This window comes from Pelobates fuscus, chromosome 1 (genome assembly GCF_036172605.1).
Source record: "Pelobates fuscus isolate aPelFus1 chromosome 1, aPelFus1.pri, whole genome shotgun sequence".
In the NCBI taxonomy this organism is placed as follows: Eukaryota; Metazoa; Chordata; class Amphibia; order Anura; family Pelobatidae; genus Pelobates; species Pelobates fuscus.
Window position 1 is genome coordinate 491,345,809 of NC_086317.1, and position 72,089 is coordinate 491,417,897.

General features: G+C 44.7%; 2 protein-coding genes across 2 annotated transcripts; both read left to right on the top strand.

Annotated features, from left to right (window-relative positions):
* Positions 1-21,678: 21,678 nt before the first annotated feature.
* LOC134586170 (olfactory receptor 52K2-like) lies at positions 21,679-22,653 on the top strand. The gene has a single exon (XM_063441675.1). It carries the CDS (start codon positions 21,679-21,681, stop codon positions 22,651-22,653), a length of 975 nt encoding a protein of 324 aa, XP_063297745.1.
* A 38,269-nt stretch (positions 22,654-60,922) lies between these two features.
* LOC134586182 (olfactory receptor 52K1-like) lies at positions 60,923-61,888 on the top strand. Its single transcript, XM_063441684.1, has one exon. It carries the CDS (start codon positions 60,923-60,925, stop codon positions 61,886-61,888), a length of 966 nt encoding a protein of 321 aa, XP_063297754.1.
* The last annotated feature ends 10,201 nt before the right edge of the window (positions 61,889-72,089 follow it).

Here is a 72,089-nt window from a genome sequence, read left to right on the forward strand (position 1 = left end):
TGTATGAGTGCAGTGTGTATGTATGAATGCAGTGTGTGTATATAATGAATGGAGTGCAGTGCGTGTATGAATGCAGTGTGTGTGAGTGCAGTGTGTGTGTGTGAGTGCAGTGTGTGTGTGAGTGCAGAGCATTGGTGGGGGTGGGCATTTTATTAATTATTATTATTATTATTTAATTATTATTGTAATATATATATATTTTTTATGTTATTATTTTTTTTTATTATTATTTTTTTTTTATTTTATTATTATTTTTTTTATTTATTTTTTCGTCCCCCCTCCCTGCTTGTTAGCTGGCCAGGGAGGGGGGCTCTCACTCCCTGGTGGTCCAGTGGATGGGCTGTAGGAGGGGGGCTGTCAGGAAGCTGTAACTTACCTTCACCGCAGCTCCTGTCAGCTCCCTTCTCTCTCCTCCGTCCGTGCAGCTCCCAGGTCAGCTTCCTCTGCAACTCTCGCGGCCGCGCGGAGCGTTGCCACGGTAACCCGTGGCAACGCTCTGACCCCGCGGCTCTCGCGAGAGTTGCAGAGGAAGCTGACCTGGGAGCTGCACGGACGGAGGAGAGAGAAGGGAGCTGACAGGAGCTGCGGTGAAGGTAAGTTACAGCTTCCTGACAGCCCCCGGTCCTTGTCTGTATTATGGCAATGAAAATTGCCATAATACAGACAACTGACTCGAGTATAAGACGAGTGAGTGTTTTTCAGCACAAAAAATGTGCTGAAAAACTCGTCTTATACTCTAGTATATACGGTAGGTTGTTACTGTATCAGACCTGATTATCTCCAGGACTAGGGGAGGGAATTATCTGTTTGTGTTGGGTGTGTTTTATATTTTTACTGTACAGGATTGGATAAATGTTACTCCTCCCTGTGGGATGTCCCCTTGCATGGGGACCTGCATAAAAAGCCATGTATGTGAATAAAGCTTAGTTCTACTTGTATCCTGATCCTGGACTCTGACTGTTATTTGGAATTCGTATGCTTTACCAAGGGAATTATCTCGTGAAGCTGTTTGTATTTCGTATGGATTTCGTTTCCTGTAACTACCGAACAGAGGTCTCTCTACATTAGACTCTGGCATTTCAGGAGGAAACTACCGAAAGAGGTTTGGCTAGACTTGGTTTCCTTACAGTGAGTTTAACTGTGAAATGATCAGGATTATAATATGGGTTAGGATGCGAGTTTGACTGTGAAATTATCAGGATTATAATATGGGTTAGGAGCGAGTTTGACTGTGAAATGATCAGAATTATATTCTGGGTTAGGATGTGAGTTTAACTGTGAAATGATCAGGATTATATTCTGGGTTAGGATGTGAGTTTGACTGTGAAATAATCAGGATTATAATCTGGGTTAGGATGTGAGTTTAACTGTGAAATGATCAGGATTATAATATGGGTTAGGATGTGAGTTTGACTGTGAAATGATCAGTATTATAATCTGTTTCAGAATGTAAGTTTGACTGTGAAATGATCGGGATTATAATGTGGGTTAGGATGTGAGTTTGACTGTTAAATGATCAGGATTATAATCTGGGTTAGGATGTGAGTTTGACTGTTAAATGATCAGGATTATAATCTGGGTTAGGATGTGAGTTTGACTGTTAAATGATCAGGATTATAATCTGGGTTAGGATGTGAATTTGACTGTTAAATGATCAGGATTATATTCTGGGTTAGAATGTGAGTTTAACTGTGAAATGATCAGGAATATAATCTGGGTTATGATGTGAGTTTAGCTGTGAAATTATCAGGATTATAATCTGGGTTAGGATCAGAGTATAGCTGTGAAATCTTTCAGGACTTGAAGAGAAGATGGAAGGAATGTGGAAAAGGCCATGAGGGGGCTGAATATCTGGTTAAATTAAGCAGATTGTTCCAGGATTGAGGAAAAGTTTTATTAATTCAGAGTATTTTTAATAGAAACCAAGCTTGTGTTAGTTTGTAGTTGTCTAGTGCTAGTGATTCTACATACATTCGGAAAATTGAAAATCCGTTAGTGTAAATAGGAGTCATACCTTCTATCTACAGCTTGGTGGGTGGATTTCTTTTATCATACCTGCACCCCATCAAACACATGGCATTCCAATCCTGGCACTAACACTTAACATTTTACAAAAACAAAAATAGAAACAAAACTCTGCACAATGACTTCATTTGTCTCCCATTGACAGACCTCCGAACAACACCACATTCGGCAAGTGGTCTGACCTATCAGTGCCATCATATAAATGATAGCTCAACGTAATGCCAAAGGACCAGGAGTGTGCGTGGTGCACGTTCATCAGTAAATCACCCATCCTGTTCCTACATTTACTCACCTCCACAGAAAGGGGCGCCATGTAGGCCAGCTTCATAATCTGTTATTATACGTCCAGCTTTATACAATTGTTATAGCAATAATTATAGCATGTATTTCTGTTATATGCGTGTGTGTCATGGACTGAATAGGAAGCTAATTATCAGCACAATCTGGTAACATGAGGTTATTGTCTGTTCCTGATTGCCACATTTCCCATCACGGGAAACGAATCCTCCTGAGATAAAGGATTTACTTTATAAATTCTCTGTAATACTGAGCACTCCTCACAGTCTGTCTTCCTCCCGGACACCAAGGACCTCCACTCTGCCAGGAATACGGTGAGTTTTACAAACTGATTCCTTGCCAAATTCCATGACCCCAAGCAATGTCACCAATCTCAGCCAGAATACAGTCATTCAGGAATCTAGTGAGCCTGATGCAGCTATATCAGACGGACCTGGCCGAATAATCATTAATTTACAGGAAAGCAGCAATATAGTCTCACATGCAGGAACAATCAGCGGCAGAGTGTCTGCTCAAACAAGCTCACAGTCTAAAGGAAGCGGAGAAAATATCACAAACTCACTTATTCACTAAAGTGGGGATTCAAAGTGAATTCATTCTCAAATTTAAAGTAAAAATATCCGAACTGTAAGTCAGCGATGGGTTCAGCTTGTCTTCTCTGACCTTAAATGTTAAATTCTCATTGAATTCACTCACACTATAGTAAATAACGCTTACAGAATGCACCTGTCATGGTTGATTATATATTTCCTACCTGTTCTATGTTACATTTTGTATATATTGTGTATTAATATTGGTTTTGTATTTTATTGTACCATAATGTAACAATGCAATGTTTTGTGGACCCAGGACATACTTTAAAACAAGAGAAATCTCAATGTATCTTTCCTGGTAAAATATTTTATAAATATATACTAAATAAAGCACTCTGCAAATGTGTTGCTACCAGACCTACTGTAATATCCAAACATTGAACCTCTTTATCAGGGGAGGGCTGGCAGCCTTAGGCCTGGGGGGCAAAACCAGTCAAGTGGCCCATTGCGCCACCAAATCAGTTCACCATCCATGCCCACCTTTTCCTGGTTTTATAACGGATATTGATGTTATGCTAATCAGTAGCTCTTTGCCATACCCGCTCCTTCACGGCTCTGACTTTCAATGTTGTCAGAGCACAGGCTGAGAATCTCTGAGCCTGTGCTCTGACTCACTAACTGAGCGCCGGAACCACGAGGGAGAGGATATGATCTGACTGCACCTACTGCTGGTGCGCACCAGTGGACCACCAGCGAATCGTTTAAATTAAATATGCTGGTGTACCCAACTTGTGAGCTGTGTTGGCCGCCGGGTGCCTCTGTTGTCATGGCACCCTGCGTGACCGCACAGCTTGCCCACCCCAACGGCTGGCCCTGCTGACACACACTGACGTTACTACTTAGACATCCCTCAATATTAATACAGACATCAGAGTAAACACCAATAAACTGTGGAAACAGAGCTGATCCCCCCCCAAATTTATAAAGGTTTGCTTAGAGGATTTATTGTAAGATTAAATCATGCCTCCTCCTCTCTCTCCCCCATGCGCTGCTCTGTAGGCTGGGAGGAAGTGAAGAGTAATCACAGTCTCCCAGCACAACGCCACCTGTGGCTGCATGGGGAACAGCTGTTTAATGTAATGCTTGCAGGACGGCCAGCTGCCGCAGAACCTCTTTGTTTCCGTCTCTGCAAAGGGCTCCAGGCACTGCTTGTTGTGAGTGTGAGCCACTGTAAATTAGGGGCAGAGGGCAGAGGGCACTTGCACTGCGGTCAAGACGGGTCTGGGCAGGAGGAGAGTGCAGTGCAATCAGTGAACTCCCCTCCTGTGGGTCACCAGTAGACTGGTGCACCTGCCCAGGATCAGAGCCGGTGCAAGGATTTTTGCCGCCCTAGACAAAATATAAATTTGCCCCCCCCCCCCATGTGACATCACAATGCCCCACCCATATGATCTGCCATATGAACTAACGCCAGTGCTGCACACACTGTGTGTTTACATTAAAAAGCCTGCAGGGAGCAGCTATAGACACCACAACCACTTCATTAAGCTATAGTGTCCCTTTAATGTGAGGTAAATTATAGATTAGTGTCACTAATAATATACTAGATTGCCTACTTACAATTAGATGAGGATGATGATGAGCTGCAGTTTGGCTCCACTGGTCTGGTGTAGAACAGGATCTCTGGAGGCTGTTTGTAACTGTGGTCACAAAATTCAATGTTCTGGGAGAATTAGAAGCAGCTCCATTTTTTGGGGGCCTCTTACACAGCTCAAGGTCTGGGCCCCAGGGCCTGACGGTGGGTATGCCCATGAGGCCCACTCATAAGTCCACTTATATGTTCCACCCACCCATGAGCTCGCTCACAGGGAGTGGAGTGTGTAGGGGATGTGTTATGAGTTATTGTAGAGGATCTAATATGTGTGCTTATGGTATGTAGTTTATAGGGATACCAGTTTGTGCAGGTGATGCAGTGTGTTTGTGTGTAGTGGAAGCAGTGTGTATTTGTGTATAAGGGATGTATTATGTGTTTCTGGTTGTGTGTAAGGGATGCATTGTGTGAATCTGTGTTTGTATGCATAAGGGATGCAAGGTCTGTGTCGGTATGTGTGTGCATTGAGTGCAAGAGATGGATTGTGTTTCTGTGTGTATGTAAGAAAAGCAGTGTGTGTGTGTTTGCATTGTCTGTTTCTGTGTATGTGTGCAAAGGATGCATTGTCTTTGTGTGGGGGTTGCATTGTGTGTGTGTGTAATGGATGCATTGTGTGTTTCTCTGTGTGTAAGGGAAGCATGTTGTGTTTCTGTGTATGTATAGGGATGCATTGTGTGTTTCTGTGTATGTATAGGGATGCATTGTGTGTGTGTGTGTGCGCATAGTGTGAAAGAGCTCCTTGTCTTGCCCCCTGTCCTATAGAGCTGTCCCTTCTGTCCATTAGAGCTTCTTACTCCCCCTTCTTCTTCTTACTCCCCCTTCTTCGTACACCCCCTTCTTCGTACACCCCCTTCTTCTTACACCCCCTTCTTCTTACTCCCCCTTCTTCTTCTTACTCCCCCTTCTTCTTCTTACTCCCCCTTCTTCTTCTTACTCCCCCCTCTTCTTACTCCCCCCTCTTCTTACTCCCCCCTCTTCTTCTTACTTCCCCCTCTCCTTCTTACTCCCCACTCTTCTTACTCCCCACTCTTTTTCTTACTCCCCCTTCTTCTTACCCCCCTCTTTTTCTTATCTCCCCTCCTTCTTACTCCCCCTCTCCCTCTTCTTACTCCCCCTCCCCTTCCCCCCTCTTTTTCTTATCTCCCCTCCTTCTTATCTCCCCTCCTTCTTACTTCCCCCTATTCTTCTTACTCCCCCTTCTTCTTCCTTCCCCCTCTTCTTCTTACTCCCCCTTCTTCTTCTTCTTACTCCCCACTCTTCTTACTCCCCCCTATTTTTCTTACTCCCCCCTTCTTCTTCTTACCCCCTTCTTTTTCTTATCTCCCCCCTCCCCCTCTTCTTATTCCCCCTCCCCCTCTGCTTCCCCCCTTTTTCTTATCTCCCCTCCTTCTTACTGCCCCCTCTTCTTACTCCCCCTCCCCTCTTCTTACTCCCCCCTCCCCTCTTCTTACTCCCCCTCCCTCTCCTTACTCCCCCTCTCTCTCCCCCTCTTCTTACTCTCCCCCCTCCCCTCTTACTCCCCTCTCCCCTCTTCTTATTCCCACCTCCCCTCTTCTTATTCCCCCACCTCCCCCTTCTTATTCCCCCACCTCCCCTCTTCTTATTCCCCCCTCCCCTCTTCTTATTCCCCCCCTCCCCTCTTCTTATTCCCCCCCCGTTCCCCTCTTCTTATTCCCCCACCTCCCCTCTTCTTATTCCCCCCCTCCCCTCTTCTTATTCCCCCCCTTTTCTTATCCCCCCCTCTCCCCTCTTCTTATTCCCCCCCTCTCCCCTCTTCTTATTCCCCCCTCTCCCCTCTTCTTATTCCCCCCTCTCCCCTCTTCTTATTCCCCCCCTCTCCCCTCTTCTTATTCCCCCCCTCCCCTCTTCTTATTCGCCCCCCTCTCCCCTCTTCTTATTCCCCCCCCCTCTCCCCTCTTCTTATTCCACCCCACCCCCCTTTCCCTCTTCTAACTCCCAACCCCCCTCTTCTTCTTACCCCCTCCCCTGTAGCGTGGCCGAGCTGCTTTCCGGTCCGCGGTGCCCGGCCGGAGTGATGGGAAGGTGCACGCTCAGTGTGCACCTTCCTGTCAGTCCGGCCGGGTACAGGAAACAGAAACTCCTGTTCCGCGCGGAACAGGAGTTTCTGTTTCCTGTAACTGGTCGGACTGACAGGAAGGTGCACACTGTGCACCTTCCTATCACTCCGGCCGGGCACCGCGGACCGGAAAGCAGCTCGGCCACGCTACAGGGGAGGGGAGGGAGGAAAAAGCTGCTGCAGCCTTCTGAGCGCTCTTTACAGAGCTCTCGGCGGCTGCGGCATTTAAAGGGCCGGCCCGCCGCGGCCGGTCCTAAAAGAATTTCGGGCGGCCTGGGGGCAATTGCCTCCCTGCCCCCCGGCCCAGCCCGCCCCTGCTCTTTATATATTGATTCCCAGTATAATCGAGTTCTATTGGTGTTTAAAAGCATTAACGTCTTTATTAGTGATTAATTAGAAAACTTTGTATAATTAATTGGAAAGCATAGGCTATGGGACACATGAAAACAATTGCACAACACCTTACATGAAAAACATATCTAACACGCCTATCCCTTTATATGATCTGTGATGGATAAACAGAGGAAGATATAGGTATACAAGATTAGAGTTGTATCTACACAGCAACCGCTCTCCTTACTTCAAGATATACTAAAAAGGAACAGGGTGACAGCTTATAAATTCACAAAGGTTTGTGTTAGCCAATAATCTAAATGTTAATGCAACAATGAGATAATATGCCCCTGTTACTAAATGCAAATTAATCTTATTTTAAAGGGACACTATAGTCACCGGCTAATTTATCTTCATGAAGTAGTTTTGGTGTATAGATTATGCCCCTGCAGTGTCACTGCTCAATTCTTTGCCATTAAGGAGTTTCTGTTAAATGAGCCCTAGTCACTCCTCCTCTGGCTGTGACTGACACAGCCTGCATGAAAAGAAAATGGTTTCATCATCAGATGGTAACTTACTTTAAAAGTTTTTATCTCCTTCTCTGTAAATTGAACTTTAATTACACACAGGAAGCTCCTGCGGGGTTTAACAAGCCATTGACAAAGCACAAGATAAGGGATTCTAAATTAAACAGAATATACAACAAATTAAGTATAAATATTAGAGAGACTTTACAGGAAGTGTTTAGGAAGGCTGTGACTAGAGCTGCATAAACAAAGTGATTTATCTCCTAAATGGTAGAGAATTGAGCAGCGAGACTGCAGAGGGATGATCTATACGCCACAACTGCTTCATTAAGCTAAAGTTGTTTTGATGCCTATAGTGACTATATAGTGACACTTTCAGCAACGGCTCATAATATATCTGCTCGTGAATCCGCTTAACTATACAGAGTTCAGTTCAGTTGAATTATTATTATTTATAAAGCGCCAACATATTCCGCAGCACTTTAACCCCTTAACGCCATTAGGGCCTTCTATGCCGCCTTACACAAACTGGCCTTAAACGCCTATAGGGTGGCATAGAATCATCTAACCCATTTTTAATGCATGTATTATATGTGACGGCCAGGGCAGTGAATTCATTTTATTTTAGTCTTTAGTGGATGACCATAGAATCCTCATGGCGAGCACGTTATTAGATCTGATTCCCCAATTCTATATCTGTGTAGTGTTATAGTTCCCCTTTGAGCATTTTTGCATGGTTAAAAATATCCATTTTTTAAATGACCTTTTCTTCAATATTTTTTATTCCATGTAACTAATTTTAATCTTCTATATAGTATGATCTTACAGCGCTAAACTCAGCCAATTAACATACCTGGTCTATTCTAGTTTAAGTTTCATCAACGAGTTAAAGCAACTGTACAGTAACTGATACTTACTAAAACTCAACCCAATGAACCAAGCATTTTTATTGATGAATAAATGGAGAAACACTGTGTTGATTGATGGGTAAGCCAAAACACTACACAAATTGATGGTTGAGGTAAGACACTGCAATGACTGATGGAGGAGGAAAGGGCACTGCATGGCTTGATGGATGAGGTAAGACACTGCATGAACTGATGGGTGAGGAAGGGGCACTGCATGGCTTGATGGATGAGGTAAGACACTGAATTAATTGATGGATGAGGAAGGAGCACTGCATGGATTGGTGGATGAGGGAAGACACTGCAATGACTGATGGAGGAGGAAGGGGCACTGCATGGCTTGATGGATGATGGAAGACACTGCATTAATTGATGGATGAGGAAGGGGCACTACATGGATTGGTGGATGAGGGAAGACACTGAATTAATTGATGGATGAGGAAGGGGCACTGCATGGATTGGTGGATGAGGGAAGACACTGCATGGGAAGACGTTGCATGGGTTGATGGACGAGGGAAGACACTGCATGAATTGATGGATGAGGATTGGGCACTGCATAGATTGATGGATGAGGAAGGGGCACTGCATGGCTTGATAGATGTGGGAAGACACTGCATGGCTTGATGGATAAGGTAAGACACTGAATGAACTGATGGGTGAGGAAGGGGCACTGCATGGATTGGTGGATGAAGAAGGGGCACTTTATGGATTGGTGGATGAGGGAAAACACTGCATGGCTTGATAGATGTGGGAAGGCGCTGCATGGGTTGATGGACGACGGAAGACACTGCATGAAATGATGGATGAGGAAGGGGCACGGCAAGGCTTGATGGATGAGGGAAGACACTGCATGGGAAGACGCTGCATGGGTTGATGGATGAGGGAAGACACTGCATGAATTGATGGATGAGGATTGGGCACTGCATGGCTTGATAGATGTGGGAAGACACTGCATGGCTTGATGGATAAGGTAAGACACTGCATGAACTGATGGGTGAGGAAGGGGCACTGCATGGACTGCATGGCTTGATGGATGAGGGAAGACACTGCATGAATTGATGGATCAGGAAGGGGCACTGCATGGACTGATGGGTGAGGAAGGGGCACTGCATGGCTTGATGGATGAGGGAAGACACTGCATGGACTGATGGGTGAGGAAGGGGCACTGCATGGATTGATAGATGTGGGAAGACACTGCATGGCTTGATGGATGAGGGAAGACACTGCATGGAGTGATGGGTGAGGAATGGGCACTGCATGGAGTGATGGGTGAGGAATGGGCACTGCATGGAGTGATGGGTGAGGAAGGGGCACTGCATGAAATGATGGATGAGGATTGGGCACTGCATGGCTTAATGGATGAGGTAAGACACTGCATGGATTGATAGATGTGGGAAGACACTGCATGGCTTGATGGACGAGGAAAGGTGGATTAATGGATGGAGATGGGGCACAGCATGGACTGATGGGTGAGTAAGGGGCACTGCATGGCTTGACGGATGAGGGAAGACACTGCATGGATTGATAGATGTGGGAAGACACTGCATGGGTTGATGGATTGAGCTGTACCTGTCCCCGATTTCAACAATTGTTGGATGAATTATTAGGCAAGGGAAGACACTGCAAAGACATCTTGCCCTGTAGTGGAATAACTTTGCTGGAAGATATTAAGAAAGGAATAACCCAGCATGCAGCTTAGCCGAGCTATGTTATGTGGGAAGACATGATGGGGAAGATGCACATGGGGGTTGGGGAAAGACAAAAAAGGAAGCATGGAGAGAGGAACACAACAAGGCACACAAAAAAGAGTGTAATTGTGACAGAACCTACTGCTTGTGAAATACTTTTATTGTTCCCTCATTCGTCTGTTTGTTCGGCTATTTTCCTGTCCGTATGGTCCCCACGCTTGTTTCTTTTATACCGAACAATTCACCGAACGGCCAGCCACCCAGCATGGAAGTGTGCTGCTGGTTAACCTCTTGGCCTCATTAGAACATTGTGGTTAACCGCAGACACTTCCTAATTGTCGAATGCCGAATGGGTGGTCGTCGTTCGTATGCCGACCACGAGGCGGTGGCCATCTTGGACATACGAATGCTCAGCGGTGTTCATTGATGATTTCATGGAACTAAAAATGGACACTGTTTCTCACGAACACCACTGAAAGCCAACGACCTCCCTTCTATTTTTCCAGCATACGAACGCCGGTCTGTTCGGGAGTTTCTTTTCACGAAGAGACTTATCCCAGATAGCTGTGCCATGGAGCCCATTCGTATAACGAAAGACTATGTGAAAAACTTTGGCTCCATGGCGATTGAACTGTGTGTATAGGATCTGAGCGCCATTCGGTAATAATGTGCGCTCAGATCCAAGCTATCTGGGGATGTGTTGAATGTATCTATTGTGTTTGGTAGTTCTTGAATTATGTATTTTTAGGTAATTTCATTATTCGATATAAAATGGAGTTTGGCCTCTGTCCTCGGAGATAATTGAGTTACTTCCCAATTATCTCCAGGACAGAGACAATGGTCCTATACAGTAAAAGAGGAGTGTTTATGTCTTCAACTCTGTGATTGGCTAATGTACAATATGTGTCCCAGTTTTCCACCAGGTCCCCTAGGGGAGTGTCCACCTGGTGGAAAACATGCATAAATACCGGGCAGGTAGCCCATAATAAACCAGATTCCTGCTGACCCTCAATACAGAGCTTTGTCTAGTACTTGGCGGGATTTATTCGTATGGTGATTCTCGTTCGGATGTTTTGAGGATGTATGATTCGTATGGTTCCTGGTCGGCTTATTGGAGTGATCGGTAGTTGCCTTCGTATTTGGGAAAGGAGCATCTTACACAGTTTTAACCCCTTTTATCCCTGGGGTACCATAACAGTCATAAAGAAAGGCACATAACTTGATCAAAATGCAGTGTAGGAATCAATTTGAAGCCCCATATTTTGCCAAAATTAATAATCATAAGATAAAGTAGTGTCAGGTTTGTCTTTTGATACCTGTCAATTACACTGGGGTTTAACCCCTTAAGGACACATGACATGTGTGACATGTCATGATTCCCTTTTATTCCAGAAGTTTGGTCCTTAAGGGGTTAAAAAGAAAAATCAAGCACTGTTTATATCAGTTTTCATTCAAATTCTATCTTTATGAAAACCTAACAAATGCCAGTACCACTACTAGTCTAAGAATAGGGTTTTGTACGTTACAAAGGTGATTTTAAAAGAAGTGATGTCTGCTGTCATAGGCACAGTGTTAGGTAAGTTGACCTCTATATATTTATAGCAGCCAGTGGGAAAATAGTTAAAAAATAGTTAATCATGTGGCTGGTAATATAAATGTCACAATGTCAAAATTATCCCATCTTTCTATGGGGAAGTTTAATATATTCCTTGTGTGTTCACCCACCATGCCAAGGGTGAAGGTATATCTGCTAGCAATGCCAGTGGACAAACAATCCTGATATCTAACAGTCCTGAAATCTATAAATTCACTTGCTATGTAAAGTAAGTTATTTAGTTACTTTCAAAATGTAATTGTCTCCAAGCAATATCTGGTTTCTATTCAGTCCTTGGTATATACAGTATCTCGAAAAAGTGAGTACAGCCCTCACATTTTTGCAAATATTTTATTAAATCTTTTCATGCGACAACACTGAAGAAATGACACTCTGCTACAATGTAAAGTGTACAGCCTGTATAACAGTAAATTTGCTGTCCTCTCAAAATAACTCATCACACAGCCATTAATGTCCTAATTGTTGGCAACAAAAGTGAGTACACCCCTAAGTGGAAATGTCCAAATTGGGCCCAAAGTGTCAATATTTTGTGTGGCCACAATTATTTTCCAGCACTGCCTTAACCCTCACGGGCATGGGGTTCACCAGAGCTTCACAGGTTACTACTGGAGTCCTCTTCCACTCCTCCATGACAACATCAAGGAGCTAGTGGATGTTAGAGACATTGCGCTTCCCCACCTTCTGTTTGAGGATGCCCCACAAATGCTCAATAGGGTTTAGGTCTGGAGATATACTTGGCCAGTCCATCACCTTTTCCTTCAGCTTCTTTAGCAAGGCAGTGGTCGTCTTGGAGGTGTGTTTGGGGTTGTTATCATGTTGGAATACTGGCCTGTGGCCCAGTCTCCAAAGGGAGGGGATCATGCTCTGCTTTAGTATGTCACAGGACATGTTGTCTCTCATGGTTCCCTCAACGAACTGTAGCTCCCCAGTGCTGGCAGCAATCATTGTCACAGCACAGCCCAAACCCTGCAGACAGCAAGGCGTGACTCCCCTTTTACTTTGCTACTGGACCGAAAAGACCACCTAACCATACCAATGGCACCATCATGGTCCCAGCTAACCCTGCTCCTGTTCCAGAGCCTCAAAACGAAGGCTGCTGTCGCTACCTTCCAATCCTCGGCTTCTGTCTCCCCTAAAGTTTCATGTCCCCAGACTGTGTAATTGCCTCCAATGGAACCGTGGTCCACTGGCAAGATCTAAAGACTCTTGAACAGGCTCTTAAGGCCAGAGCTGCATCCCCTTCTTGCCTCCACGAAGAATAACAACCTGCAAAATGTTCCAACACTCTTAAATTCTGATGCCTATACAGACCTGGATTTCCTGTCCGAAGCTGGATTGTACTAGTTGAAGCCATGTCTGTTTGCCCCCGGAGGTTGCTCCTTATGGGGGGGCTCTGTCATGGCACAGCCCGAACCCTGCAGAGAGCAAGGGTTGTGACCATCCGTTTAAGAGACCTCGCTGGGTTTGAACTCTAAGCTCCAGCTTCCCAGTCAGGTTCTCTGTCATGATAACCACCAGGGGGCTTCAATTTCTGTTTGCATAATTCTGCTTCCTGACCCCCTTGCCTGCATTAAGCAGTGCTGATCCATCTGTAGCCCTTTTCCAATTCAGCTTCATCTAATTAGCAGGCTGTAAAAGCAAGCCCTGCCTGAAACCTAGGATCTGGTCATTTTGCCTATTTGGTGTTTCCTGACGGATCTTTGCTTCGCTACTGACTGATTTCCTGCACTCTGACCTCTGCCTGCTTTACCGACTATGTTACTCCGCTGCCAGCCCTGACTTCTGCTTCTCGTCTGATCCTGCCTTTGGATATCCCCTTAATCTGTAGGTAAGACACACTTGTCTCACCTGAATGCTGCCACAAATACTTGGCAGCATCTGAACCAAATAAGTTTTTCTTGGTCTCATCGGACCACAGGGCATGGTTCCAGTAATCCATGTCCTTAGTCTGCTTGTCTTCAGTAAATGTTTGCGGGCTTTCTTGTGCATCATCTTTAGAAGAGTCTTCCTTCTGGGATGACAGCCATGCAGACCAATTTGATGTGCGGCGTATGGTCTGAGCACTGACAGGCTGACCCTCCACCCCATCAACCTCTGCAGCAATGCTGGCAGCACTCATTCGTCTATTTCCCAAAGACAACCTCTGGATGTGATGCTGAGCACGTGCACTCAACTTCTTTAGTCTTCCATGGTGAGGCCTGTTCTGAGTGGAACCTGTCCTGTGTAACCGCTGTATAGTTTTGCCCACCATGCTGCAGCTCAGTTTCAGGGTCTTGGCAATCTTCTTATAGCCTAGGCCAGGCATAGGCAACCTTTGGCACCCCAGATGTTGTGGACTATATCCCCCATAATGCTCTTGCACCCATAATTCTGGAAAAGGATCATTGGGGATGTAGTCCAAAACATCTGGAGGGCCGAAGGTTACCTATGCCTGGCCTAGGCCATCTTTATGTAGAGAAGCAATTCTTTTTTTCCAGATCCTCAGAGAGTTCTTTGTCATGAGGTGCCATGTTGAACTTTCAGGGACCAGTATGAGAGCGATAACACCAAATTTAACATGCCTTCTCCCCATTCACACCTGAGACCTTGTAACACTAACGAGTCACAATGACTAATTGGGCCCAATTTGGACATTTCCACTTAGGGGTGTACCCACTTTTGTTGCCAACGGTTTAGACATTAATGGCTGTGTGTTGAGTTATTTTGAGGGGACAGCATATTCACACTGTTATACAGGCTGTACACTTCTTTACATTGCAGCAGAGGGTCATTTCCTCAGTGTTGTCACATGAAAAGATATAATAAAATATTTACAAAAATGTGAGGGGTATATTAATTTTTGTGAGATACTGTGTGTGTGCGTGTGTGTATATGTGTGTGTGTGTGTGTATATATATGTGTGTATATATATATATATATATATATATTATACACACACATTTTCTCACCCCTCCTGTGTCCTCTACCAGATGCCTGGGAGTCTGAGGGTTATCTTAGTTGTTCCTAGAACTGCACTCTTTTGGACAGCGATCTCAGATGTCCCACCTGGAATCTGTTGAAGCCACTCCCTCAACTTGGGAGTCACAGCCCCGAGTGCACCTATCACAACGTGGGCTACTGCTGCCTTCACTTTCCAGATTTCCATATCCATATCTCATATATATCTACAAACTCCTTTATATTATATAAATCACATATGAAAATGACTGGTAGTAAACCATGCACTGACTGTTACTGCCCAAATGGTGCTCATTCAGTCTGGAATACAAAGAAAAAAAACCTCACTAATGTGGCATAGAGATAATGAGTTTAATGAAGCAGTGTTTGTGTTCAGATGATGCCCCTGCAGTGTCACTGCTCATTTCTCTGCCATTTATGACTCACACAGCCTAGATGAAAACAAGCTGGTTTTATTTTCAATCAGATGTTAACTTGCTTTAGACAATTTTATCTCCTGCTCTGTAATATTAAAGGGACACTATAGCCACCAGAACAACTACAGCTTATTGAATTTGTTCTGGTGAGTAGAATCATCACCTTCAGGCTTTTTGCTGTACACACTGTCTTTTCAGAGAAAATGCAGTGTTTACATTACAGCCTAGTGATAACTTCACTGGCCACTCCTCAGATGGCTGTTAGAGATCCTTCCTGGTTCATGGCTGCCTAAAATGCATCCAAACATTCAGTATCTCCTCCCTCTGCATGCAGACACTGAACTTTCCCCATAGAGATTCATTGATTCAATTCATCTCTATGAGGAGATGCTGATTGGCCAGGGCTGTGTTTGAATTGTGCTGGCTCTGCCCCTGATCTGCCTCTTTGTCAGTCTCAGCCAATCCTATGGGGAAGCATTGTGATTGGATCTGGCCACCACTTCTGATGATGTCAGAGAAAGTTCACAGGCAGTGGCAGTAGCTTCAGGCTTGAATACAAGTAAAAGTTACCTGCGCTCTCTCCTTAATCCCTATGTATATTTAGACAAATGGAGGTCATTTAGTTGCTTCAATGGCCATTGGAGGGAATGCCCACCTGCCAACGTCAAGGCTAGTGTTGGCGAACGCGAACTTCCGCAAATGTTCGCGAACCGGCGAACCGCGCGAACCGCGCGAACCGCCATTGACTTCAATGGGCAGGCGAATTTTAAAACCAACAGGGACTCTTTCTGGCCACAAAAGTGATGGAAAAGTTGTTTCAAGGGGACTAACACCTGGACTGTGGCATGCCGGAGGGGGATCCATGGCAAAACTCCCATGGAAAATTACACAGTCGATGCAGAGTCTGCTTTTAATCCATAAAGGGCAGAAATCACCTAACATTGACACCTGTCCTCAAAGTCCTCAAAGCCCCTGATACACACTGACACAGAGCAGAATAGAGACTGTTCCCCGTCCTCAGAGACCATGATACACACTGACACAGAGCAGAATAGAGACTGTTACCCCTACATAGGGTCACTTGGCAGATATGGCGGGGTCGTGGGAGGGGGAGGATGACTTTCACCTCTTCCCCTGTTAGATTCCCGTTGTGCTGTGACATCACCCTTATACGCTGTGTAAAGCATACTATTTAATTTGATCAGCATGGCCACTTGAGTTTTCACGCTGCTTGTAGTTTATATATGGTTCACAAAGTCAAACAAACGATAAAGTAAACATGTAAGGATTCAGAATATTCTTTCAAACCCTTACACATTGTGTGTACGTATTTTTTGGTTTGGTTTTTGAAGCCACAGTGCTGCACCAGTGGGCCTAAAAATTAGGCATGTACACATGCCTGAAAAATTTGGTATTGTTGCAGCCGCTGCTGTAGCAGCGGCCAGAAAAATTGATGTTTGTTTCACAGGCAGAAAGTGCCCTAAAACATGGCGGCTTGAACCCTATTTGGTGGCGGATAAGTCACGCAAGTCAAACGTCATTCAGAGCTAAAATACAGCAGCGTGTGGACCATTTTTAGCCCAAGGCAGCTCATCTCATCAGGTCTTTTTTAATCGAATGTATCGCCAGTGTCAGTCCCTTCGGGATGCATTCCTCATTCATCTTAATAAAGGTGAGGTGATCTAGACTTTTTTGACCCAGGCGACTTCTCTTCTCAGTGACAATACCTCCTGCTGCACTGAAGGTCCTTTCTGACAGGACACTTGAAGCGGGGCAGGCCAGAAGTTCTATCGCAAATTGGGATAGCTCAGGCCACAGGTCAAGCCTGCACACCCAGTAGTCAAGGGGTTCATCGCTCCTCAGAGTGTCGATATCTGCAGTTAAGGCGAGGTAGTCTGCTACCTGTCGGTCGAGTCGCTCTCTGAGGGTGGATCCCGAAGGGCTGTGGCGATGCATAGGACTTAAAAAGGTCCGCATGTCCTCCATCAACAACACGTCTTTAAAGCGTCCTGTCCTTGCCGGCGTGGTCGTGGGAGGAGGAGGAGGAGGATGACTTCCACCTCTCCCCCTGTTAGATTCCCGTTGTGCTGTGACATCACCCTTATACGCTGTGTAAAGCATACTTTTTAATTTATTTTGCAAATGCTGCATCCTTTCCGACTTGTTGTAATTCGGTAACATTTCCGCCACTTTCTGCTTATACCGGGGGTCTAGTAGCGTGGACACCCAGTACAGGTCGTTCTCCTTCAGCCTTTTTATACGAGGGTCCCTCAACAGGCAGGACAGCATGAAAGACCCCATTTGCACAAGGTTGGATGCCGAGCTACTCATTTCCCGTTCCTCCTCCTCACTGATGTCATTGAAGGTATGTTCTTCCCCCCAGCCACGTACAACACCACGGGTACCAGATAGGTGACAACGAGCACCCTGGGATGCCTGTTGTGTTTGGTCTTGCTCCTCCTTCTCCTCCTCAAAGCTACAATCCTCCTCTGACTCCTCTTCCTCACAATCCTCTTCCAGCGTTGCCGCAGGTCCAGCAAGCGATGCTGATAAGGCTGTTTCTGGTGGTGATGGTGACCACAACTCTTCCTCTTCATCTTCACGCTCATCTACAGCCTGATCCAGCACTCTTCGCAGGGCACGCTCCAGGAAGAAAACAAATGGTATGATGTCGCTGATGGTGCCTTCGTTGCAACTGACTAGGTTTGTCACCTCCTCAAAAGGACGCATGAGCCTACAGGCATTGCGCATGAGCGTCCAGTAACGTGGCAAAAAAATTCCCAGCTCCCCAGAGGCTGTCCTAGCACCCCGGTCATACAAATATTCATTAACAGCTTTTTCTTGTTGGAGCAGGTGGTCGAACATTAGGAGTGTTGAATTCCAATGTGTAGGGCTGTCGCAAATCAAGCGCCTCACTGGCATGTTGTTTCGCCGCTGGATATCGGCAAAGTGAGCCATGGCCGTGTAGGAACGCCTGAAATGGCCACACACCTTCCTGGCCTGCTTCAGGACGTCCTGTAAGCCTGTGTACTTATGCACAAAGCGTTGTACGATCAGATTACACACATGTGCCATGCACGGCACATGTGTCAACTTGCCCAACTTCAATGCCACTATCAAATTTTTTCCGTTGTCACACACCACTTTGCCGATATCCAGTTGCTGCGGAGTCAGCCACTTTTCCACCTGTGCGTTCAGGGCGGACAGGAGTGCTTGTCCGGTGTGACTCTCTGCTTTCAAGCAAGTCAAACCCAAGACGGTGTGACACTGCCGTATCCGGGATGTGGAATAGTACCTGGGGAGCTGGGGGGGTGCCGTTGATGGGGAGCAAGACGCAGCAGCACAAGAGGACTCAGCCGAGGAGGTTATGGAAGAGGATGGAGTAGGAGGAGTAGAGGAGGTGGCTGCAGGACTGCCTGCAATTCGTGGCGTGTCACCAACTCCTCTGCAATGCCACGCATTCCTTGCTTGTCAGCTGTCAGCAGGTTTACCCAATGCGCAGTGTAGGTGATATACCTGCCCTGACCATGCTTTGCAGACCAGGTATCAGTGGTCAGATGGACCCTTGCCCCAACACTGTGTGCCAGACATGCCATGACTTCCTTTTGCACAATCGAGTACAAGTTGGGGATTGCCTTTTGTGAAAAGAAATTCCGGCCGGGTACCTTCCACTGCGGTGTCCCAATAGCTACAAATTTTTTGAACGCCTCAGACTCAACCAGATTGTATGGTAAAAGCTGGCGGGCTAATAGTTCAGACAAGCCAGCTGTCAGACGCTGGGCAATGGGGTGACTTGGTGACATTGGCTTCTTACGCTCAAACATGTCCTTGACAGACACATGACTGTGGGCAGATGAGCGGGAACTGCTCAAGGCGGGAGACGGAGTGGCGGATGGTTGAGAGGGGGCAAGAAGGACAGCAGTGGTTGACGTGGCTGAAGATGCTAGACCAGGAGGAGGATGGCGGCTTAGAGTAGGCGTGTGCTTGTACTCATGTGTTGATCCCATAGGCGTTTGTGATGTGAGATCATGTGCCTACGCAAAGCAGTTGTACCTAGGTGGGTGTTGGACCTCCCACGACTCATCTTCAAACGGGTGTGTGAATAACTCCTCTGACATACCAAGTAAAGCGGCTGTGGTGCTAGTTTTGGTGGTGGCGGCAGGCGGGTGAGTGGTATCTTGAGAGGTGCCTGAAGCTAAGCTGGAGGAGGATGGTGCGTCAAGGTTCCGAGCGAAGGCTGTACAAGATTGGGTGTCCTGTGTTAGCCAGTCAACTATGTCCTCAGAACTTTTCAAGTTCAGGGTACGTGGTTTCTGAAAACTGGGCATTATTCTAGGGCAAAAGGGAATCACAGCAGCACGGCCACGACGGCCCCTGCGGGGTGGCCTGCCTCTGCCTGTCATTTTTTTGGGGATTAGTGGTACTATGCGTGCAAGCTACTGTGAGACCAGATATGATTGGCAATGTGAACTGTAACAGTTCTGCAGAGCACACACTGTAGGCCTGACACACCCGCTTGAAGACAAGTAACTGCTATTCAATCTATAACAGTGAAAAACTAATTTTGGTTTTAAAAGCACGCTATAGAGACACCAGATATGATTGGCAATGTGCACTGGAACATTTCTGGAGAGCACACGCTGAAGGAAGGACTGACAGAGCCGCTTGAAGGACACTGACTGGCTGCTATTAGCTTACACTGGAAACCTTTTTTCTTTGTAAAAGCACGCTATAGAGACACCAGATATGATTGGCAATGTGCACTGGAACAGTTCTGGAGAGCACACGCTGAAGGAAGGACTGACAGAGCCGCTTGAAGTACACTGACTGGCTGCTATTAGCTTACACTGGAAACTCTTCTATTACAGTGAAAAAAAATTATTTCTTTTCAATCTAAAGCTTAACCTATTGTAAAAAACAGATATGAGTGGTGGCACTGATATGAGTGGTAAAAACTGATATGGCTTGGTCTCCTATATGGCACTGTAGCTTCACGAAATAGTGCCAAAGACATTCATTGGGGTGTCTTTTTACTCAGAAGACTTAGCTGAGCATAATTTGGGGGTCTTGAACTTAATGGCACATATGAAATATACAAAATGCCCAGCAAAAATGCAATCCGTATGTAAAAAATGCACAAAATTATTTTTTACCACATACTTTGGCATATATTGGTGAAATAATGGGGGCATGTTAAGGAACAAAATGCACCTTATGAGATACCCTGGAGTGTCTACTTTTACAAATGGTAGGCCATTGTGGGTTTTTTTTTTTGAACAGTCAAACTACTATAAAACCCCAAATGGAAGCATAGGCTCATTAAATCCGTCTCTCAAAATTCGACTGTGAATACTGAAAAGGACAAGTCTCCTATATGGCACTGTAGCTTCACGAAATAGTGCCAAAGACATACAAAGGGGGTGTCATTTTACTCAGCAGATGTAACTGACCACAAAATAAAACTTTGTACAGGAATAGCACACACCAACTTTACACAATACACATGAGAAGTTCTTTGTTATAAGTTTGTGTGCCAAAACCCCCAAAAAACACAATTTTACTCCAATATTTAGCAGAGGTTGGTGGTGAAATGGCTACGTAGAAAGTGTCAAAACAACCTTTGGTAAATAGCCTGTGGTGTCTTCTTTATATAAATATATACTTTTGTGTGACAATTTTGTTTTATTTTATGGCCATTAGGCTTACAAGACAAACATACCAAATTCTAAAATCGCTCCACATTAAAAGTTTATTTTACTCCTTGTGCTTCGTGACCTATAACTACCAAAAAAACCTTAAAATCCCAGACACATTATATATTCTGTAAATCATAACAACTAAATTAATTTATTTGTAATTACTTTCCTTAACCTGCACTAATTGTGCACACATTATTATTGCAAAAACTGTAAAAAACAAAACAAAATTTTTCATTTTTTTTATAATAAATAAGTATATATATATATATATATATATATATATGTGTGTGTGTGTGTGTGTTACATCAAATTAAAGCCCTTTCTGTCCTTTAAATAACGGTATATAATATGCGTTGGTGCAATAAATTAGTTAAATGCAAATTGCAGTTGAACGCAAACACCAAAAAATGCTGTTGTCATTAAGTGAAAGACAAGCTTCTGAAGCTCTGTCCTTAAGGGGTTAACTTCTATACACCAAAACTGCTTCATTAGGCTAAAGTTTTTTGGTGACTACAGTGTCCCTTTAGCACAATATTTTCTCTGAAAAGGCAGTGTTTACATTAAAACGTGTTTACATCCTATGCACACCAAAATAACTACATTAAGCTTATTAACATTATTAACTATACATTAAGTTGTAGTGGTTCTAGTAACTTTATTATTATTATTATTATTTTATTATTTATATAGCGCCAGAACAGAAACATAATTGAGATCAGACAACTGGACATACAGGAACAGAGGGGGTTGAGGGCCCTGCTCGATGAGCTTACAACTTTAGTGTCCCTTTACCCATATTTTGTCCCTCCGGTCATAATTTAGTGCAGTGAAAAGCCCTTTCTTTATGTGATGACTGACTAGCTTTGGCTGCATCATCTAGTGATATGATCATTGTGTTTCTTTTTCTAATTAGGTGGAAAAGAGTTAGAGTCTAGAACAAAGCAAATTCACCAAATGCCTTTGCAAAATGTTTCCATTTCCCATCATGTGTCATTTATCCTACTTGGAGTTCCTGGACTGGAAGAATTCTATGTTTATATCGGTTTGGTCTTCTTCGTAGCTTATGTGATATCACTTATGGGAAATTTTACTCTTCTCTTCATCATCAAGATCGAGCAAAGCCTCCATGAGCCCATGTACTTATTTTTGTGTATGTTGTCTTCTATTGACTTGGTGCTTTCCAGCTCAACCATACCCAAAATGATATCAATCCTCTGGTTCAACTCCCAAGAGATTTACTACGAAGCTTGCCTCACCCAAATGTTCTTTGTTCACTCGTTTGCCACCATGGAGTCTTCAATTCTTCTAGCCATGGCTTTTGACCGCTACCTCGCAATCTGTATCCCATTGAGATACACATCCTTGCTTACCAAACAGCTTGTTGTCTATATAGGTTTGGGATTTCTGGGCAGAGCAGTGGGGGCCGTTCTACCTTTGCCCATTTTATTTAAGAGGTTAACTTTATGTAAGGAAAACATCATCCATCACGCTTTCTGTGACCACATGGCTGTAGTGAAGCTGTCCTGTTCAGATACCACAATGAATAGTCTCTATGGACTGGTCGTTGCTCTTTTTATTGTGGCTTTGGATTTAATGCTGATAATATTGTCCTATGCACTGATTCTTTCTGCTGTCTTTAAGTTGTCCACCAAAGAATCCAGACTCAAGGCTCTTAGTACATGTGCCTCCCATATTTGTGCCATACTTGTATTCTATGTCACAGTTGTTCTCTCTTCAGTGGTGCAGAGGTTTGGGAGAAATGTTCCTATCTACATCCATGTCTTGTTGGCCAGTGTCTACCTCATACTACCTCCTCTAATTAACCCCATTATTTATGGTGTGAAAACAAAACAGATTCAAAACAGGGTAATGAAACTGTTTGTGTTTAAAAACAGAGAAAAGGTAAATGATCTTGGTTCTTCATATTAGCCTTCATACTCCACTTTATACAATATATTATATTTTATTCACACTTGCTGTCTATGCATTCTTACGCAAAGTAATGTTCATGACAGGTGCATAGTCGCCATATGGGCAGGGGATGGATCCGTGAACCTGAACCCAGCCCACCCAATAAGACACCGACACTCATGGGTATGGGTCAAAAATGTCAACAGCTTTTTTTCTCATTTATCGTTTTTATTGAGCAAAATTTACATCACATATCACGATAAACATTTCACAGTACAATACAGTACATCTGCGCAGACAGTACGTAGAGACGTCTTCGAATTAACTTTTGCGCCTGTACAGAAGGCCATTCATTGTTGGGTGGCAATAAATGTGATGCATACCGTATTGACATTGCTTGTCAGAATTTTCTAACTGGGAAAGGGATGGGTACAGAAGAGAAAAGGGATGGGGAAGGGGATGCCCTGGGTACATTCCATTGATTACTAACATTAGCATCTCAGCAACCTAGCGTTCCCTCCTCTGAACCTTGTTTTTCAATGTATGCCGTTTGCCATTTTCTTGTCTTCCCTACTTTACAGCCAACACTCCCATTCCCGGGTATATTTGTCTAGGCAACCTTTCATCTTACTAGCCATCTTTTCATATGCACTAATTGCATCCATTTTGGCGATAACAGTTTCTATTTGGGGAGCTTGCTTGCTCTTCCAGTTGCCTGCCAGAACTACCTTGGCCACCGTCAAGACATTTAGAATCACTTTTTTGTAGGGGTGTGTGTCTATATTTGGTATAATGTGTAATAGGTATTTATCTGGTTGTAGGGGAATGCTTGTGTTAGTCCTGTGTGAAATTATGGATTGGACCTGCTTCCAAAAGTTGTTCAAAATGGGACATGTCCAGAATATGTGGAGCAAGGTACCAGTGTCCGACTCACACCTCCAGCATAGGTTCACTGCGCCTGAGTACATGGTCGCCAATCTCTGTGGGACTAAATACCACCTCATAGTTATCTTACTGTATGCCTCCCACAGCGAGAGACTACTCGATGCCTGTTTAGTGTGCAGCATAGCAGACTGCCACTCTTCTGGGGAGATTTGGCTACCTAGGTCTTTTTCCCATTTTGTCATATAGGGTATTTTTTCTGGTGCGTTACCTGCTATGATTGCGTTATAACAGACGGATAGCGGTTTCGCTAGCTTGTTTAGGGATAGGTGGTTTGGCTGGAGTGTTGGTGCGAAATTTCTAGCGGCTGTTTGCTTGTAATGAGTAAGCACGATATTCTTAATTCTTAAGTATCTAAATAGTTCTTTAGTGTCTAAGCCTAACTCGCTTTGTAGGTCAGCAAAGTGTTTTATGTCATCGCCAGACATCAAGTCCTCTACCAGTACCGCTCCTTTACTTAGCCATTTTCCTATTTGTAGGCCTGGGGAATAGGCTGCTAGTGCTGTGATTGGCGCTTTCTTGAAAAGGTTTGTCGAGTCTAGCACCATCGGGCTCCAGGCTTTCCACGCCTTGAGCATGGTAACCGAGCAACGGATGTGCGGGCCTGTAGATGTTTGGGGCACGGCATTTGTCCACAAATAATGGGCAGTGTCATGTGTTTCAAGGCATGCATTCTCCAATGACAGCCAGAGTGGGTTGTGTGAGGGGTTGTGATTTCTGAGAAGTCTTATTCCCTGCGCTAAGAAGGATGCTTTGTAGTATGCATTGATGTCAGGCATGCCTAGTCCGCCTCTAGCGTAAGGAAGTCCCAGGCACCCTTTAGCTACCCTTGGGGGTTTCCTTTTCCAAATGTGTGCGTTTACTGTGCTTTGGAATAGTTTGATCAGTGAGTTCGGAAGTGATATGGGCAGGGTCCTAAAAAGATACAGAATGTGTGGCAGTGTCATCATTTTGATAAGGTTGATACGGCCTAGCCAGGATGTATTCAAGCCTTCCCACTTTTCAAGGGTGTTCTTAATCTTGTGTATCATGGGATAGTGATTCTCTTTGGTCACATGCTGGAGGGTTTTTGTTAGTTTGACACCTAGGTATTGTAGGGAGTTTGTGCGCCAGTCAAAGGGATTATGCGGTTTTAAAGTCCCCAACACAGTTTTCGACAGGTTTATTGGCAAGGCCTGCGTTTTAGTGACATTGTTTTTGTAGTATGAAACCTTCCCATAACCTACTAACGTTCTCATGAGTGAAGGCAAGGAGGACTCTGGTTTTGTGATAAATAACAATACGTCATCGGCAAACAGAGCTAGTTTTTTGGTGCCCCCTGGTGTGCTCAGCCCTTGTATGGTAGGATCCTGTTTCACTATCCTAATTAGAGGTTCTAAGCGTAGAATGAAAATTAGGGGGGATAGAGGGCAGCCTTGTCTGGTGCCGTTACGTATGGCCAGTCTTTCAGAGATAAATCCTGTGCTAAATACCTTAGCCGAAGGGTTTTGATACAGTGCCATTATGCTAGATCTGAATGTCGGAGGAAACCCCATTCTGGTTAGAGTAAGTAGCATATACCCCCAGTGCAGTCGGTCAAAAGCCTTCTCGGCATCAAGTGCTAGTAAAAGTCCTGCCTGGTGTGATGTGTTTGCCCAGTCTATCAGGTTCAGGAAATGCCTAGTGTTGTCGCCGACTTGTCGGCCTTGGACAAATCCCGCCTGCTCCTCTGAAACGAGAGCTGGGAGGATCGGTTTGAGTCTAGAGGCAATGAGTTTGGCATAAAGTTTAGTGTCAGCATTCAGGAGTGAGATTGGGCGCAGGTTTGCGCAGTGTGTGGGGGGTTTATTGGGTTTGGGTAGTGTCACTATATGTGCTTCTAACATTTCTGGTGGCATGATTCCTGTCGATTTTATGTGGTTAAACATTTTGGTAAGGGGTGTGAGTACTTGTTTGGCCAGTTTGATGTAGTAATAGTTTGACATCCCATCCGGTCCCGGGGCTTTGTGTTTAGGCAGGGACCTAATTGCAGATTCCACTTCGTCCTCAGTGAAGGGGCTCTCCAGTTGGTCGCATTGTGTTTGTGTCAGACTATCTAGGGGAGCTTTGTCTAGGAAATGGCCTATCTCGTCCTCTGTTGGTTGATGTGTGGCTAAGTCCTTGTCTAGTTGGTAAAGTGCGGCATAGTATTTTGCTAGTTCGTTCACTATGTCCTGAGGGTTATAAAGTTTGTCTCCTGTAGCAGAGGTTATGTACGGGATTTTGGATTGTAGTTTTGTCTGTTTCGCCTTGCTGGCCAATAGTTTCCCAGCTTTGTTGCCCATAATGTAGTACGATTGTTTTAACGACCTCAAGTGTTTTTCTGTGGTTGTGAGATGGAGGCTATGAAGTGTTGCGCGAAGTGTCATCAGTCGCGTGTGCGTTGCTAGCGTGGGTTTTGTTTTATTAATGTTTTCTGCTATGGCTAGTTCTTGCTCAGCTTTATGCAGAGCCGTGTTGTGGAATCGCTTTGTTCTAGCCCCTAATTGGATCAGTTCACCCCTCATGACCGCCTTATGGGCTAGCCATTGTGTGGTAACAGACGACGAGCACTGGGTATGGTCAGCAAAAAAGTCTTCTACCCGGGCCCTTAGTCTGCGGAGGTGCTCTGGGGTGTCCAGTAGGCTATCATTTAGGCGCCATGTACCCCTACCCCTAGCAGGATACGGGATACGCATTGTTATGACCAGTGGGGCATGGTCGGACCACGTTATCGGTCCTATGTGCGCTCTCGTGGCAAAGGGCAGTGTTTTGATGTCGAGTAGGCATAGATCTATTCTCGTGTAAGTTCTATGGACCGTTGAATAAAATGTGTAATCCCTCCCACTTGGATTAAGATTTCTCCAGGTGTCATAAAAGTCATGTCCATGCATCAAGTCCTGAAGATGCAGGCCTAGTGAAATCGAGTGCTGTTGCGGGCGTTTGTCACCTTCTCTCCTAATGTCTACCTCTGGGTCCGGGGCACAGTTAAAGTCCCCGCTTATGATCGTGTGACCCACTTTAATCCCGTCAATTTTTCTAAATACCTTGTTAAGGAAGGATTTTTGTCTGTCGTTGGGCGCGTATATTGAAGCTATAGTCACCGATAACCCGTTCAGGCAGCCCACTAGTATCAATAGTCTCCCGTCCTTGCTAGCATACTGTTTGGTTGGTGTGTAGGCCCAGTCTCTATGGAAATAGATGGCAACACCTTTGGCTTTAGTCGCGGACATAGCGTGGTAGCCTTGGGGGTATGACTTGATATTGAATGTCGGAGGTTTTGTGATACAAAAGTGCGTCTCTTGGAGACTCACAACTGCTGCTTTGGATTTGTTCATTTCTTGTACCACCAACCTCCTTTTATGGGGACTATTAAGGCCTTTAACGTTTAATGTTAATATAGTTAGGGAATCATCCATGATCTTGGTGTGAAACTATGCTGTACCAGGGCATTGGGGTAACATTCACGCCTTGCAACCAGTTGTAAGAAACTGTTCCAGGGCAAGGAGAAGGGGTGGAGTATAGAGTAAATAGGGGTGTGAAAAGGGGAAAGGGGTAACCAAAGTATGTACATAGCGCCTTTAAGAAAACTGGCGCTCTACGTGGGTGAGGTGCGAGCGGGCATACTTTTCCCCTCACACTGCTCATCCTGGGGTCGTACCTAGATAGTACGGCCGAGTGCAAACAGCCTAATTCCTTATAAACTTGAATTTACCCTAACAATCTGGGGTTTTAAACATATGTCCTTAAACAGTTGTAACAAATTCCCATACCCCTGTCCCACCATTCTCTTGACATTACACTGACATGAGGCATACTATCGTCTTGTCGCTGAGGTTGGGCTACCTTGTGCCCCCCTCGTGCTACAACCCATGAGGAAGCTGCGAGGCTCCTTTCGTTATGTAGCCACCCCGAACCCTATCCTCGCGGGTGGTGCGAATTGGGTTAGCCCCGCACCATGGAGTCCCGCTACCTCGGTACTAGGGCAGAACAGGTATTATGCAGTTATTAACATGGTACAATATATACATACTCACAACCAGTTACGTTAGCATGTCAGATATCAGAAGAGTAGCCATGGGCCAGAGAGTCCTTTAATAGTTCAGTATTTGCCGTGGGATGGCGGCATGAGTTTGCCGGAACAGAACCCAGAGTCTCAATACTTTCCACGTGGTGAGCTCGCCATCTGCCATTCCGCCTGCGGCCTTTTCGGAGTTGCTGTGTTCGAAGCGTCCTGTGGTGGTGGTGGTAACGGGAACAGGCCCCATTCCTTTAGCAAGCGCATTCCCACCTCTGGTTCGTTGACAGTGTGTGTTTTGGCATTCCTCCAAACGAGTAGCTTTGTCGGGTATCCCCATCGATATGGAATGTCGTTGTTCCGCAATGTCTTAGTCACATTGATGAACTCCCTCCGCCTGCTCATAGTCATAGCCGACAAGTCTGCAAATAGTTGAACGCTTGCATAAGGTTCAGGCAACGTGGCTATTTTCCTCGCCGCTTGCAGAAGGGAGTCTTTAGTCTTGTAATAATGGAACCTCGCTACCACGTCTCGTGGCGTGTCTTGACGTAGATTTTGCGGCTTCGGTAGCCTGTGGGCACGGTCCATCAGCCATTCTTGGTCCGATGTATCTGGTACCAGGGACTTGCAGAGAGATAATAGGTAGTGAGGCAGTTGGTCTCTAGTTCCACTTTCTGGAATTCCGCGGAAACGAACATTGTTCCTGCGGGAACGGTCTTCCATATCCGCCATCTTCCTTTTCAGGATTTGCTGATCTTCCATCAGAGACTGTACTGTGTCTGCCAGCGTATCATGTGCAGCACAGATATCATCAGTGCGGGCTTCCAGGTTGTTAGTTCTTTCACCCAGATCCGCAATTTCCTTTTTAATGTCATTAGTGGCTTTCTTTAGGTCAGATTGCAGAATAAGCCTGAAGTCTTGCAACATTGCGTAAAGTTTCTTCTCTGTGACTGGGGCGTCGGTATAGCGCTGCTCCTCGAGCTCTACATGAGGGCTTGAGGCCTGTGCCTCCTCCAGCTCCTCGCCGCCGCCATCTTGCGCCGGCCGCGACCGGTCTTTTTTCGTTGATCGGATCGAGTCCGTCAGCTTTGTCTGCTTCGCTCGAGACATGATAGGTAGGAGAGATAAGTTGCTTCAGTATTTCCCCTTTTGCTGGGGGTAAAAGCTGCTTTTATTCAGGCTGTGGCTGTTTCGGACCGGGAGCTCTCACTCCATGCGTCCGTTCACCTCGGCAGTTGGACACGCCCCCTCAAAATGTCAACAGCTTTAATGATAATATAATAATAATAACTTATAAAATACAATTATATAAAGGTCATTACCTGCCACACCCCCAACATTATATCATCTCTCCCCTATTTAAATCAAGGCAATTACCTAACATAATTCACAATACATAACAACCATATAAATATAGCAAGTGCCAACATTCATCAATTTCACCTGGTAGGGCTATACCCAGATAACCCTAGACCACCGAGGTTCTGAGCCACCAATGGACTCGAAACCTACCAAAACTTGTACGAACAGTGTACCCTTTTAATCAATCAACTAACTGCCCTTACTCCTATATTACTAAGGCCCATTTTTCCTTAATGTTCCTTATCCCACCCGCCACAAGCTCAGACGTTGAAACCTTAAGCCGTCTGAGCTCCACCACCCCACAGAAATAATGCCCTGGCCAAACCTTCATGCAATCCTAAATGAAACAGATCCCACATCTGAGAGATGACCCCATCAGGAGAGAAATAGCCTGCTAACACGTCCTCAAACTCCCTGTGCCGGATCACCACCCTCCACCTTCCTGACAAAGCTAGATATCAATCCGTTCACTTTAGCTCAGCAGCGACCAACAGCTGCCGGGTTCCGAGCATGCAGCCAATGGAGCCGGGGGAACTATTTCTGACCAGACCAGCTGAACCCCAGGGACCCTTGCCCTAATATGATTAATATCCTGCTTCATCCGCTTAACCAAGAGATGCTGCAGGATAAGCCCAAGGTCATTACCTCCTGCGTACAAGACCAGCAGATCTGGCCTCCCACCCCCTCCCCCCTCACCATCCTGAACACCTCACTGCAAGCCTCTTGCCACCCGTAGCCCCTGTAGCCAAAACAGAGCAGCCTCATCCGGTCCTCAGGAAAGCCCAGCTGTTGACCCCGAAAATCAGCTGCAGCTCTCCTCTTGGCACAGAATATGAAGGAATGGCCCATGATCCAAGCCACTTGACCTACGGGAACAAGAGAAACACATCAGCCCAGGCACACTTCCCCCAGATGATCCCCCCAAACAAGCCCTCACACTAGTTTGTTAAGACGAACAGAAGAAAGGAACCAAACCAATTCCCACCTACCAATCTTTTTCACAAGCTTTTCCCTCAACCCAGGGCCGGACTGGGAACAGAAAGCAGCCCTGGAAAAAAATATTTCAGCCCTCTAACAAGCACACCACAAGCTCACTGATGCACACTACAAGCTCACTGATATACACAAGCACACTACAAGCTCACTTATACACACAAGTACACCACAAGCTCACTGATGCACACTACAAGCTCACTGATACACACAAGCACACCACAAGCTCACTGATACACACACAAGCTCACTGATACACACACAAGCACACTACAAGCTCACAGATATACACACAAGCACACCACAAGCTCACTGATACACACACAAGCACACTACAAGCTCACTGACAATCACACAAGCACACCACAAGCTCACTGATGCACACTACAAGCTCACTGATATACAGAAGCACACTACACGCTCACTGATACACACAAGGACACCACAAGCTCACTGATACACACACAAGCTCACTGATACACACACAAGCACACTACAAGCTCACGGATATACACACAAGCACACCACAAGTTCACTGATATACACAAGCTCACTGATACACACACAAGCACACCACAAGCTCACTGATGCACACTACAAGCTCACTGATATACAGAAGCACAATACACGCTCACTGATACACACAAGGACACCACAAGCTCACTGATACACACACAAGCTCACTGATACACACACAAGCACACTACAAGCTCACGGATATACACACAAGCACACCACAAGTTCACTGATATACACAAGCTCACTGATACACACACAAGCATACCACAAGCTCACTGATGCACACTAGAAGCTCACTGATATACACAAGCACACTATAAGCTCACTGATACACACTACAAGCTCACTGATACACACAAGGACACCACAAGCTCACTGATACACACACAAGCTCACTGATACACACACAAGCACACCACAAGCTCACTGATGCACACTAGAAGCTCACTGATATACACAAGCACACTATAAGCTCACTGATACACACTACAAGCTCACTGATACACACACAAGCACACCACAAGCTCACTGATGCACACTACAAGCTCACTAATATACACAAGCACACTACAAGCTCACTGATACACACCACAAGCTCACTAATATACACAAACACACTACAAGCTCACTGATACACACTACAAGCTCAATGACATACACGAGCACACCACAAGCTCACTGATATACACAAGCTCCCTGATACACACACAAGCACATCACAAGCTCACTGATGCAAACTAGAAGCTCACTGATATACACAAGCACACTACAAGCTCACTGATGCACACTACAAGCTCACTGATACACACACAAGCACACTACAAGCTCACTGATGCACACTACAAGCTCACTGATACACACAAGCACACCACAAGCTCACTGATGCACACTACAAGCGCACTAATACACACAATCACACTACAAGCTCACCACATGCTCACTGATATACATAAGCTCACTGATACACACGCAAGCACACCACAAGCTCACTGATGCACACTACAAGCTCACTGATATACACAAGCACACCACAAGCTCACTGATACACACCACAAGCTCACTGATACACACTACAAGCTCACTGATACACACACACACTCTCTCTCACTCACACTCCCTCTCTCTCTCACACTCTCCCTCTCTCTCTCACACTCTCCCTCTCTCACACTCTCACTCTCTCACACTCTCACTCACTGATACACACACAAGCACACTACAAGCTCACTGATATACACAAGCACACTACAAGCTCACTGATTCACACTACAAGCTCACTGATACACACACAAGCACACTACAAGCTCACTGATGCACACTACAAGCTCACTAATACACACAAGCATACTACAAGCTCACTGATACACACTACAAGCTCACCACAAGCTCACTGATATACACAAGCTCACTGATACACACGCAAGCACACTACAAGCTCACTGATATACACAAGCACACCACAAGCTCACTGATACACACCACAAGCTCACTGATACACACTACAAGCTCACTGACACACACACTATCTCTCTCTCTCTATCTCTCACACACTCTCTCCCTCTCTCTCCTCTCTCTCTCACACTCTCTCTCTCTCACTCTCTCACACACTTTCTCTCTCACTCACTCACACTCTCTCTCTCTCACTCACACTCTCACTCTCACACTCACACTCTCACTCTCACACTCTCTCTCACACACTTTCTCTCTCACTCACTCACACTCTCTCTCTCTCACTCACACTCTCACTCTCACACTCACACTCTCACTCTCACACTCACACTCTCACTCTCACACTCTCTCTCACACTCACTCTCTCACACTCACTCTCCCTCTCTCACACACTCTCTCTCTCTCTCACACTCTCTCTCTCTCTCACACACACTCACACACACTCTCTCTCTCTCAGTATAAATCATACAATTACCTGTCACTGGCAGTGTGAGGATCCTTCATGAGGTGCTTCCTGTACTTCCTCTTCCTGTGTGAAAGTTCACCAGGCTGAGGCTGGGGGCGGAGCTCCAGTGCAGGGGCTGGATCCTTACCAGACAGGCCGTGCAGAGGAGCTGGCAGTGTGGGAGAGACTCTCTCTCCTCCCTGCTGCAGCTGGCTGCCACCTCTGTCTGTGTAGCAGCCACTTCAGTAATTGTCTGCCCCAGTCTCCAAACAAAACCTCACAGGAGGGAAAAAGAAACGTATCGAATGCTGCACTGCTGGCCCCAAGTCCACCGGCCCACCGGGAAATTCCCCGGTATCCCGGTGGGCCAGTCCGGCCCTGCCTCAACCTACCCTTGTTGACTCTGTCGCAGCCCATATCCTGAATGAGTGTGTCCCGAAATGGCTCGGCTGGAGTCCCAGCCTGTGGAGCCCCATCTGAAAGACCCTGAAAATGTGATATCGGGGAACCGTCAACATGTACCAAAAATGAGCCCCCAGATGTCAGACGCCGAGACAAGTATCTACACCCTATTCCAAATCATTATGCAAATTCTATTTAAGTGTCACAAAGATTAAATATTTTGTTTTTCAGTTTAACTCATGGATGGCATTGTGTCTAAGGGCTCTTTTGATCACTGAAAATAAATCTCAGACACCTGTGATAATTAGATTGCCAGGTGAGCCCAATTTAAGGAAAAACTTCTAAAGGAGGGTGTTCCACACTATTAGGCAGAGCACCATTTTCATGCAATATGGGGAAGAAAAATGATCTCTCTGCTCTCAAAAAGAGTGAAATAGTTCAATGCCTTGGATGAGGTATGACAACATTAGATATTTCACGAAAACTTAAGCGTGATCATCGCACTATTAAGAGATTTGTGGCTGATTCAGAGCACAGACGGGTTTGTGCAGATAAAGGCACATTGAGGAAGATTTCTGCCAGATCCATGCATCGGATCAAGAGAGCAGCTGCTAAAATACCATTACATAGCAGCAAACATATATTTGAAGCTGCTGGTGCCTCTGGAGTCCCACAGAGTCTCCAGAGTCTTGCAACTGTGCATAAACTTTCTATTCGGCCAACCAATGCTCACAAGCAGAAACGGCTGCATTGGGCAGAAAAATACATGAAGACTAATTTCAAACATTCCTGTTCACTGATGAGTGCCGTGCAACCCTGAATGGTCCAGATGAATGGAGTAGTGGATGGTTGATGGACGGACACCCTGTTCCAACAAAAAAAACCACTATTTAACAGATAAGTGCCAAATTAGTGAAAGTGTGTAGCGCTAAAAAGTAGATTACTTACTCCCAACTTATTGGGGATATAGTAGTTGTAAATGGCTGTATAAGAACAAAAGGGAAAAGTATATAGTGCAACACTGTTAAATTAAAATGGAAATATATATTCCAAATTGGAAGCACTCACGTGGTTTAGAGCCTATTATGGATTGGCTCTAATCACTTGCGCCGTTGTGCACTTAAGGTGGCACACACCTTCTAGGTCCACGTGTAAGATGTTCCTCAGAAGCATGTAAAACAAAGAGGTTGGGGGGGAGACAGGGAGAATTGCCCTGGTGCAGAAATCCTTAATCAGGTAAGGTATAGTGCAAACACATATAGATGGCTTCTCACCTTAAAAAGAGCCTATCACTTGGCTCTAAGTGTATAAGCAGATGAGTCCAGTTCTAGGGTGACTCTACCCTTCTTTGAGCAGGATAAATGGTCCACCAAAGTGTAGATTCAATAAAATTTATATTTATTCCATTAGTGTAAAACTTTAAAAAATAAGTTGCAATACATACACAGTGGTGGTAAGTCCAAAGTCCAAAACGCGTTTAGCCGATTCTGTTCGGCTTTTTCAATTGGTAATGTACTTCCTGCTCTCTCATACATATATATCCCTGTCTGAACATTTGATTGGTTGCAGGAGATCGTGATACGGCCAATCACGAGTGCTCCTGTTGAAGATGGGTGTGTAGCTCCAATATGTCAATAATCTATCCCGTATGCGTGACGTCATCACGCACGCACACGCGTGCGCGTGTCGTCACTTCCGGGAACCTGAAAGGTGTGTATACACCTCTGTAGTCTTATTAGTCCGATCCCACTGAATCCAGAAAACAGATCTTTCTTTATATCTTGCCTCTATAGTTCATAATACTTCATTGTCTTACATCAATATGGCGGATGGTTGTATCATTAGTGTCTTTATTCGTTCAATCATCGTTATATCGATGTCCATGTCTCCATTTTGGTTATGGGCAAAGTCCTGGCATCATTTAGTCATTGTAATGTGTAGTTCCTAAAGCCATATGCTCGTTATCAGAGCAAAACAAACAGATATAGTAACATATAAAATAATTAGTATAGACACTATTCTACTAGTGAACTCTTATAAAAACATATATAGATAGCAAAAAAGTGGTGATGTGCAGAAATAATATCTATAATTGAGGACATGATTAATATTCATAAGCTCTTATACAAGCCAGACCATATCAATATAAGTGTTAGTCCACCCATTGTTAGAATCCAAAATAGATCTAGACCCAAAGATGATTGAATGAGCCACTGTTAAAATTAGGAAGTTATTAAAATAAATAAATATAGATATTAATTAATACAATAAAAAATGTAAAAAATCTATATATTAAATTAATTATAAGAAGTGGCACAATTCAAAATCATCATTGAGTCCATGTGGTTGCATGGTATTAAGGTTAAAAATCCACTGCATCTCTGTTTGTCCAATCAATTTTATAGGGTCCCCTCCTCTCCAATTACCGATTACTTTCTGGATTCCCATAAATTTCAGTAGTGATGGGTCACTATTGTGTTTATTCTTGAAGTGTAGGGACACGCTGTGTTTTAGGAAGCCATTTCTGATATTCCTAATGTGCTCCTGAATTCTTGTATTGAGTGTCCTCATCGTCCTCCCTATATAAGTCAGCCCACATGGACAACTGATCATGTATATTACTTTAGTGGATTGGCAGGTGATGACTTGTTTAATTTTGAAATTTCTATTTACATCTTGTGGGTGATGGAACTCTTTTATCACTCTTCTTTTACTCCTCGAGTTTTTACATGCTCCACACATGCCACAACCATAGAAGCCATTAGATTCTTTAAAAAACTGACTTGTAGATTTTTTGGGGGGTATGTGATTCTTTACCAAATTGCTTTTCAAGTTTTGCACACCTCTATACACTATATTAGGTTTGTCCGGCAATATAGAATTAAGGGCAGGGTCATTTTTCAGTATTGGCCAATATCTCTGGATGATCTTTTTCAAATGCCTACTATTATGGTTAAAGTCACAAATAAACTTCAGATTTTGTGATTCTGCATTATCAATTTTCTCTTTATATTTAATTAGTTCATTTCTATCCTTTCCTTCAACCTCTTTAAAAGCCTTACTTAAAAGATCATCATCATAGCCTTTTTCCCTGAAATCGTTTATTATTTTCTCTGATTGCTCTTGGAACTTATGTTGTTCTGTACAATTTCTTCTTATCCTTAACAGTTGTGCTTTTGGAGCGTTTAGCAGCCACGGGGAGAAATGACAGCTCTTCTCCCCTATGTAGCTGTTAACGTCGACCTTTTTAAAATATGTACATGTCTTTAAAACATTCTTTTCAACATATATATTGAGGTCTAAAAATTCTACAGAGTTTTTACTAAAATGGCTCGTAAGTTTAATGCCCCAATCATTGGTGTTTAAATGGGTTAAAAATACATTCAGTGACTCCTCATTCCCTTCCCAGATAAAAAATATATCGTCAATGTAACGGCGATAGGACACGAGGTTCGCATGCCATCTACGGTCTCCATAGATAAATTGTTGTTCCCAATGGGACATAAAGAGATTCGCGTAACTGGGTGCGAACCTCGTGCCCATCGCCGTTCCACAAGTCTGTAAATAAAATTGTTCTCCGTACCAAAAATAATTATTGTTTAAAATCCAATATATTCCTTCTATTATAAAATCTACTTGTTGTGGTGGGAACTTTTTGGAAAGTTCTAAGAAGTGACGTATTGCTTCGCATCCTCTTGTATGGGAAATTATAGTATATAGTGAACTTACGTCCGCTGTTACAAGGTAATAGTTGTCCTTCCATACAATATTTTGAATTATCTGTAGGACATTAATGGTGTCTTTGAGGTAGCTTTGGCACGTGCACACTATGGGCTGAAGACATTTATCGATATACTGGGATAACTTGCTAGAAATAGATCCTATACCGGAGACAATGGGTCTACCGGGAGGGTTACTCTTATCTTTGTGCAATTTCGGCAAATAATAAAAAACAGGGATTTTAGGATATTGCATATTTAAAAACTTGTATTCTTTTTGGTTCAGGACTTCTGTCGCCTTTCCTTTTTCAATAAGTGCATTGTAACTAGACTTAATGTCTTTCGTGGGGTCCTTGCTCAAGACTCGATATGTCTGGTCATCATTCAATAACCTAAGTATTTCTTTATTATAGTCGTCAGCATTTAGGATGGCTATGCCTCCCCCCTTATCTGCTGGTTTAATTACCAGAGTTTGGTCTTCTCTTAACTCTTTTAGAGCCTGTCTCTCATAAAAGCTAAGGTTATGGTGCTTATTTTTAGGTTTTTTTATTTTGTCCATATCTCTTAGGACCATCTTCTCAAAAGTTGTCATCTCATCAGAGATGCAGCTTTGAGGGAAAAAGGTAGAATTTTCTCTCAGATTAGTGTGGATTATGTCATTATCTTGGTCGGTTGTTAAATTTTGGGTCACCGTCTGTTTTAGAAAAAAAAATTTTAAACAAAGTTTTCTCTTAAATCTATTTAGATCCAAATAGACACTGAATTTGTTAATCGGCTTTGTGGGAGCAAATTTTAATCCCTTCGCCAACAAACTGATCTGGGGTTCTTTTTTGGAAAGATTGAAGATTCCGTTCGATTTGGGTGCCTCTCTCTCCTTTCTTTTCTGTATGAGTGTTCCTCCCCTAGTTCCCCTTCTTCTATACTGCGTCTTCGCTTTGCTAGTGATGTTCGATAAATGGGGGATTCCTTGCGTCTCCCTCTTATTTGCCTGTGCCAAAAATCCTCCTCTGTTGGAGCTGTTGTGAGTGGTTGGAATCTATTCTGTACTGGGATGCCATCATTGTTCTGGGGGGATCTACATGGCATTGTGGGTTCATTAAGTAATGTGGTTGTGGCGGGTCTTAACCCTCTTGGTCTCTCCCTTATTGGTGATCTAGGTTGTTTCCTTCTAACCACCTTCTCCCACCCTCCCCTACTACGTGTCGGTGTATAGTGGCTTCTCCGTGGTGTTTGTGTGTGATGATTCCTTTGTGGTGATCGTGTATGGTAGTTCCTCCTTGGTGATCGTTCCCTAGGGTGATAATGGTCGCCCTTTCTGTGGGTGGGAGTCATCCTTATTTGGTCTCTACCCCTTCCCCTGTCATTCCTATAGGGCTCGTACTTATTTATTCTTTTCCCTTCATTATATTGGGTATTGAAATGGAATTGTTCCTTTCCTTTAGTGTACGTCCTAACCTGATTCTTTGCATAATCATCCTTATCGCGTAAGTACTTCTTTTTCTTAATCTCAATTACATTTTTTTCCGTCCTTTCTAAATTCATCTGAATATCATTCATTGTACAGGTGTATTGTTCAGTAGTCATATTTTCAATTAGAAAGTTTTTAATTTCATTTATCTCCACATCGAGTTTATGTAGGGAATTCCCCCGTCTTTTAATTATCAAATTCATCATCCCAAAGGAGAAACTTTCCAAGAGGTCAGTCCATTCCTGTATAAAGTCTTCCTCATCTTGATCGAATGAGGGACTTTTCGTGAATCTCAGGCCTCTTGGAGTAATTTTCTCCCTGGTATATTTATCCAATGTTGCAACTTCCCATTTAATTTTGATTTCTTTGGTCAGTAATTTTGTAAATAGAAATTTCAAAATTAAACAAGTCATCACCTGCCAATCCACTAAAGTAATATACATGATCAGTTGTCCATGTGGGCTGACTTATATAGGGAGGACGATGAGGACACTCAATACAAGAATTCAGGAGCACATTAGGAATATCAGAAATGGCTTCCTAAAACACAGCGTGTCCCTACACTTCAAGAATAAACACAATAGTGACCCATCACTACTGAAATTTATGGGAATCCAGAAAGTAATCGGTAATTGGAGAGGAGGGGACCCTATAAAATTGATTGGACAAACAGAGATGCAGTGGATTTTTAACCTTAATACCATGCAACCACATGGACTCAATGATGATTTTGAATTGTGCCACTTCTTATAAGTAATTTAATATATAGATTTTTTACATTTTTTATTGTATTAATTAATATCTATATTTATTTATTTTAATAACTTCCTAATTTTAACAGTGGCTCATTCAATCATCTTTGGGTCTAGATCTATTTTGGATTCTAACAATGGGTGGACTAACACTTATATTGATATGGTCTGGCTTGTATAAGAGCTTATGAATATTAATCATGTCCTCAATTATAGATATTATTTCTGCACATCACCACTTTTTTGCTATCTATATATGTTTTTATAAGAGTTCACTAGTAGAATAGTGTCTATACTAATTATTTTATATGTTACTATATCTGTTTGTTTTGCTCTGATAACGAGCATATGGCTTTAGGAACTACACATTACAATGACTAAATGATGCCAGGACTTTGCCCATAACCAAAATGGAGACATGGACATCGATATAACGATGATTGAACGAATAAAGACACTAATGACACAACCATCCGCCATATTGATGTAAGACAATGAAGTATTATGAACTATAGAGGCAAGATATAAAGAAAGATCTGTTTTCTGGATTCAGTGGGATCGGACTAATAAGACTACAGAGGTGTATACACACCTTTCAGGTTCCCGGAAGTGACGACACGCGCACGCGTGTGCGTGCGTGATGACGTCACGCATACGGGATAGATTATTGACATATTGGAGCTACACACCCATCTTCAACAGGAGCACTCGTGATTGGCCGTATCACGATCTCCTGCAACCAATCAAATGTTCAGACAGGGATATATATGTATGAGAGAGCAGGAAGTACATTACCAATTGAAAAAGCCGAACAGAATCGGCTAAACGCGTTTTGGACTTTGGACTTACCACCACTGTGTATGTATTGCAACTTATTTTTTAAAGTTTTACACTAATGGAATAAATATAAATTTTATTGAATCTACACTTTGGTGGACCATTTATCCTGCTCAAAGAAGGGTAGAGTCACCCTAGAACTGGACTCATCTGCTTATACACTTAGAGCCAAGTGATAGGCTCTTTTTAAGGTGAGAAGCCATCTATATGTGTTTGCACTATACCTTACCTGATTAAGGATTTCTGCACCAGGGCAATTCTCCCTGTCTCCCCCCCTACCTCTTTGTTTTACATGCTTCTGAGGAACATCTTACACGTGGACCTAGAAGGTGTGTGCCACCTTAAGTGCACAACGGCGCAAGTGATTAGAGCCAATCCATAATAGGCTCTAAACCACATGAGTGCTTCCAATTTGGAATATATATTTCCATTTTAATTTAACAGTGTTGCACTATATACTTTTCCCTTTTGTTCTTATACAGCCATTTACAACTACTATATCCCCAATAAGTTGGGAGTAAGTAATCTACTTTTTAGCGCTACACACTTTCACTAATTTGGCACTTATCTGTTAAATAGTGGTTTTTTTTGTATTTGATGTAATAGGAAAAGAGAGTTCCTATTTTTGTGTGAAAGCTGCTATAACTGAGAGCACTTTAAGTTTCACTATTTTAAGCGCCTTACAACACAGAACACTTTGTATATTTATTACCCTGTTCCAACAAGACTGCGACGTCAGCAAGGCGGTGGTGGAGTCATGTTGTGGGCCGGATTCATGGGAAGAGAGCTGGTCGTCCCCTTTAGTGTCCCCGAAGGTGTAAAGATGACCTCTGCAAAGTATGTGGAGTTTCTGACTGACCACTTTCTTCCCTGGTACAGAAGGAAGAACTATGCTTTCTGTAATAAAATCATCTTCATGCATGACAATGCACCATCTCATGCTGCAAAGAATACCTCTGCATCAATGGCTGCTATGGGGATAAAAGGAGAGAAAGTCATGGTGTGGCCTCCATCCTCCCCTGACCTCAATCTTATTGAGAACCTTTGGAGCATCCTCAAGCAAAAGATCTATGAGGGTGGGAGGCAGTTTACATCCACACAGCAGCTCTGGTAGGCTATTCTGACATCTTGCAAACAAATTCATGCAGAACCTGTCCAAAAACTCACAAGTTCAATGGATGCAAGACTTGTGAAGCTGCTATCAAATAAGGGGTCCTATGTTAAAATGTAAAGTGACCTGTTAAAATGTTTAAAAAGTTAAAATGTTGTTATTTGATTGAAATAGCTTTTGATTTCAGTAAATATGCTGCAAACACAACAAATGACAATTTTCAGTTCTTTACAACCTATAAAGTGTTTTGAAACTTACTGTGCATAATAATTTGGAACAGTGCATTGTAAGGTTTTTATGTTTAAAAAAAAATACTGTTATCATTAGGAGGTTTGTTCAATAAAATTTGAATTGTACTCTTAATAGTTGATAACATGAGAATTATGCTGACTGTTATTTACATCAATTATTTAGGTAAATGAGAAAAATATCATTTGCATAATAATTTGGAACAGGGTGTAATAGTACTAGCCACCGGGCAAGAGGGGGAAAAGTATGTAGCACCACATCAACACATTTAACCTTGACATCAGTCTTAGACCGGGCCAGATAGATGATCACTCACGCTGCCGAGCATCCGTGAGCAGTATCCCCCCTTGACTCACCCGGTTAGCACTGACCAACTCCCCGCTACGGAAAGCACAGAAGAAGGACAGTAAGAATGCCTCTTCAAACAAACCTGCTTCGTAACTGTCTTCCCGGAGGGAAAGTGCCAACTTCTCAAGGTGCACAATGGAAATCGGCCTCCTGGTGTCCCGGGTTTTGTTCCCCTTCCCGAAGCCCTTGAGCGCTTGTCTTATCACAAAATGCTTAGTAAAGTCTACCCACCCTGCAGCAAAAACCAAAATGCCAGCACGACTATGTGCCTATCAACAACCGCTGGGGAGGAGCCCCTGCTAAGCAATCAGAATATGTACCAAAGCAACGCATCCAGCCCAGCGCCACCTGACAGGTCCCGTCCAAATCTTCCAGCGATCGTTCCCATGCATCCCAAACCTTACAATATGCAGTCCAGGTACCTGGGGCCAACAATGCCCTAAGTAGTCCCCCAAGCAGGACGTCATCAGCTGCCACATCTCCGCCGGGCAGTCTTCTCCGTCCTCCCGTGCACCAGGTGCCTCCTTCCGAAATCGGGACCACTGCGAACGAGACAGTGCATCAGCCACCACATTCAAATACCTCGGTACGTGTCGCGTGCAGAACACTACATCGAGGGACATGCAGAGCAAAACAAACTTCCGCAACCGGTGCACCACTGGCACAGAAGCAGCCAAAATGTTATTCACCGCATGCACCACCGCCATATTATTCATATAGAACACCACCTACCTTTCGCTCAGGAGTGCACCACAACGTGACAAGGCGACCACCAATGGGAACAGTTACAAGAAAGCCAGATTCCGCACCAGCGGGCTACCCAGCTGGACCTCCTTACACAGTTTTTCCCAAACTACGACCGGAAAATCCACCACCAACTTCAGATTGAGATAACTCTGCGTAGCCTTCCTGTCCCAGAATGGGATAACGAAACCCTCCCAGAAATCCGCACTCAATAATCTCATGTTCTCCCTATTACCGTAGAGGCTTAGCCATCGCGGCGAGGCTCACTGGGGTTCTGCCCCATGGTAGGGGGTACTGCTTCCAGCAGGGCTGCACTGCTGCCAGATCCCCCTTTACCCTACTGAAAACACTGGTGGAGTCCGTGCCCACCCCCGCAGCTGGAGCACTGGTGCTTGTATTTGCAAAAAGCCCCCCATTTGCACTAGCCTTTGTTGAAGAGCCAGCCAACGTAGGGAACTGGCCTCCTGTGCCGGCCGCCTGCTGAAAGGGCAACGCTTTTTGAGGCATCGTGAGCTTCGTCCACAACGGCAGGTCCATTTGGTCCCACCCCATACTGGGATTAGCGACCAGTGGATGGAGGAATTGCTTTTCAGATTTCCACCATGCCATACCCCTGTACGTCCTATACCCCTCCCAGATCCCATCCACTTAGCAAAACAAAGAAGAGCAAAACCCCGGGGACCTTTCATCAATAACACTGGCGAGGATGCAAAACGCCCACAGCCAACTCCCGAATGACTTTGGGATCTTGCGATACCTTTTCTTGCGATACCTTTTTTTGTGATACCGTTTCTCCCCCTTCTCTCCTTCTTTGCATCTTTTTTTTTTCTCCTCCTTGAGATCAATATAGTCCTCCAGAGGCAACAGGGCAAAAACCTCCACGAACTCACGCTTCCATATTCACACCTTAATGTCCTGTTTAAGGGAGCCTGCAAACGTAACACGCTGCGTCAGGAATGCCGTCCTCCAGCTCCACCCATTCACTTACAGCATCGACTGGCACTGCAGCCCCGTCACCCTCAGCTACCATCCTTACCGTGCCCAGAGCCACCGACCCGCCACCCTTGTGCGCTGTCCCTTCCGGCACGCAGACAAGTCCTGTATCTGACTTATGAGTACTCCCTTGTCCCCAAGAGTAAATAAGGTGTTGTAAAGAGCATAAGCCAAGTGAACGTGCATTGGTAGACTCATCGACCAAGCCCTCCACCTGCGAAGGTCCGGGGCTGCTCCTTGAGGACCCATTGAAATGGATGGAGAAACGATCAAACTCCAAGAGGGGGATCCCGGAAAAGTATGTAGCACCACATCGACACATTTACCCTTGACATCAGTCTTAGACAGGGCCAGATAGATCACCACTCACGCTGCCGAACATCCGTGAGCAGTATCCCCCTTGACTCACCCGGTTAGCACTGACCAACTCCCCGCTCCGGAATGCACAGAACCCGGTTAGCACTGACCCACTGCCTGCTCCGGTGCCAGATGCCTCCTTGGGGTGACTTGCTGGAGGACCTGGAAGCCCTACTAACCCTCCCTCTTGGGCTACAGCTACAGCTGCGCACGTGACTAAGCCTGTACTGCGCACCTTGCTGGGGTGTAATTGAGCACCCTCCAGAGGAGCCGCTGGTCTCTGATGCAAACCCAGAGACGTCGCTGCCACCCCTGGACGCACTGCTTCCCGACTCCGACGAGCCGTCTTCCCTACCAGCCAAAGGACTCCCTCCCTGCCCCCACTCAGTTCTAGGGGACCTATTACTTCGAGACCTATGCCCGGCTTAGCGTGACCGTTGCCGGCCCTGGGGCACGTCCCTCATGCCCCGTGAAGCGCAACCCCTGTGGTCCGCCTGCCCACTGCAGCCAGTTGCAACATCCAAGGTGCGAACTCAGTGGCCCACCTGCTTCCTGGACTCCTGCACGGCACCACCCGAAGCACTGGCAACCTGCCCAATGGATTGCGAGCCGAAGATGCGGGTTAGGTGTGGCCACTCATCTGAACCAGGGCAGCCCCTCTCGCACCCGAGAATGCTGCCACCTGTCTGTGCTCTCTCCTGGCTGTGCCCCCTTTCTGCGAGAGACCTGCCATGCTCCCCCAGTGGACAACCCAAATGACCCCTTGCACCGGCTGCCAGGTGCTCCCGCTCGGGGTTAATGACACCCCCCAAACCAGAGGAGCCCACTGCCTGCCTCAACCCTGGGGAACCGGAATGCGCTGTGGGTAAAGCCCTAGAAGGCCCACTCCCACCCCCATCAGCACCTCCTGCTAACCCACCAGGGCCAGTACTTGCCTGAGAGTTTCTGGTCTCTCCAGGCACCTGATGCTGTCCAGACCTGGGACCCTCCTTCCGTCCGCCAGGCAGAACGCCTCGTATGCAGTTTGGACACCTCGTGGCTGGCTCCAGGCTGGCCCAACGGTCCTGTGGGTTACTCCCCCATCTCCAGCCCTGGGCTAAGGCACTGTGGCGGCCTCCGCATCCGCACTGAGTGCCCTCCTTCACGGCAATCTTGCTCTGCCGCTGACATCATCACTGCCAGCCTCTCCTGAAGCCACACCATCCCTCTGCTCCATGCAGCCTCCCGAACGCTGGCCAGCAGCTCCTCAGTCATCCTGAAAGACAAAGAAAAGCTTACCTGGCCCAATCATAGCACAACAAGCGTGCGCCAACTTTGCAAGGTAAGAAATTAGAATGCAGGATCCAAAATGGCCGACCCTTTATATCAGTCAACCCCCAAACACTAACCCACCAATAACAGAAAAGTGGAAAAGAGAGTCAGCGCTAAGCAATTCTAAGAGTAAAGGCAATGATCCCAAACAAGGACTCCATCACGTGTCCTTGAAAATAATTGGAGAGATAGCAAAAAACAAAAGGATGGGCCTGTGCCATACTACAAAAGTAAATAAATATAAGTAGTCCTAGCTTGGATAAATTCCTGTATGTACAGAGTCCAGAAGATAGGAACTATGATCTTATGCTGGTCTCTGGGGCTGCGGGGTTCCACTTCTTGCAGTGGTCAGATATATAGGAGAGGGCGATAAGAGATGAGATGGAATAATGGTGTAGTACATTGCAAGAGGTGCCAATATAGAGGAAATGGTAGAATTCTTACTCACATTCAATAGAGCTTAATCCAGCTTTGGTGTGTATGGCTTGCAGTGGTATAATCCCCGCTTATGGGATATGCAGTGAGTGTCCACTTGGTGCAGTATCGTAGATCCAAGGGAGAGATAATAAGAATGGAGACAATAATGGAAGAGGTTAGCGTAGCTTGGGGCAAGCCTGGTCCCCATGGTATTGCCTCTTTTTTGTAAATAAAAACCGTTAAAAAACAAAAGTAGTTGTTTTTTAAAATTATGTGTATGCCTTCAATGATAAAATCTATTTGGATGTCTGGGATTCTGTTTTCATGTTTTAAGATATTCTCTACTGCTCTGCAGCCTATGTCATGTGGAATTATTGTGTATAAGGACTGGACATCGGAAGTTACTAGAATAAAGTTAGGTTGCCAAATAAAATTGTTTAAAATTGTCATAAGTTTGACAGAGAGTTGGAGGAGGGTGTCTATGTATTGGGACAGGTTACATAAAAGTGAGCCAATACCTGATAAGATTGGCCTTCCTGGTGGATTATATTATAGTTATATTCTTGTGAATTTTAGGTAAAAAGTATATTACCAGGATTTTCGGGTATTGGATGTTTAAAAAAAAATGATTTCATGCTTGTTTAAAATGTTTAAATCTGCACCTTTCTCTACAAATGTGAAAAAAAACTTTCTGTATGCGTGGGGTGGGGTCTGAGAGTAGCTTTACGTATACTTGGGTTTCATTTGATTGTCTGTTGGCCTCTTCAATATACATGGTGCTAGAAAGTATAACCAGACTTCCCCCTTTGTCTGCCGGTTTGACCACTATGGTTTGGTCATCTTGCAATTGTTTGATAGCTAATCTTTCAGTCAAGTTGTGGGAGTCAAACTTATTATGTTTGATCATTTCCAAATCTTGTAGTACGAGCTTTTCAAACATGATAAGTGGGGCAGATTTGCAATAAGAGGGGTAAAACTTAGATTGTTCTTTTGGATTGGTATTGATGATTGTGGCCTCTGTTTGAGAAGTGGGGAGCAAGGGGGTAGGTGAGCCAATTGGAGGGTTTTTCTCAATAAAAAATATTTTCAAGGTGGCTTTGCATACAAACTTGTTGATGTCTTAAAAAGCTTCAAAGGGTTTGAAAGAGTGTGTAGGGTCAAATTTTAGACCTTTTTTTAAAACAGAAATTTGTGCTGCGGTTAAAACTTTGTGAGATAGGTTAAAAATGCCACATTCTTTTTCGTTGGTAGGATCTATGGTATTTCTAGTCTCTCTCTTTTGTGTTTGTCTTCCACTTCGCTTTCCTCTAGACTTAAATTTATTTTCTTGGCTCTTGAAGGATAAGGTGTTAATGTGCATGTGCTGTAGTGGCTCTGAATATCTACAAAATGTTCATCAGTTTCTATTTTGGAGTCTAGTGATAATAGTTGGTACCTATTCTGGCAGGGGCGGGCTGGGAAGGGGGGCAGGGAGGCAATTGCCCCCCAGGCCACCCTAAACCCAGGGGCCAGGGCTGCCCACATCCAGCAAAAAAAGGAAAAATCTGAATCCCCTGCCTCTGGCTGAGGACTCAGATTTTTCAACTTACCTCACTCCTCCTGTAGCCTGCAGTCAGTGGAGTCGGCCGGCCTCTCCTGATGATGTCAGGAGGAGGGGGCGTGACTTTCACTGCTCTTCTCCCAGGACACTCTTTTTGCCGAACACCGCTGAAACAACGGGTCGCATGGCTGTCTCGACGAACACGTACGAACACCGGCTGTTCGAGAGTTTTTACCGCATATGAAAGTACTTAACCCAGGTACCCTTCCCATGGAGTCAATCGCATACCGAAAGACTGTAAGAACTTTGACTCCATGGTGATTGAACTATACGTATGGGATCTGAGCGCTATTCGTCAATAATATGCACTCAGATCCAGGCTATCTGGGGATATGTGATACGAATGCAAAATATACGGTTATTATAAAGTTATATATTTTCATGTACTTTCTGCTTTTGTGTTTAAAATGACGATGTGCCTTTGTCCTGGAGATAATTGAATTACTTCCCCAATTATCTCCAGGGCAGAGGGGAGGGAAACATATTGCATTGTGGGAAAAGTCTGACTGTATGTCTGAAATGTACATTTGTCCTACTGTACTTACAGTCTCCCATTTGGTCCCTTAGGGGAGTGTCCACCAAGTGGGAGACCTGCATAAATACGGGCGGGTAGCCCACAGTAAAGCCAGATCTTGTTTGACCCTCAATACGGAGCTTCTGTCTCGTTTGTGGGGAGGGAGAATAACTATTGGAACAGCGTTTTCGTTATTTCTAGCTGTGAAAGGAGTTCGGCTGATTGGATGATCGGGAGTTACCGCGTTCACCTATTTACCGTTCGGGAGTTTGACGGTCGGCTATACGGAAACTGCATTTCTGGAGAAAGGGGATTATTCACTAAATGGCGGCTTCATTTATTTGGCGGTGAGTGTCGTAACAACTGAGACAGGCACTGTATATGCATATATATATATCATAGAGGAGGTAATGTTTCCGGTAGGCAAGAGATACCAAATGTGGAGAAGCTTGAGAAGGACATGCAAATGTTTCTCTGGTACTGGGTCTATATGGGATGCATGTGCCACAGGAGCTCTGCTGGGTGCTCAAAGATGGACAATGTTAAAATAGAGTCTCTATATGAAACCAGCTGGGAACCTGCTGCTCCCCATCTACACTAAATAGAACGGTCGAGGTTGTGACTGGTGGCAACTGGTGTCTCTGAGCTAGCACGGAGAATGAAAGATCACTGAAGACTGACACAGTGCAGTCCTTGATAACCTGCAGAGATTTTGAGCAAGACATAAGTGCAGCCTTGACAGCTATGTCTCTGATGACCACTATATTGTCTCTAGGTACCTCTGCAGGGTCCGTTGCATCCTTTTGAATATACAGGCATTAATAATGGTTCTTCACTCTCTTTCAGCTCCAGTGTTTTAATTAGACTAAATATAAGAGGGCCTCTTGGCCTACAAATTCTGGTACCACATGGAATTGTACATTCCTGTGTCTGTTTTGCACATTCCTATGTCTGTGTTGGACATTCCTGTGTCTGTGTTGGGCAGAGAAGCCACTATATGAGACAGATGTTGTACTGCAAGAGGGTCTGCACTTGATTGCGAATGTTCCTCAGACTCTCATCACATTCTTCGTCTTGAATTGAGATAGTCAGGAGCTTTCAGTACAGTGAAATGTATTGTGTTTATGCACCATGGTTCCATCTGGGGGGGTTGTAGATATACCTGAAGAAAGGACACGAACCATGGCTGTGATGCACCGCCTGGCACCCTGACCGTGTGCCTTCGTCGGTCGATGCTCCTAGTGCTCACCGAGGGTTCCAAGCACTCTCCACCAGACACCATCAACACTGTTATGAAGTGGTCTGGGTGCCTGGTCCACCTAGGATTAACCCTTTCTGCTGTAAACATAGCAGTTTCAGAGAAACTGCAATGTTTATAGATGGGTTAATCCAGCCTCTAGTGGCGGTCTCATTGACAGCTGCTAGAGGCGCTTCCGTGCTTCTCACTGTGATTTTCAGTGAGAAGACGCCAGCATCCATAGGAAAGCATTGAGAATGCTTTCCTATGGACTGAGTGAATGAGCCCTCGGCTCTCATGTGCATTTAGTCGAAGATGGAGGATAGTCCCCAGCGCTGGAGAAAGGTAAGGGATTAACCCTTTCCTCCCCCTAAAGCCCGGCGGGAGGGGGTCCATGAGGGTGTTTTCCTGGCACTATAGCGGTCCTTTAAGAGATCCTCACTACAGCCTTTTTGTTCTCTATAGGCACCTTACGCCTTATATCTGAGTGGAGGAGGGGGGACTAGCATTTTTTAAGAGGTTCCCTCGAAGGCATAGCAGAATAGGGAAGCGAGTTACTATATCTAGAATTACCCTGCAGGGCTTTCTCCTTGCTCTATTATATCTGCTGATCACCTTTTGCTTCTCCTCTCCTGGCTAATCTGACATGCCACATTGTTATCTTTATCGTTTTAGTAACTTTACATTTTAGTTAACATTTTGTTTCACACTATTGCACCGCATGGCAAAAGTATCAAGTTATCACTGAATTTCAGAGAAGCTATATCGGACATTTATATAACTAATGATACATGTTATTATTCTAGGTTATTGTTCTATTATGTTTATTTAGATCGCTCATCTACGAATTAATTATTTTTTTTATTATTATTATTTTTATTTGTAGGATTTTTTTCCTATTATAGTAGTAGATTCACTATTCCTGAGATCAAAGTTTTTTTTTACCAAATATTTTAAACAAGTATATTAAAAGCTACGTTTTATTGGGGTTACTTTTTTTGCACAGAAGGGTTTATCTACTAACGGTCAACTCTTTTTGCTATCCTTTTTTTACAGCATATTTTTTTATGGTGACAGTTATCCTTTAATTTGATTAATAATTGAGCTTTGCTTTTCATGTTTAGGTTTACAACCATTAAATATTGATAAAGTTGTGAATACAATATTATCTGGAAAACTGTCTCCAGAACTTATTGTGAATGGACAGAGTACAGAACCAAGTAGTGGCATTGACATTAAACGTGTAACCTTTCCTGGTAGATTTTATCCTGCAACCAGTTTAGTAGCTGGATCCCTACATCAAAACTGGGTAAGACTGGATTTCCAGTGACAGGTCATTGTTGGAGATGAAGTTTCAGGAAGTTGGATTAGTGGTAATGAGGATATCGGAATTTCTTACGGAGTTAATGCCTTAATAACATGCCTGCTCCCAGTTGACTAAATCTCACTAAACAACCTTTCTGGTGTGGTCTGCTTGGGAAAGTTCTAAATGGGTTCCACTAATTCATGATCTCATCAAACCGCACAATGTGAGCAATCAGGAACTCTGTGAAAACCAAAATGGCCGTGGACTGCGCCCCCTCTCCTAACCCCCTAATTGTGGGGATAAGGTCCCAGGAGGGCTGGTTTTGCAATCTAAAATTTTCACCTGCTTCATTTAACATAACGCAACAAAGGAACTATGCCAACGTTCAGACCCGCAGTGTTACTAAATCACTATGAAAAGTACCAGAATTACTAATCAATTCCTATTATTGAATACCAGAATTGTTCTGTGTTCCTGAGTGAAGCCCTTACGCCTTTATTCTAGAAGACAGCTCCATATGTGAGTTAATCCACGAATCCCTGGTGGGTACTCACTTAGAGGAATGCCAGCTGGGTCAAACACCGATGGGCCCACTTCCACTTCTCTATAAATAGCCTCTGTCCATCTATGTACCAAATCTTACACCTCTATGTTTCCCACAGAACCTGCTACCTGTGATTCAGGTGAGATTTTATTCCAAAACTTTATTTCAGATTTTCTATCTGACTGCCTATGGTCAAACTAGATCCCATTATTCAAAGCTTTTACCTCTTTGCTAACCGTAGGATAAGAAAGCATTATAGAGAAATAATTCCACATAGTCATAATGTTTGTGTACGATGTTAGTTATCTTTTTACATCAGGCTGTGTATTATTCAATGTGCTTAAAACGGAAAAGCTTATATACTTGTTGCACATGGCAGGGATTATTCAGATCACTTGTGGAGAAGATCCCATAGAAACCAAGGAAAGGTCCCTGCCGAGAGCTCCACGTAGCCCCAAAACTGATCTGAACGCATGACGCTCGATAATTCTGTATAAACTCTCATTGTGGGAGAAATTATAATAATGAATCAATTTACAAGAACATTCTATTGGTTTTCATGGCAGCTGCTCCATTTTAGCACCCTGCTCCAACATTGTTCTTATTGATCCCATAGACAATAGAAAGCATGTAAATACATTGTAAATATATAGCGTTCTCGTTTTACTTTTTTTTTTTTTATATTCTTTATTTTTCGTGCAATAAGGTTTACAAACAAGCCTGTAGTGCCACGATAGCAGGTACAGGCACATTGAGTCCAACATCATTATGACAAGATATAGTTGCACATTTTTGTGAACAGAATGTATACGAATGGTCAGTAATAGTAGATTAAATAAAAAAATAAAAAATAAAAACTTTGCCATTAGAACTATGCAGGTGCTAAATAACATAAGATAAACAGGAGAGACGGTCTCAAAGGGCTCATGTGTAGGCTATTTTAGAGACTTTGGGTATCTTGCTATTCAGCTCAGGTGTCCTGATATCTGATTTCGTTGGTTACAAAGTGCCAGGCTGGCTGACATTGCCGTGTGAGTACTCCCAGGCCGATCGACTTTGGCTCATTAGGGTAGTGGCATGGCATGTGGTTCACTAGCACAGTCTACGTGCGAGTAAGGCGTACTAGGTGAGACAATTTTGCTTGTACAGACATTTCAGCGAGGAATTACGTAAGAGTTAACATCTAAGATATAGTAGACAAAGTCATATGATAAGATAACTCTGCCCTTGCCACGTCAATTAAACAGGGTAGCTCTGTATATTAAGCACTAGTGCCACTTTATTTCTATTGACTCTTAGTGAGTGCGGTTGGGATTAATGATATACAATTTTAAGTATCAGCGCCAATAAGTATGTTCAGTTTGCATGCGCTAGGGCCACATATTGTGATATTTGGCTGTGCCACTGAGACTTAGCGTTCATCTAGGTACCCCTGGGTTATATTTGTCGAGCGCGGTAAGCCGAGTTAGCTAGGCTCGAAATTTAATTGGGTAGTTTATGATCAGCAGTTTTAGTTGTCTGATTAGGAGACCAAGAAAGGCCGCGTCCAGCGTCTCTTCTAGTGTCTGCACTTTGCTTAGGGACCAAATATGCAGGGACATAGTTAAGGGGATACATTTACTTATATGCCCCCCCAAACATGCAGTATAACTCAGCGTTAGCAGTTCAATCTATGTAAAAGGCTTCCCAATGCTAGGCTGTTACATTTTGGCGTGTGGGGGCAAAGGGGTGAATGGATTTAACATTGATTGCATTGATTGTAGCAACTCATTCAGAGACATGGCAATAGTAGGTCGCGACGTCTCTGACGAGGTACCCAGCAAATGGTGAAAGAATAAACATTACCACTGATATCACAACAACATTGCCATAAATACATTTATGTCGTCTTTGCATTAATGTACTGTGAACATGTATTCTCGAGTGTCAATGCAGTTCTAACCTTTGTTCAATGGTTTTAATACCACATAGTGGGTGGCCTGAACAGTCCTCTGCTGTCCGTCTATGGAGGGTCCTGGGTGCTGCTTGAGGGTGCTCCGGTCTGGCTGGGATCCGCTGTACTCCTAGGGTGCAGTGTTATTGCAGGCAGCCCCAGCGTGTTGAGGAGCCTAGTTGGGTCCCCTCCCGCCGAAAGGGCCAGCACCGAGTCTCCGTGGGGCACCACCAGTGTTCCAGACGCTCCCCCTCTGTATCGGATGCCGTGATCTCTCAGGGCCCTGGTGATCGGTTGGAATCTGCGCCTTTCTGCCAGAACCGTAAAAGGTAAGTCGTCAAATAGTTTTATTTGGTGATTCTCCACGGTCACAGCGGCCTGGTTTCTGGATAGGAGGGCTGTCTTGATGGAGATGTCCCGTGTAATCACAATGGCGTCTCGTGGAGCGTCCGCAGGGGCAGTGGTGGCCTTTCAGACCCGAAACACTTCTATCAAAGGCTGCTCTCCCTTTTCTGCCCGTACCCCTAGTGTTCCAGCCACCTTAGTGGCTAAGTCCATCAGGGCATCTTGGTTCACGGACTCCGGTATTCCTCGGAGTCTTATATTCCTTCTACGGTGCCTGGCTTCCAAGGAGGCGACCGTTTTTGAGAGTCTCTCAATCTGTAGAGACATGGTGGTCACTTGTGTTTGGGTCTCAGCTAGTCGGCCATCTCGTTCACCCTCTCGGGATTCAACCTCATCCAAGCGGTGAGTCAGGGTGCCGATCTCTGTTTGTATCCCTGCAAGGTCGGCTTTCCACACCGTCCGCAGGTCCAGAAGCAGACGTTTAATGTCCCCTTTGGTGGATGGGGATGTGTCAGTGTCTGAGGCCGCCTTCTGGTGTATGCTGCTGTTTGTCTGCGGGGCCACCTCGTCTTCCTCCCCCTCTGAGTCATCTGAGGTACTTGAGCCTCGTGATCTGCTGGGGGCCATCTTGGTCTGGGCCTGAGGCCGCGGCCCATCGAAAGACCTGCGGATATCTGTCTGATGGAGGTCCTCTGTGTAGGCCAATTTGTGGTGCTTGCGTCCCATCTTTATGTTGGAGGTATGGGTTGCGAATTCGCACTATTTCTGCTCTTTTTCGTGGCTTTTTGGCTGTTTTCTCGGTCTATGCAGCAGGAGCTCTGCACAGACACGTCTGGTCGTTTACTCTGCTGGCCACGCCCCCCCTCGTTTTACTTTTTATTGATTTATGTAAAATATAAGAAATGTGCAAACGCTCACTGCAGCTCCCCACACCTCCTCTATTCCACACTACCTGACCAACACACTCACTGCAGCTCCCCACACCTCCTATAACCCCCATTACCTGAGCAGCACACTCACTGCAGCTCCCCACACCTCCTATAACCCACACTACCTGAGCAGTACACTCACTGCAGCTCCCCACACACTAACTGACCAGCACACTCACTGCAGCTCCCTACACCTGTATGTTATAGGAGGTGTGGGTAGCTGTAGTGAGCGTGCTGTTCAGGTAGTGTGGGTTATAGCTGGTGTGGGGAGCTGCAGTGAGTGTGCTGCTCAGGTAGTGTAGGAGGTGTGGGGAGCTGCAGTGAGCGTGCTGCTCAGGTAATGTGGGTTATAGGAGGTGTGGGGAGCTGCAGTGAGTGTGCTGCTCAGGTAGTGTGTGTTATAGGAGGTGTGGGCAGCTGCAGTGAGCGTGCTGCTCAGGTAGTGTGTTTTATAAGAGGTGTGGGGAGCTGCAGTGTGCGTACTGCTCAGGTAGTGTGGGTTATAGGAGGTGTGGGGAGCTGCAGTGAGCGTGCTGCTCAGGTAGTGTGTGTTATAGGAGGCGTGGGGAGCTGCAGCAAGTGTGCTGCTCAGGTAATGTGGGTTATAGGAGGTGTGGGGAGCTGCAGCAAGCGTGTTGCTCAGGTAGTGTGGGTTATAGGAGGTGTGGGGAGCTGCAGTGAGTGTGCTGTTCAGGTAGTGTGGGTTAGAGGAGGTGTGGGGAGCTGCAGTGAGCGTGCTGCTCAGGTAGTGTTGGCTATAGGAGGTGTGGGGAGCTGCAGTGAGAGTGTTGCTCAGGTAGTGTGGGTTATAGGAGGTGTGGGGAGCTGCAGTGAGGGTGCTGCTCGGGTAGTGTGTGTTAAAGGAGGTGTGGGGAGCTGCAGTGAGCGTGCTGCTCAGGTAGTGTGGGTTATAGGAGGTGTGGGGAGCTGCAGTGAGCGTGCTGCTCAGGTAGTGTGGGTTATAGGAGGTGTGGGGAGCTGCAGTGAGAGTGTTGCTCAGGTAGTGTGGGTTGTAGGAGGTGTGGGGAGCTGCAGTGAGGGTGCTGCTCAGGTAGTGTGTGTTAAAGGAGGTGTGGGGAGCTGCAGTGAGCGTGCTGCTCAGGTAGTGTGTGTTATAGGTGTGTGGAGCTGCAGTGAGCGTGCTGCTCAGGTAGTGTGTGTTATAGGAGGTGTGGGAAGCTGCAGTGTGCTGCTCAGGTAGTGTGGGTTATAGGAGGCGTGGGGAGCTGCAGCAAGCATGCTGCTCAGGTAATGTGGGTTATAGGAGGTGTGAGGAGCTGCAGTGAGTGTGCTGCTCAGGTAGTGTGTGTTATATGAGGTGTGGGGAGCTGCAGTGAGTGTGCTGCTCAGGTAGTGTGTGTTATAGGTGTGGGGAGCTGCAGTGAGCGTGCTGCTCAGGTAGTGTGTGTTATAGGTGTGTGGAGATGCAGTGAGGGTGCTGCTCAGGTAGTGTTGGTAATAGGAGGTGTGGGGAGCTGCAGTGAACGTGCTGCTCAGGTAGTGTGTGTTATAGGAGGTGTGGGGAGCTGCAGTGAGCGTGCTGTTCAGGTAGTGTGGGTTATATGAAGCATTGCGAGTTCCAATGAAGAGTTCTGCATCATTAAAAGACAAAGGACTAAGTGGAACATTGTGAGCTACATTGTTTACATTGCGTAAAATACAATAGTGAAAAATTCCCAGTAACAAAGAAATGATGGTGCTACAATCACCTAGGTGGGCCACAATAGCCACCAGGAAAATAGCGATAAACAGAAAATGGTGAGAGCACTCAAATAAACACATTGTTTACATTACTGAAGAATTACTTTATATAAATCTGAAGTGCTTTATGTGTGAAGACTATGTCCTCCTTTTTTCTTTTTACAAAAATTGTTGTTACACTTCCATGGCTGTAAATCAGACAGCCGGTCCTGTTACTTCCTGGTTTGGTTAGCTCAGTGGAGATAAACTCAAGAGGCAGCAATTGCCCAGAGCGCCTGCCTTGCAAAGACTTCTCATTGAGCTGCATTGGGACAGTCTGTGCGGGGTGTGACAAAAGTACTCCTTTCCCTTGGTACCTTGTCCTGGGATTGGGGTGTTACACGCAGTCTTCTCAGGCTTTAGAGACACTTCACACGCTGGATGAGGTAAAAGGACTTGCTCTTTTATTGTGGTTCCAAAAATAAATGCACAGTAAGGTATAAAAGGTAACAAAATATATAAAACAAAATCCTTGCTCTTCTGAGCACTAACTACACAAACAAAATAATTAGCTAACTGGGTTGGATGGCTTGTCCATTTCCCAACATAAACAAGCTTACTGTTTCAGGTTTTCAGCTCTCTGTTTCCACTCACAGAAACCAAACACAATCTCCCTCCTCCCTTGGCAGGGGAGTACTTAATAGCACCGGTAATTGGCAATCCTTTTCAGGTGAGTTAAATTAGGATTCAAACTCTGGAACTGGACTTCTCACCTGTAGGTTCCAAGCTACTTCCAAAATGTGGAGTGGAGCACTGGCCCACCCTACTCTCCAAGTACTCCACCCCAGGGCCCAAATATACACATATTTAAAGAGCAATATTCATTTTAACATAACACATTTCCCTGGGGCTAATTACACAAAGTAGGAAACTTGCAAAATCTGGGGAGATGTATAGATTCCCTCCAGCACCTCCTTGCTTTCGGTCACAGGAGTTAGATGAGAAGGGCTTGTAAAGGCTGCAGACAAGGGTTCTTCAGCTTCTTCAAGCTGTTTTTTATATATCCCAATTATAAAAAAAATATTAAATGCATGCATGTTTTCATTTTTGGTATATATTATATATAATTTTTTTCTATTTGGCAGTTGAGTGTCTATTTAACAGTACCTTTTTATTTGTTTAGATTGACTATAGATTCCCTTCACATTTTATATTTACAAAATTATATCTCAAGTAACAGTTTATCCTAATGTTATCTTGTGGAGAAATTACACTGTTATTTGACTTTTTCTCCCTTTCGGCAGTTGAAACTATCGAACAAAGACCACCCCTGGCTCTTTAACTTCAAAGAGAACAAGGAATTAGTGATCTCCTTGTGTGGCAGAAGAAAACGTGCAGGAGAAAACGGCGCCCATCTTGTTTGCACGAAAAGAGGTAGCGGGACTTGATCGTCAAGTGTGTGGAACTAAAATCGCACACTCGACTTCTCGAACTCCGGTCAATCTTTACGAATGCCTGCTTCCTTTTCCCGACCAGCTAGGATAACACTGTTCGGTCGTTTTATTCTCGCGAACCAGAGGAACAAACGGTACTATGAGCCAGGGGGTACTGTTTGTGGATTTATTCGGTTCAAGACTTTACGAAATAGACCGACCGCAGAACCTGAACTCATGGAACTATTTCTTGGCAAGATCCTCATGTGCGGTCGGTTAAACTAAGACCTCTATGATACTCCTAAACCCCTGAACTGATCTGGATGATTTTTGGATATGTTGGTCACCCAGATCAGGGCTATTAGGGATATGTAACATTTGTGGGGATTTTATGTGTTTTGGGGTACTTTTGAAGTTTTGGGAAAAATGTGTTTTTTCTGCCTGGAGATAATTGAGTTATTACAACATCTGACTCAATTATCTCCCAGGCAGAGAGGAGGAATTGTATGTTTACTATGGGAGTGTTATAGTTTGTTATCCTGTTGTGATTAATGTATAACTTTGCGTTGGAGTCCGCAACAAGGTTAATGTGAGAGTACCCATTGCATGGGAACTTGCATAAAAGCCAGTGTGGCACCATTAAAATCATTCCTGTTACACCCTTCATCTAGTTTCGACTGATGTTTGGGTACCTGTTTACTTTGCTGGGAGAATACACTTGGGAGGATTACATTCGTATGGAGAATCATTTGAATCAACACCGAGCTGTGAGCTATAACCACTACGGCTCCAGCAGTTCGGGAGGAAACAGGCGAACTGGTATCTGCTATACCAGCATTCGTTACAGGGGACAACAGAGTAAAAATGCTAAAATGTTAAAATAAAATTTTTAAAAAGTCTTTAGACAATAAAATGTGCATGCTTTTACATTGGGGTAAATCTACTATCCAGGGATTGTATTTTATTTGTAGTGGAGTGTCCCTTCAAGGAACACACACACAGACACAAATACAGTTTTAAATCCTACAAGGCTACCTAAAATCACATCCACCACTACATCACAACACCCCAATATCGGTGGGTTCTACACTAATTACGCCACAGTACCCCAATATCGGTGGGTTCTACACTAATTACGCCACAGTACCCCAATATCGGTGGGTTCTACACTAATTACGCCACAGTACCCCAATATCGGTGGGTTCTACACTAATTACATCCCAGTACCCCAATATCGGTGGGTTCTACACTAATTACATCCCAGTACCCCAATATCGGTGGGTTCTACACTAATTATGCCACAGTACCCCAATATCGGTGGGTTCTACACTAATTACATCCCAGTACCCCAATATCAGTGGGTTCTACACTAATTACATCCCAGTACCCCAATATCGGTGGGTTCTACACTAATTACGCCACAGTACCCCAATATCGGTGGGTTCTACACTAATTACGCCACAGTACCCCAATATCGGTGGGTTCTACACTAATTACGCCACAGTACCCCAATATCGGTGGGTTCTACACTAATTACATCCCAGTACCCCAATATCGGTGGGTTCTACACTAATTACATCCCAGTACCCCAATATCGGTGGGTTCTACACTAATTATGCCACAGTACCCCAATATCGGTGGGTTCTACACTAATTACATCCCAGTACCCCAATATTGGTGGATCTTACACTAATTACATCACAGCACCCCAATATCGGTGGGTTCTTCACTAATTGTGCCACAGTACCCCAATATCGGTGGGTCCTACACTAATTACATCCCAGTACCCCAATATCGGTGGGTCCTACACTAATTACATCACAGTAACCCAATATCGGTGGGTCCTACACTAATTACATCCCAGTACCCCAATATCGGTGGGTCCTACACTAATTACATCACAGCACCGCAATATCGGTGGGTTCTACACTAATTGTGCCACAGTACCCCAATATCGGTGGGTACTACACTAATTTTAACATAGGAGATTTATATGCTAACTTGCAATACTCACTTGCAGTATAAACTGCTTCAAGAGACTCCTCAATTTAAGTTTCACTGTGTTCACCTCCAAAGGGGCACCTATTGTGGATGGGTGAGGGGCTCAGTCCAATATAGCAATCAATTCTTTCTATATATTCACTTTTTTATATGTACATATAGATTTATTATTCAGTTGTATATGTTTTTTAATAGTTGTATATCTATGTGCTTATATTCCTTTTTTAAATATACAGCCAGTTATGCTTTATACAGCTTTATATACAAGCATTCTGATTATGCACATATAGTAGATTGTGAGATATACCACAGATTCTCCTCACTTCCATACATTCTTACTATTTTCTTGTAGAATAACTATTTCCATCCATCTTCATAACATAAATGTATGGTATCAGCCAAGGTGTTTTCCATATTTATGACATCTAATGTAACAAATATGCCGCTACAGATGACTTCTATGAGAATAGAACTTCATGTCACTTTGTAGCGGCATTTTGGATGTCAATAAAGTTTGCGTTCCATGTAAACCGCACATGTGCGCTGGGCCCTCCTAATCAGTCATATTGCATGATGCGATTCTATGTGACGTGATGGAAGGGGACGCCCATGCGCAATGACCTAATTGAGCGCAAAGATCATCATATTTAAGAAGAATAAGGCAAAGAGAAGTCCTGACTGAGACAGGAAGAAACGTGTAGAGCAGCACCAGCAGTAGCAGCATTAACACCCTGTACAAAGACCATATTCCACCACTCTGAATCACAAGGAGTTACGACCAGCAGGCTTCAGGCCATTCTGATAAGTTACCAGTAGTGGTTGGATTCTTTTTAGGTCTTTTAATCGTACGGATACACTGTTTATGTTTGCACTGTGCACTTTTCTCTGTTCACTTTTTAATTTTATTTGAAATAAATGGTGTTATTATATTACATATTATGGTTTTTATTTCAATAAGCATCTTTTAGCTTTTATATGATAATTTCACTCCTTGTATTGGGTAGCAAGCGCCCTTTCGTGTTTGGTCGAGGATTCACTCATCTTGCAAACATCTGTTTGGTCAATAGGGATCTGGTCTGGATTCCGAAACTACACAGAAAAAGTAGGAATTGAAGGCTCACCCAGAACATGGATTTCCAATCAGTGGTGCTGCCAGAAAGACCAAAACAGTTAAAATATACCATTAAAGGAACAGCGCACAAACAAAAATACTGCTTTACATTTAACAGGGCTACTAAAAATCACCTATCTTAGCAAATAAATATGGGGATTCAGTTCCACCATACGGCCATATTGTGTTAAGCCCACCACTACGTCACAGAACCCAAATATCGGTGGGTCTTACACTAATTGTACATATAAGCAATAGCATGCACACCAACTCAAAATACATATATCAAACAATCTTTATTAGAAAAGTGCAATACACAAAGCAAAAAAATAACCAATACTTATATAACAAATATAATATAGAAATTGTACAAAACATATAAGTGACAAAGGCTACTAGCAATACATACACCAGATAATTATCAGCAGAAACCGACGTGGCACAGGACACGTGAAACTATAAACCCAACATTTCGGAACCTAGAAATGGGCTGTTCTCAAGGGACAGCACTCAGAATTTTAGGATAGCATCCATAACTGTTTATGGCAAATTCTCTCTAGGCATTATTGTTGCTTGCTAAACTAATTTTAACATGGGAGATTAACATACGATCTCGAATACTTACTGCTTAAACTGCTTCCACAGATTCTGCTCAATCTATGTTTTCCTGTGGTCACCTCCAAAGGGGCACCTATAATGGATGGGGAGGGGGTGGTGCTCATCTCAACAGGAATCTGGTCTGGATTCCAAATATACACAGAAAAAAAAAGGGGAGTTGGGGGAACACCCAAAACATGCACTTCAAAGCACTTACTCACAGTTACACCAGCACCACTGTAACCTAGTGTACCTACAGCACAAGCTGCAGAACAATCAGGAGAACCTAGCTGGCCTGCATAACAGCACCCACCTTGGACCTTCCCAGCTGTATACAGAAATGATGAATCCACAATACTTTGCTGTGTCACTGTTCTATTAGAACCATATTTCATGTTAAAATATGAATAAATAAAGGTAATAAAAAAAAAAGCAGCTTTGGGGTATAATAACCTTCCCCATGGAACCCATGAACCTTCTGTTTCTAGATAGACCTTTTATCTATTGTTGAATATAAACGTTAATTATTCAACGTGTTTGTCTGTCATCTCCTTTGTGATGTTAAATATTTTTTTCCCCGTTTTTGTTTTCAAGGGCAGAATATTTCCGTAGAACCCATAAAGAACTATGTATACTAATAATACACAGCCATTTCCCATATACTTCATCCTGTTGGGGATTCCTGGACTAGAAGCATACTACTTTGATATCGCTTTTGTGTTCTCCATCGTATACGCAGTGTCGGTTCTAGGAAATATCACCCTTCTTCTCATCATCAAGATAGAGCGAAGCCTCCATGAGCCCATGTATTTGTTTTTGTCCATGCTGTCATCAATTGACTTGATGCTTACCAGCTCCACTGCACCCAAAATGTTGGCAGTCCTCTGGTTCAGCTCATATGAGATCTACTTTGAGGCCTGCCTCACTCAGATGGTTTTCCTTCATTCCTTTGCTATCATGGAATCTGCTCTGCTCCTAGCAATGGCGTTTGACCGGTACATTGCTATCTGCAACCCACTGAGATACAGCACAATATTAACAAAACATCTTATTATTGCCGTTGGTTTCCTGACTGTAATCAGAGCAGCAGCATTAATGGTCCCATTACCTTTTCTTATAAAAAGATTGACATTTTGTTCCGCTAACGTTATACATCACTGTTACTGTGAACACATGGCCGTGGTGAAACTGGCATGTGCTGACACGACCTTTAATAATATTTATGGCATTGTGGTGGCTCTTCTCATTGTAGGCTTGGATTTGATATTTATAGTATGGTCATATGTAGTCATACTTCATGCTGTCTTTCGGTTGTCCTCTAAAGAAGCGAGGCTCAAGGCTCTTGGGACATGTGCTTCCCATATATGTGCCATCCTTGTTTTCTACGTGCCTGTAGTCCTCTCATCAGTGGTCCACAGGTTTGGAAAAAACGTTCCCATCCATATCCATATCTTATTGGCTAACGCCTACCTCATGCTACCTCCTCTGATTAACCCAATTGTTTATGGAGTGAAAACAAAACAAATTCGTAATCGGGTTATGAAGATAATGCAGCTAAATATCGTTTGCTTTGCAAAGACCTCCACATTTTGACATTATTGCTGCCTCAATCACAGTAACATAACATTGAATCACTGAACAAGAGCAGGTCAGCAAAACAACCTTGATCGTTCTAAAGGGTTACTGCCACCAGAAAACATAAAATACAGGTTTTGGTTGCATTAACCTTCTCTGTGGTGGTCCAAACACCAACAAAATAATTGAACGCTGCAATAGTGGACTACAGGCACCATAACCACTTGAAATTACGGAAATGCTGGTGGTGTTTGGGGTAACTCTGTAAACTGTATGGAAGAAAGTATAAACTGTAGTAAACGTACATTTTATACACATATAACAATCTAATATCATCCTGCCAATGAAAATGGACATTTTTACCTCATTGAACACTGTTCTTATACTATGCTACATATTTATATCTTCAACACATTTTGTTCTATCTTTTTCATGTCTTCACTGTTACTATAGTTTACGTTTGCTATGTGAATGTGTGGTGTTGTGTCTTGTTTTGACTTTACTGATTTACACATTATGTAGTGTATAGCATATACAATGTGTACAGATACTTTAATTATATTTTAAGAAGAAATGGATTCAATATGACATAATTAAACAGTATAACAAAAATAGACTATGCTTAGAATCTCTGATACATTTGTATATGTGTGGTGTAAGACACAAATATCAGCATATTATCTTAAATATCAAAAGAAAATCCCCTTCCTCTCAAGATATTTATAAAAAAAAGGATTCAAATAACACTCATATACACTAACTGAAATGAACAAATTAAGAAACCTTTCCACGTAGACCATTTTTTTCTTTGTCCTTCTTTGTCAAATTCTGTTTGTTACCAATCTGTACAAAAAAAGACAACAAAATGAAATATTTATGGTGTATAATGACATTTTGCAGTTTGTAGCTAAATCCGCAGATCCGTTGAAGGATGCTCCTAGTGCTTCCTGAGGGCTCCAAGCACTGCAGCAGGCACCATAACCACCGTAGATTCCTCCAGAGAGCAAGGGAGGAACCAGCTCTTACAAGAGCTTAGTAGTGATTTAGCAAGGGAGTATGACAAGCATAGCAATCCCTCGTAGCAGATGCTCCCAATAAGAGATGGCACTTCAAATTGAGGGTGAAATAGAACTGAAACTTTAATCAAACACTCTGCTTTTATGCCCATTTTACACACATAGTACCGCCCACAGGGTTTTGCAGAACAACCAATCAATACGTACAATACACTCAGACACTCCCACACAAAATCCTCCCCTCTGTCTGTGATATAATTACTGAACACAATGGGCTAACTTAATTATCACAGGCAGGAAAATACACAGTTTTACACAATATTCATAACTCTAAAAGTATACATCACATTCACATACATTTTCAGAATCAGCATACTGCAAATACAAACATATGTCAAAATCATACGAATTGGTCCAGTGGGTCAAAAGTTAGTTGGAAATCCCTTTGTTAATGTCTGCAAGCATGGCTTGGTGTGGTAAGCCAATTACCTCCAGCATACAGAAAATAGCTCTATTCACAACAACAGTAAAAATACATAAAAATACATAATTCCTATCATACTTAACAGAACCCCCACATTCAACCTGTCCCCAGATAGCTTGGATCTGAGCGCTCACTATATCCGAACAGCGCTCAGATCCCACAAACACAGTCAAATCGCCATGGGGTTAAAGTTTAGCAACAAGTTGCAACTGGTCTGGCAGTGTCCCTGGGACAACGCCCTGCTGGAGAACAATAGACAGGAAACTGGGGAGGGGCACACCTTCCCATGTATTCAAAGGGGCAGAAAAAGTGTTTCAAAATCCAATAAGCCCAAATAATGCTTACACAGGGCAAAGTCTCCCGAGGGCCATAGTCAGAAGGCAGGAGGCGGGCAAACAGGCTTCTCCAAAAAACAGTGGCGAGGTTGGTTCCACCACACTTCTCCCCTTTCCCAACAAGACTAACAAGGTATCTGACTGCCTGTCGGTCAGTGCCTTGGTTAGTCCAGCAACCCACCCACAAAACATAATCAGCAGTACAGCCCACCCACAATAAATAGTTACTGCACCTGTGTAGCTTGCTTTTGTCCAGGGGCTCCCCCACGGCTGTGTGGGGTACTGGCACTTTGGATCTGTGGGTTGCTGAGTGGGCAGAGACCAGTGGTACTCTGCCCTGGTGCCAGCACTTCAGCTGGAGTAGTCTGGTTGGAGCCCAGCTGTGAAGAGGGGGTAGTAGGCTCCTCTCCCTGGACCCGGTGGTGCTGCTGGAGGGGGTCTCCCCTTTTGATAAACAGTCCTGCTGTTGGGGATCTGGACCGGCTATCCTGCACCCCTGTAGACTGGGTGCAGAGACCGCTGTCCCATCTGCCCCATCTGGGAGAATAAGGTCTCCTCTTTGGGGAATAAGCTGCCGGCTCCTCTCACTGACACTCTCTCTGATGCTGGAGAGGGGGACCGACTGTCTGTAATACACTCTGCCGCTGGGAAGAGAGACCGACTGTCTCTTCTCCCAATAACTCTCTTGGCCACTGGGAAGAGAGACCGACTGTCTCTTCTCCCAGTAACCCATACTGCTGCTGGGAAGTGAGACCACCTGTCTCCCCTTCCAATAACATACTCAGCCGCTGGGGAGGAAGGACGGCACCTTCGGCTCCCTGGAAATCACACTGCTGCTGGGAAATGTGGGACCGACCGTCTCCCCTTCCAATAACATACTCAGCCACTGGGGAGAGAGACCGACTGTCTCTTCTCCCAGTAACCCATACTGCTGCTGGGAAGTGAGACCGACTGTCTCCCTTTCCAATAATGCGCTCTGCCGCTGGGGAGTGAAACCGGTCGTCTCTCCTCCCTGTAATGTACTTTGCCGCTGGGGATCTGGGCCGACTGCCCAGCATCCCTGTAGGGCCGGTAGAGAGATCTCTGTCCCATCTCCCCCTGCCATCTGTGGGTCTCTCCATGACCAGTCTACTTTTGCACCTGGTAGTGAAGCAGGGGGTACCTCAGCCACGTTTTCCCAGCTGTAGGCTGGCAGGTCTGGGTCCGCCACCCAGTTTTCCCGTTCTGCGTCCATGCTCTGCGGCTGACATGAGTTTAGTAGTTCCACATAGTCCATCTACAGCTCTCGTTCCATGGCAGCGAAACTGTGGAGGTCTTCTCCCAGTCCAATAGATCTCGGGCCCTGTAATATCTCTCCCCGGTAATGCAAGATAGCCCAGCACCGTGACTCTGCTGGACTGCCGAAGTTGACGTCTTCCGCTAAGGCCTTCCACAATAGGCCAGGGCTAGTGTAGTTCTCCCCCTCCGGCTGGATGCCCTCTGCCCTCCACGTCTCTGGCTGGACGGTGCACCACCACAGTGCCCGGTATGAGGCATCCAGGCTCAGTTCTCTTTCCACAAGGTACTCAAGTTGTCTTACCCGCTCCCCTCCGGGTTGGTCTCCCAGAAGCGGCATCTGCCAGGCCATTTGTTCCTCCAACTGGTATGCGACACCAGGAAGGCGCTGCTGCCGTTGATACTGGACTTCCTCCAGGGCATCGTACCATAGATCTTTCCGGCCAATATCTCTCCATTCCAATTCACTCTCTTCCTCAGGTGTGTGTCTTGCCCAAGGGTCCACGAACCCCATTTTCCCAAATCTTTCTGTAGACAGGGAAGCTGTATGAACACTAGCGTCACCCTCAATTTGTAAATCCACGAACAGTGTCTCTGAGCTGCTTTACCTCACACTAGGACGCCATCCCACCGCTTGCCACCAATGTAACGGATCCACAGGCATCCCGACTGGGTACCTCCGTTGAAGGATGCTCCTAGCGCTTCCTGAGGACTCCAAGCACTGCAGCAGACACCATAACCACCGTAGATTCCTCCAGAGAGCAAGGCAGGAACAAGCTCTTACAAGAGCTTAGTAGTGATTTAGCAAGGGAGTATGACAAGCATAGCAATCCCTTGTAGATTTCCCCCAATAATAGACGGCACTTCAAATTGAGGGTGAAGTAGAACTCAATCTTTTAATCAAACACTCTGCTTTTATGCACATTTTACACACATAGTACTGCCCACAGGGTTTGGCAGAACAACCAATCAATACGTACAATACACTCAGACACTCCCACACAAAATCCTCCCCTCTGCCTGTTATATAATTACTGAACACAATGGTCTAACTTAATCACAGGCAGGAAAATACACAGTTTTACAGAATTTTCATAACTCTAAAAGTATATATCACATTCACATAAAATACATTTTCAGAATCAGCATACTCCAAATACAAACATACATCAAAATCATACAAATTGGTCCAGTGGGTCAAAAGTTAGTTGGAAATCCCTTTGTGATCGTCTGCAAGCATGGCTTGGTGTGGTAAGCCAATTACCTCCAGCATACAGAAAATAGCTCTATTCACAACAACAGTAAAAATACATAAAAATACATAATTCCTATTATACTTAACAGAACCCCCACATTCAACCTGTCCCCAGATAGCTTGGATCTGAGCGCTCACTATATCCGAACAGCGCTCAGATCCCACAAACACAGTCAAATCGCCATGGGGTTAAACCCATGTGCCAACTGGTCTGGCAGTGTCCCTGGGACAACGCCATGCTGGAGAACAATAGACAGGAAACGGGGGAGGGGCACACCTTCTCATGTATTCAAAGGGGCAGAAAACGTGTTTCAAAATCCAATAAGCCCAAATAATGCTTACACAGGGCAAAGTCTCCCAGGGGCCATAGTCAGAAGGCAGGAGGCGGGCAAACAGGCTTCTCCAAAAACCAGTGGCGAGGTTGGTTCCACCACAGATACATATCAGGTCAACATGTGGTCAAACTCTGGTTCATGCTAGGTCAATGTGTGGTAAAAATCTGGTTCATACCAGGTCAACATGTGGTCAAACTCTCGTTCATGCTAGATCAACGTGTGGTCAACATCTGATACATGTCAGGTCAACATGTGGTCAAAATCTCATTCATACTAGGTCAATGTGTGGTCAAAATCTTGTTCACACCAGGTCAACATGTGGTCAAACTCTGGTTCATACCAGGTCAAAGTGTGGTCACAATCTGGTTCATGCTAGGTCAACGTATGGTCAAAATGTAATGCATATTAGGTCAAAGTGTGGTCAAAATCTGGTTCATTTCATTAGAATATATAAATTAATTATATTGGGCCACACAGGTATTTTTTTTTTTTTTATATAATTCCCAGAACCTAATTTTATTTTAATTTAATAATATTAATTTGATTTTAAGTAGCCTTGTAAGATTTAAAACTGTATGTTTGTGTGTGCGGTTTCTAATCTGTATTATGTATACACTTTAGTCTCTATGGCAGCACCATTCCTGAGAAATGCGTGTTCCGAGTGATGCACCCAATTCCATTTTTTTTCTTGCAGTTTTCAGACTTTCCGGCAGGGGAACGCAAATATCTAAACCCACTCTCAGTCTTTGTGTGCGCTAGATTGTCTGTGTGAGTGTATTTGACAAATTCTTTGTGTGACTGTCTGTGTTTTACTGGCTCAGCATGGTGGGATTTGCAGCTCAGGGAACAGATAATCTCTCACATGCAGTCCAGTGACAGAGAGAGATTCCAGACGGCTTCCGAGTGCTACATTATGTACAATGTATGATATGTGTCAGAGCTCTGGGAAAGGCTATACAGAAGCACTTACAATGGTAGGGGTCACTGTGTGTGTGGAGAGAGGCAGTGATAAGAAGTTACAGTATCTTCCTCCCTGCCTCTTTCTACTCACTGATCCACAGGGGAGCAGCTCTGCACAGAGTCCAGACAGCAGCTCCAAGCCTGCTAGACATGGGGACGGTGAGAGGCTTTGGGAAGCTGAGACATTGGGACACTGGGCGACATGGGGACACTGAGACACTAGGGGACACTGAGAGACATTGAGACACTGGGGTACACAGGGAGACATGAGGACACTGGGCGACTTTGAGACCTGGGAGACATGGGGCACTCCCAGTGTCCCCATGTTGCCCAGCCAGAGTCCCTAGTATCTTAGTATCCCAATGTATACCAGTGTCCCTGATGTCTCTCAGTGTCTGTAGTGTGCCAGTGTCCCTAGTGTATGAGTGTTTCCTTGTCTCCCAGAGTCCCCTAGTCTCCCAGTGACTCAGTGTCCGAATGCCTCCCAGTGTCCCCACGTCTCCTAGTGTCTCAGTGTCCCCTAGTATAAAAGAAAAAATCTCAGGCACTCACTGGGATAGATTTAAGCAGGTTTATTGGACACCACAATGTTTTGACCTGTAACCAGGTGTTTATCAAGTTTCCAGTATCCCCTATGTATCACAGTGCCCCATGTCTCCCAGTGTCCCCGGTGTCTCAGTGTCCTTTGTGTCTCAGTGTCCTTAGTGTCTCAGGGTCCCCTAGTCTCTCAGAATCCTCTATTCTCACAGTGCCCCCATGTCTCACAGTGCCCCAATTGTCTGAGTGTCCCCTAGTATAAAAGAAAAAATCTCAGGCACTCACTGTGATAGATTTAAGCAGGTTTATTGGACACCGCAACGTTTTGACCTGTACCCATGGGTAACGGATCTCCTGGCACCCCGACTGGGTACCTTCCGTTGACGGATGATCCTAGTGCTTCCTGAGGGCTCCAAGCACTCCACTACACACCATAACCACCGCAGATCCCACGAACCGCTGCAGCTTGGTTGGTGTCTCTCCTTCTTCCTCCTACTCTGGGCCCAAGACTTCCAGTAGGTAGACCTCTCTCAAATCCAGAACTGCAGAGGAGCTGCAGAAGGGTCGATCCCTGTCTGGAAGGAGAGCTGCAGCCTGGTCGGGTGAATGAGCTCCAGAAAGACCCCAGTCAAGCTTTGGCAACAGGGTTCCTGCACATGGCTAGGAAGCGGACTTGGTGGAGGTACCCAGCCGAGGTACAGGGAGCTCTGTATCAATATGTAATATTTATCTTATCTAGGTGTGATATGTAAAATGTAACTATACATTCTTTGTAATATTCAACAACATATGGTATACAAAATATTTATCTCAACACTGCTTTTCAAACTTGGCTGTCAGAGCTAAGCTGAAGAAAATTAGAATCAGCAAAAAGGAAGATTTCTGATGTTTAGTTTAATTATTTTGTAACAGGTTTTAGATGTATTGCCCCCTTGCTATTATTAGGGTGATGGGGGTAGGAAGAGAACTTTATTTTAAGGGGGACTAGGTGGTTGGGGATCCATAGTTTCATGGGGGCACGCTATTATTTGAATGTGGGGATAAGGGAATGTCCAACCCCCTATATTCTAATAAATTACTGCCCTTACCCCGCATTCATGCGTATAGGCTGGAACCTGGAAGGATAGTCAGTTTGTTGCTATACATTAACTTGGGCTCTCCCCAATTTAAAAGGGTGATTCAGATGTGGACCAGTGCTGTATCTTTAATGAGGCTAACAAGGCATTTGCCGTAGGCGGTACTTTTAGGGGGGAAGCAAAATACTTGTGTGTGTGTATGTGAATGAGTGAGTCTGTATCTGTTAGGGAGTGTATCTGTATGTCTGTGTATGTCTGTGAGTGTGCGTCTGTTAGTAAAATAATGTGTGTCTGTGAGTGAATGTGTGTTTCTGTCACTGTATATCTTTTAGTGAATGTGTGTTACTGTCAGTGTACGTCTGTCAGTTAGTATAGTGCATGTGTCTGTCACTTTGTGTCTGTTAGTGAGTGAATGCGTGTGTCTGTCAGTGAATTTGTCAGTGAGTGTATGTCAGTGTGTGTCTGTCAGTGAAAGTATGTCACTGTATGTGTATTTGAGAGTGTGTGACTGTCAGTGAGTGAGTGAGTGTGTCAGTGAGTGAGTGTGTCAGTGGGTGTCTGTCAGTCAAACTGCGTGTTGGTCTTAAATAGTAAGAGGTGCGACTTTGACCGGAAGGGGCAGAGCAGATTTATATTGGGGGGTGGGTGTCCGAGTTTAGGCATGCCTAGGGCAGCACAAATATAAAATATACCACTGACATTGACCCTGTGCTCACTTTGTCTAGAGGGGTATCAGCTATGCTTTGCAGATGAGGCCCAGAGAGGACAGGAACAATCGCTGAGATGCAGGATAAAAAGATGTGGTTTTATACATTTAATTTTAATTTTTCATACAACATAAATAATATATATTTATACACCATATGGATGAAATAATTGAATTCAAGTGTTTAAATCAGACTTATTGCCACATGTCTATAAAACCAAGCACCTATCCATGCAGTCTACATTTACAAACATTTGTGAAAAAAATGGGTAGTTCTGAAGAGCTCAATGAATTCAAACTTGGCACTGTGATAGGATGCCACCTTTACAAAGAGTCAATTCATGAAATGGCATCCCTGCTAGAAGTTACACTGTCAACTGTCAGTGGAATTAATGGATAGTGGAACGTTTAGTAACAAGAGCAACTCAGCCATGAAGCAAATGCTGTGACAGGGAGGGGAGTTTAAAAAAAACACAATACAATCTGTGAGCTTTGAAGTTGCTGTTTAGTGGATGAGTGAGTCTGCTTGATCTTGTGAATTGTATAAATTGGCCCCAGCAGCACCCCATTTATGCATGTTCAGGTGAGTGCAGCCCCCCTGGTTTCATATATATATATTTGGGAGTCTAGCCAACATCTTGGTTTTGCATCCCTCCCTGTCACAGGTGCCTCATTGCAGGGCCCTATTTATCCTTATACTACAGAGAGCCCTAGATGGATTCCCCCCCACCCCCCAAGTAAGTGGGTTAATCTTATAAGAGCAGACATTAGGCTGTGAGAGTAGGACCTGCCAAAGCGGATCCAGAGCCTAATCTCAGGAGGAACACTGGCAGATTATTTAACGAGACAATCCAGACACAATAACCAATCCAGACACAATGAGGTGTGGTGGTAGGCAATCCACGAATGCAACCCCTGGACGGCGTTTATATAACGAACGGGCTGCCACCCAGGGGAGGCAAGCATCGAGACTTCCCTTGTGGTTTGTGGTTTTGACACCTCATTATGGGGTGCGAATGTTCTAAACCAACATTCTAAATGGGTTGTCGGGGTGGTCGCCTGTTTGGGAGGTGAATGCGTTCCTTTCGTGTAGGACCTCCCACACGGGGAGCAGGTACATGTATACATAAATTATAGGGAAATACAGAGAATATACACAGCAATTCACGAACAGGCAGCGGTCACGCGGCCGGCAGTGGTGAGTAGGCGCCTGCGGGGCACGCAAGGTGGGTCTCTCCCACTGCCGTCTGGCTGGGGGGTGGGTTCCCTTCTGGCTTCTACTGTGTGCTCCGCTCCATTCCCCCCCCTCCACCCATCTCTACCCTCCCTATGGATTACCTTCTCGGAGTGCCCGCCCTCATGGTTAGTTCAGAACTTGAAGTCGGTGAGGACTTTCCTCAGGTGGTTCTCAGGAAGTATCGCTGGGGCGTGTGGCGGGGCCCTTTGATGTTCCTCCATTGCTCAATTTGCGCTTGTCCCCCTTGGGCGTGGTGCCTAAGAAGGAGGCTGGGAAATATCGCTTAATTCATCATTTGTTATACCCACATGGGGGTTCGGTAAATGACAACATCTCTGCGGAGCTGTGTCGGGTGTTTTATGAATCCTTCGACGCTGCTGTTCATACGGTCAGGGCGGCTGGCCTTGGGGCGTTGCTCGCAAAGGCGGACGTTGAATCAGCATTTCAATTGTTGCCTGTGCATCCGGACTGCCATCCGATGGGTTGTTCCATATCCTATTTTTACTTTTAATGCTTCAGCATATTCCTGGAGTGGGTGGTGCGGCAAGAGTTGGGGATCTCGACGACTTTCTGTGTGTGGGCCCCGCAAATTCCCCGGCCTGTTGAATCTTGCTTGACGCAGTGGAAAAGGTATTTGGCCGCTTCGGTTCCCTTAGCTCATGATAAGACAGCCGGTGATGTGCCTTAGTTTCTTGGGCATCAAAATGTATTTGGTGGCCATTAAGTGCCGTTTGCCACAGGATAAAGTGGAAGGGCTGCACCAGGATGTGGCGGTGGCCTTTGGAATATCCATTGGTGCCAGCTACAGTCTCTTTTGAGTTGAATCATGCCCATGGGGCGGGTGTTCAGCAGGTGCCTGGTGGCAGCAACCGCTGGGGTGGTGAGACCTCTGCATTTTATTTGGCTCACGCGCCAGTCTGGGATTCCTTCCTGGCTGCGTATAATGGGAGGTCCTATTGGAAAGCGCCCGAGGTGTCCAGTTTGGACCTTCACCTCTATACGG

Bases quoted from the DNA above. Each gene is read 5' to 3' on its own strand.
- LOC134586182 (XM_063441684.1), top strand. From the start codon at position 60,923: ATGTATACTAATAATACACAGCCATTTCCCATATACTTCATCCTGTTG.
- LOC134586170 (XM_063441675.1), top strand. From the start codon at position 21,679: ATGCCTTTGCAAAATGTTTCCATTTCCCATCATGTGTCATTTATCCTA.